The 72,089-nt window shown below is 44.9% G+C and overlaps 1 protein-coding gene across 1 annotated transcript; it reads right to left on the bottom strand.

Annotated features, from left to right (window-relative positions):
• Window positions 1-24,562: 24,562 nt before the first annotated feature.
• On the bottom strand, window positions 24,563-26,554 carry LOC309546883 (uncharacterized protein). Its single transcript, XM_082246578.1, has one exon. It carries the CDS (start codon window positions 25,823-25,825, stop codon window positions 24,635-24,637), a length of 1,191 nt encoding a protein of 396 aa, XP_082102704.1. The 5' UTR covers window positions 25,826-26,554; the 3' UTR covers window positions 24,563-24,634.
• Window positions 26,555-72,089: the final 45,535 nt, after the last annotated feature.

Here is a 72,089-nt window from a genome sequence, read left to right as displayed (position 1 = left end):
TACAAGTGACTGCAGAGCTGGTCCTCGCACTGGGTAATATAGATCCTTATGGAGTCCCAGCCTGCCAATGAGCATCGCAGGTTACTGGTGTGCCCAGGCCTCGCAAACGACAGTGCCCCTTAGAATGGGGACGAGCCTGCGGAGCTGCCTCTTCTCTTAGGGTGTCTCAACTCCGGAACGCCCACGTGTTGCTAGCATCCCTCCTTGGCTGACGGCACCCCCACTTAGGGTGGAAGGTCTCCTGTATCAGAGCGGTGCCCTCTTTTCCTGGACTGGTGAGTACTTATACCCCCTTGTCACTGGGGACTTTTGGGGGGGTTTGTGGGCCCACTCTTATGGGATGGCAGGGCTGGTGGTCTCTGTGGGATCCCCCTCCTGGCCGGCTTGGTGTAATTTCCCTTCCTCCCTGGCCCTGCTATGGGCGCTGTGTGGGGTACTTGTGGTACCTGGGGGGGGGCTCCAAAGCTGTGAGGGGGTCTCCCTGGGTCCCATGTGGTGGCCAGACCGCATGCATATGCTTAATTTGGCGCTGTTTAGCGCGGGCGCCATTTTGGGTGAGGGCAGGTGGCTGAGCTCTGTGTGTGGGCAGCAGCCATTTTAAGATCCTGTCCTGGCGCCGATCGGGCGCCATCTTGGCTAAGGGCACATGCCTATTAAGGGCAAGTGGCCATTTTGCCGGTGACTTTTTACATCGAGTTTCATTAAGCACCATTTTATTGTGGCTCAAGGGTTAGGCCTCTAGGGGTGTAAGGTCACTTCCTCCTTCCCTTCCATTTTCTCACAGAGCAGTGTGTGTGGCAAGTACCTGACACTCTGGGGGATTTTTGCCTTTGCCAAGGCCATTTTCCTGAAAAAATAGTTTCTCTTATGTCCTCTGACAGTCGCCGCCCACTCATACAGTCGTCACCATTGGGTATTGACTTCCGCTCCGCAGGAGTAGCTAGGCATAAGACTTGTTAGTAACAAAAGCTTTTAGCATAAACACACCCATGGGGGCTGTCCTACTGGTCAATACCCCCCCTGCAGTAAGCCATCCCAACTCAGTTTGTCTCTGCCTAGCGTTAGGAGTAGGGATGATCGAACGGTTCGGGTCGACCATCGGTGCGACCCGAACATTGGCTGTTCGAGGTTCGGCCGAATTCCGAACTTTTTGCTGAAAAAGTTCGGAATTCGGCAACCAGAACCGACCAAAATGCAATGGTACAGGAAATGGGCTTTAAAAGCCCATGATTGGACCAGAACCATCAGTAAAAGCCAATTGAGGGGGCAGGAGAATGCTAGGAATGTGATTGGAGTGACTAGGGGGTCCATAGGCCAATCACTAGTGAATACGCCCCCCAGTATATAAGATAGCCCCTGTCAAATTCCTAGCATTGTAATACAGGGACATGGAAGAGAGTGGAAGCAGTTCTGTGACTTCTGCTACAAAGTGTCATTTAGCAATTTTTAGTGTGAGGAAAGGGATATCTAGTGTAGTTAGGGTGCTATTTTCCACTATAGTTAGCTTTAATAATTTAGTTTCTGTAGGGGAAGTGTTAAGTGTAAGGGGACCGTAGTGTAGTGTAGGGTTAACTGACTCTGACTGCTATGGCAGGGTGACAATACCCTTCCATATCAGGGTGACCGCTATAGAGAAAAGATCGTTTCTCTTAGGTCACTTTCAGAACAGCGATATGGCTTCTCGCCTGTCAGCCTGCTTTTTGCTGCAGGCGTTTATAGGGCTTTTTTGAGGACATGTTTGGAGTCAGTCATGACATCTGAACTTCTGTGTAAGGGTATATACACACACACACATGTCTGTATATATACACATACACATATATAGGTGTGAAAGGAGCAGAACACTATACTTGCGCTAATGAAATAATGAACACCAATATGTCTCTGCTCCTATCACACCTATATATGTGTAAAATACATATAAGTGTGTGTGTATATATAACCCTATACAGAAGTTCAGATGTTTTGCCTGCCTTCAAAGACCCACAAAAAATGCCCAAAAAAAACGCCTGCAACAACACACCTGGGCATTTTTTTTTTTTTTTTGGCGCAGGCATTTTTATGGGCATTTTTTTTGGGTCTTTGGAGGCAGACAAAACATCTGAACTTCTGTATAGGGGTATATATACACACACATGTATGTATGTACAGGTCCCTCTCAAAAAATTAGCATATTGTGATAAAGTTCATTATTTTCTGTAATGTACTGATAAACATTAGACTTTCATATATTTTAGATTCATTACACACAACTGAAGAAGTGCAAGCCTTTTATTGTTTTAATATTGATGATTTTGGCATACAGCTCATGAAAACCCAAAATTCCTATCTCAAAAAATTTGCATATTTCATCCGACCAATAAAAGAAAAGTGTTTTTAATACAAAAAAAGTCAACCTTCAAATAATTATGTTCAGTTATGCACTCAATACTTGGTCGAGAATCCTTTTGCAGAAATGACTGCTTCAATGCGGCGTGGCATGGAGGCAATCAGCCTGTGGCACTGCTGAGGTGTTATGGAGGCCCAGGATGCTTCGATAGCGGCCTTGAGCTCATCCAGAGTGTTGGGTCTTGCGTCTCTCAACTTCCTCTTCACAACATCCCACAGATTCTCTATGGGGTTCAGGTCAGGAGAGTTGGCAGGCCAATTGAGCACAGTAATACCATGGTCAGTAAACCATTTACCAGTTGTTTTGGCACTGTGAGCACGTGCCAGGTCGTGCTGAAAAATGAAATCTTCATCTCCATAAAGCTTTTCAGCAGATGGAATCATGAAGTGCTCCAAAATCTCCTGATAGCTAGCTGCATTGACCCTGCCCTTGATAAAACACAGTGGACCAACACCAGCAGCTGACATGGCACCCCGGACCATCACTGACTGTGGGTACTTGACACTGGACTTCAGGCATTTTGGCATTTCCCTCTCCCCAGTCTTCCTCCAGACTCAGTCCACTGCTTCCGCAGGTCCCCCAAGGTCTGGAATCGGTCCTTCTCCACAATCTTCCTCAGGGTCCGGTCACCTCTTCTCGTTGTGCAGCGTTTTCTGCCACACTTTTTCCTTCCCACAGACTTCCCACTGAGGTGCCTTGATACAGCACTCTGGGAACAGCCTATTCGTTCAGAAATGTCTTTCTGTGTCCTACCCTCTTGCTTGAGGGTGTCAATGATGGCCTTCTGGACAGCAGTCAGGTCGGCAGTCTTACCCATGATTGCGGGTTTGAGTAATGAACCAGGCTGGGAGTTTTTAAAAGCCTCAGGAATCTTTTGCAGGTGTTTAGAGTTAATTAGTTGATTCAGATAATTAGGTTAATAGCTAGTTTAGAGAACCTTTTCATGATATGCTAATTGTTTGAGATAGGAATTTTGGGTTTTCATGAGCTGTATGCCAAAATCATCAATATTAAAACGATAAAAGGCTTGCACTACTTCAGTTGTGTGTAACGAATCTAAAATATATGGAAGTCTAATGTTTATCAGTACATTACAGAAAATAATGAACTTTATCACAATATGCTAATTTTTTGAGAGGGACCTGTATATATACACCTACACATACATAGGTGTGAAAGTAGCAGAACATTATGCTTGCGCTAATATAATAATTAACCACTTTACCACCGGAGGATTTTGCTGTCTTACGTCCAGGCCACTTTTTGCGATTCAGAGCTGTGCGACTTTAACTGACAATTGCGCGGTCGTGCGACGCCCTATCCAAACAAAATTTAAGTCCTTTTTTTCCCACAAACAGAGCTTTCTTTTGGTGGTATTTGATCACCTGTGCGATTTTTACTTTTTGCGCTATAAACAAAAAAAGAGCGTTTATTTTGAAAACAATATTTTTAACATTTTTTTTATATGAAATCCCCCCCCCCCCCAGAAAAATTTAAAAATCTAAATTTTTTTAAATTTCTGGCCAATTTGTTGTCTGCTATCTATGTTTGGTAAAAAAAATCACAATAAGCATATTGTGATTGGTTTGTGCAAAAGTTATTACGTTTACTAACTAAGGGAAATATTTCTGTCATTTTTGGTGTTTTTTTTTTAACGCGTAATGGCGGCGATCTGCGTTTTTTTTTTTGCGGGACTGCGACATTGCGGCAGACAGATCGGACCCTTGACTGACATTTTTGACACTTTTGGGGGTACCAGTGACATTTCTTTTGGTGTTTTTTTTTTAACGCGTAATGGCGGCGATCTGCGTTTTTTTTTTTGCGGGACTGCGACATTGCGGCAGACAGATCGGACCCTTGACTGACATTTTTGACACTTTTGGGGGTACCAGTGACATTTCTATAGTAATCAGTGCTATAAATATGCACTGTTACTGTAAAAATGACACTGGCAGGGAAGGGGTTAATTTCATTGGAGAGGGAGGGGTTAATGTATGCCTGGTGCTTACTAACGTGTGTGTGGGGGGAGGTGACTGAGTGACACAGGGACAGATCGCATGTTCAGCTATGCTGAACACTGCAATCTATCACTCCTTGTCACTTAGCAGATCCACCCGCTCTGTTTACACAAGCGGGCGGATCTCCAAACTCGATTCCCCGACGATCGGGGAAGAGCAGCGGCGATCGCCGCCGCTCCTCCCCTGGCCCGACTCCCGCTGTGACTGAAAACAGCGGGAGCGCGCCTCCGGCGGCATGCGAGCGCCGCTTACAGGGGGAGGAGTCCAGCGACGTAGGTCTAAGTCGCTGGACGGAATCGAGGCACTTTGCCGCAGTACAGTCCCAGTGACTGGTCGGCAAGTGGTTAACAGGCATATGTCTCCGCTCCTATTACACCTATATATGTGTATGTGTATATATACACATATAAGTGTGTGTGTATATACCCCTATAGAGAAGTTCAGATGTTTTGCCTGCCTCCAAAGACCCCATAAAAAATGCCCAAAAAAACGCCTGCGCCAAAAAAAAAAATTATTATAATTAATAAGTTATTGCAGGGGGGTTTTTTGGGCATTTTTTTGGGGTCTTTGGAGGCAGGCAAAACATCTGAACTTCTGTATAGGGTTATATATACACACACACACTTACATGTATTTTTACACATACACATATATAGGTGTGATAGGAGCGGAGACATATTGGTGTTCATTATTTCATTAGCGCAAGCATAGTGTTCTGCTACTTTCACACCTACTGTATATATGTGTATGTGTATATATACATATAAGTGTGTGTGTATATATACCCCTATAGAGAAGTTCAGATGTTTTGCCTGCCTCCAAAGACCCCATAAAAAATGCCCAAAAAAACGCTTGCTACAAAACCGGCAAGGTGTGAAAATAGCGGAGCCATATCCCTGTTCTATATTGATTCTAATACAATGGTTTTTTTTTCTGGTTCTGGACATGCTACAGAGCTGAAACTTCACAGGTACACTTTTTAGAACCCCCAGACACTAAATCAAAAGACATTTTTTTTTTAATTTTTTTTTTTTTAATTTTTTCAATAATTGGCACTCTATCAAAAATGACAATTTTTAAGAACTCTTTTTGTGTGATTATTAGTCCCTGGGGCATGACCCAGAACCCTAGGCACTTTTTATGGGCATTTATTGGGTTTTAGGGCTTCAAAATTGTGTTTTTTGATTACCGAAGTTCGGGTCCCATTGATTTCAATGGGGTTCTGAAATCAGGGCCGAACGTTCAGGAAGTTCGGATGTTCTGGCCGAACCGAACTTTTGAAAAGTTCCATCATCCCTAGTTAGGAGTAGATAGGCTTCCCTGTGCTGGGGCTACAGTCTCAGCCTTCTCATCTTTTCTTTTGATTTTTATTTGAAAAATGACAGTTTTTTCTTTACTTTACTAGCTGTTTATTTTGTCAGCTTTAGTTTTCATTGGATCTTCGGATGAAGATGGATCCTGCGGAGCTGGGAATCGGACTGGCCGCCCTGGCTATCCAGGGCAGAGGGTCAGATGGATCATCAGCCCGCCGTCGAGCGTTCGGCTATAGTTCGCCCTGGCGCTATGAATGACCCATCCCTGCTCGCAGCAGGGATGCAGCCTGTGAGGTGGCTACCTCACTGGACACATCTGCGGTTCTGTGCTGCAGAGTCCTGCGTTTTTTGGCTGACGACATTCCCTGTCATCTGAGGACAGAGGCTTTGCTTTCAAAGAGGAACCCCACGCCGTCCGGTACAGGTAAGTACTTTTCTGTGTGGGGCGGCAGTCATGTGTTGCTGTGTGTCCCCTCATGTCTGTGCGTTTGTGGGGCTCCCTGATGCGATCCCTGCGGGGGTCCTCTTTAATTCACTGCTGGCGCTGTGTGGTGTGGGGGCCCCTCTCCTGTGTCACTTTCTAGTGTTTTGGGAGATGCAGACAATGTGTGCGGGGACCGCTGCGGCTGAAAACCGTGCGGTCCGCCATTTTGGATGTGGGTAGCATGTCTGGCTTCACTATGGGCTTTTTACAGTAGTTTGCTATGTAGTGTTTTGGCGCCATCTTGTGTGTGGCAGAACGATCGTTCCAAGCACATGTCGGCGGCCATCTTGCCGAAGCCTTCCATTCATTTCTATGGGCAGCCATTTTCCCTGGGCCTTGCAGCATATAGTTCAGCTTTTGGTGACCTCACTTCCTTTTCCTCTGGAGCAGCGATCGGTGTGGTAACACTCTGTGGGGCTCTGCAGACTGTCTCTTCCATATCTCTCTGTTCTATCCTTCCTGGCTCAGTTTTGTCCCTTTTTGGGGGGTCTGTGTACACAGTGATTATAGCGGGGGGCTGCGCAATCCGCAGCAATTGTAGGGGCCGGTACTTTTACTCATTGTTTTTGGCAATGGATTCTCAGGACAGCAAATTCCCCCCAGCCCTGCTGAACCCCCTGTTATACCTAATTTGGCCGCTGTAGTGGCATCTTTGGTGTCAAAAATGGAGGTGCTGATGGCTGAACGTGCTGCTAGGAAAAGGCCCAGATTATCTCTCCCCTCTGATTAAGATGGTGATGTGGCTGCTGTGGCTGGCGTGCCCTTTTCAGGGTCTCGCTTGTCCCTGGACCCTCTGGGGTCTGAGGGGGAGGTGGAGGTGGAGGGGGTTGATGAATCTTCCCCGGGGTCGCCTGAAGAATGCGCTCACATGGATGAGTTAATTTCTTCTGTTAAAGAAACACTACATTTGCAGGATGAGCCCACTTCTCCGGCCATTGTGTCCTCATTTGGGACACATAGGACCCGCAAGTCTGCGCAGGTTTTTCCCTGCCCCGCTGAGTTTCATCACACTGTGAATAAACAATGGCGCAGTTTGAAACGCCCTTTCACGGTGCCTAGTTGGTTTAAACTGCTGTACCCCTTTGCGCCTTCTACGGATGCGCCCTGGTGCGTGGCCCCCCAGGTGGATCGCTGTGGCCATGTTAACCACTTGCCTACAGTGCACTTTCACCCCCTTCCTGCCCAGACCGATTTTCAGCTTTCAGCGCTCTCACACTTTGACTGAGAATTACTCAGTCATGCAACACTGTACCCATACAAAAATTGCGTCCTTTTTTTCACACAAATAGAGCTTTCTTTTGATGGTATTTGATCAATACTGGGTTTTTTATTTTTTGTGCTATAAATAAAAAAAGACTGAAAATATCGTGAAAAAACGCATTTTTCTTTGTTTCTGTCATAAAATTTTGCAAATCAGTCATTTTTCTTCACAAATTTTGGCCAAAATTTATACTGCTACTTATCTTTGGTAAAAATAACCCAAGTAAGTGTATATTATTTGGTCTTTGTGAAAGTTATAGAGTCCAAAAGCTATGGTGCGAATCATTGAAAATTGATCACACTTGATCACACCTGATGTACTGAAGGCCTATCTCATTTCTTGAGACACTAAAAAGTCAGGAAAGTACAAATACCCCCCAAATTACCCCTTTTTGGAAAGTAGACATTCCAAGGTATTTAATAAGGGGCATGGTGAGTTTTTTGAAGTTGTAATTTTTTCCCACAATGCTTTGCAAAATGAAGATTTTTTTTTTTTTTTTTTTTTTTTACAAATTGCCGTATTAACAGGTTATTTCTCTCACACAGCATATGTATACTTGCAACTACACCCCAAAACACATTCTACTACTCCTCCTGAGTATGGCGATACCACATGTGTGAGACTTTTTCACAGCCTGGCCACATACAGAGGCCTAACATCCAAGTAGCAGCGTCCGGCATTCTAGGAGCATAAATTACACATATAATTTCCTGACAACCTATTGCACTTTTGAAGGCCCTGGAGCACCAGGACAATGGAAACCCCCATAAAATGACCCCATTTTGGAAAGAAAACACCCCAATGTATAATCTTTGAGGCATAATGAGTCTTTTGAACATGTCATTTTTTTCCACAAGTTTTTGGAAAATGTGGAAAGAAAATGAAAATGCTTTTTTTTTACACAAAGTTGTCAATTTATGCAATATTTCTAACACATAGCATGTACATAGCAAAAATTGCACCCCAAAATACATTCTGCTACTTCTCCTGAGTATGCTGATACCACATGTGTGAGACTTTTTCACAGCCTGGCCACATACAGCGGCCCAACATTCAAGTAGCCCCGTCCGGCATTCTAGAAGCAGAAATTACACATATAATTTCCTGACAACCTATCACACTTTTGAAGGCCCTGGAGCACCAGGACAATGGAAACTGCCATAAAATGACCCCATTTTGGAAAGCAAACACCCCAACGTATAATTTGTGAGGCATAATGAGTCTTTTGAACGTGTCATTTTTTTCCACAAGCTTTTGGAAACTGTGGAAAGAAAATGAAAATGCATTTTTTTTTACACAAAGTTGTCAATTTATGCAATATTTCTAACACATAGCATGTACATAGCAAAAACTGCACCCCAAAATACATTCTGCTACTCCTCCTGAGTATGCTGATACCACATGTGTGAGACTTTTTCACAGCCTGGCCACATACAGCGGCCCAACATTCAAGTAGCCCCGTCCGGCATTCTAGAAGCAGAAATTACACATATAATTTCCTGACAACCTATCACACTTTTGAAGGCCCTGGAGCACCAGGACAATGGAAACTGCCATAAAATTACCCCATTTTGGAAAGCAAACACCCCAACGTATAATTTGTGAGGCATAATGAGTCTTTTGAACGTGTCATTTTTTTCCACAAGCTTTTGGAAACTGTGGAAAGAAAATGAAAATGCATTTTTTTTACACAAAGTTGTCAATTTATGCAATATTTCTAACACATAGCATGTACATAGCAAAAACTGCACCCCAAAATACATTTTGCTACTCCTCCTGAGTATGCTGATACCACATGTGTGAGACTTTTTCACAGCCTGGCCACATACAGAGGCCCAACATCCAAGTAGCAGCGTCCGGCATTCTAGGAGCATAAATTACACATATAATTTCCTGACAACCTATTGCACTTTTGAAGGCCCTGGAGCACCAGGACAATGGAAACCCCCATAAAATGACCCCATTTTGGAAAGCAAACACCCCAATGTATAATCTTTGAGGCATAATGAGTCTTTTGAACATGTCATTTTTTTCCACAAGTTTTTGGAAAATGTGGAAAGAAAATGAAAATGCTTTTTTTTTACACAAAGTTGTCAATTTATGCAATATTTCTAACACATAGCATGTACATAGCAAAAATTGCACCCCAAAATACATTCTGCTACTTCTCCTGAGTATGCTGACACCACATGTGTGAGACTTTTTCACAGCCTGGCCACATACAGCGGCCCAACATTCAAGTAGCCCCGTCCGGCATTCTAGAAGCAGAAATTACACATATAATTTCCTGACAACCTATCACACTTTTGAAGGCCCTGGAGCACCAGGACAATGGAAACTGCCATAAAATGACCCCATTTTGGAAAGCAAACACCCCAACGTATAATTTGTGAGGCATAATGAGTCTTTTGAACGTGTCATTTTTTTCCACAAGCTTTTGGAAACTGTGGAAAGAAAATGAAAATGCATTTTTTTTTACACAAAGTTGTCAATTTATGCAATATTTCTAACACATAGCATGTACATAGCAAAAACTGCACCCCAAAATACATTCTGCTACTCCTCCTGAGTATGCTGATACCACATGTGTGAGACTTTTTCACAGCCTGGCCACATACAGCGGCCCAACATTCAAGTAGCCCCGTCCGGCATTCTAGAAGCAGAAATTACACATATAATTTCCTGACAACCTATCGCACTTTTGAAGGCCCTGGAGCACCAGGACAATGGAAACTGCCATAAAATGACCCCATTTTGAAAAGCAAACAACCAAACGTATAATTTGTGAGGCATAATGAGTCTTTTGAACATGTCATTTTTTTCCACAAGCTTTTGGAAACTGTGGAAAGAAAATGAAAATGCATTTTTTTTTACACAAAGTTGTCAATTTATGCAATATTCCTAACACATAGCATCTACATAGCAAAAATTGCACCCCAAAATACATTCTGCTATTCCTCCTGAGTATGGCGATACCACATGTGTAATACTTTTACACAGCCTGACCACATACATAGGCCTAACATCCAAGTAGCTCTTTACACAAAGTTGTCCATTTATCCACTTTAAGACTGGGCCTATTTTTGACACTTGGTGTTTATAAGCTAAAATCATTTTTTTGCTAGAAAACTACTTAGAACCCCCAAACATTATATATTTTTTTTAGCAGAGACCCTAGAGAATAAAATGGAGATCAATGCAATATTTTTTATCACACCATATTTGCGCAGCAGTCTTCCAAATGCAATTTTTTTGAAAAAAATTCACTTTTTTGAATAAAAAAAATAAGAAAACAGTAAATTTAGCCCAATTTTTTTCCATAATGTGAAAGATAATGTTACGCCGAGTAATTAGATACCCAACATGTCATGCTTCAAAATTGCAAACGCTCGCGGAATGGCGCCAAACATTGGTACTTAAAAATCCCCATAGGCAACATTTTAAAAAATTCTACAGGTTACTAGCTTAGAGTTACAGAGGAGGTCTATGGCTCAAATTATTGCTCTCGCTCTAACGATCACGGTGATACCTCACATGTGTGGTTTGAACACCGTTTACATATGTGGGCGGGACTTGCGTATGCGTTCGCTTCTGCGCGCGAGCTAACGGGGACAGGGCGCTTTAATTTTTTTTTTTTTTTTTCCTATTTATTTTATTTAATAATTTTTTATTTTTAAAAAGTTTTTTTAAAAAAAATGTTTTGATCATTTTTATTCCAATTACAAGGAATGTAAACATCCCTTGTAATAGAAATAGGCATGACAGGTCCTCTTTATTGTGAGATCTGGGGTCAAAAAGACCTCACACCTCACAACTACACTAAAAAAAAAAAAAAAAAAAAAAAATTGTTGAAAAAGAAAAAAACAAAAAAACAAAAAAAAGCCCGGCCCTTTAAACCGGTTGCTAGGCAACGACTTTTGACGTAGCTCCGGTCCTCCAAGACCATAGAGTCGAGTGAGGGCCATCTTGCCCTCACTCAACTTCCTGTCTCTGAGGATCCGGGACCGGATAGTTTTCCCCGCTGCCGGCGGGTCCGGTAAGCTGAGAAAACGTCTAGGACGCGGCGGGAGGGGGGGGGCACCTCATCCCATGCACCGTTGCGGCGGATTCGGCGGCGAATCTGCCACTGGGACCACCCTTATCTGAAAGCCGACCGCCCGACGTTTTAAAAAATTCCGGGGTTATGGCAGCTATCTTAGCTTTAAATGGCCGATGTATATAGTCGTTAGGCGGTCGGTAAGTGGTTGCATGTATATAGCAAAAATTGTACCCCAAAATACATTCTGCTACTCCTCCTAATTATGGCAATACCACACGTGTGAGACTTTTACATAAGATGCACATCTAATTTCCTGACAACCTATCATTTTTGAAGGCCCCTCACATTTTTAACACATAGCATGTACATAGCAATAAATACATTACAAAATACATTCTATAAAGGAAAGTGTAAAAAAAGTATTACCTGTGGTTGTAGTAGTGCAGTTGTCCACAGAGGAGAGCATTAGTCCAGGCAGCAGGCAGGGACATGCTTAGCGACGACAATAGCAATTTTCCAGGCAGCAGGCAGGAATATAGTCTATAGTCTGGGATATTGTCAGCACAGCCGCAGCATTTGTCCAAATGAATTTTCCAGGCAGAGACATGGTCAGCACAGCCATAATATTGGTCCCGGTACACTGCAGACAATCATTGTACCACTCTCCAGCTAATATCATGCAGCAGGCAGAGGCATGATGGTAGTAAGCTGAGGGCCTTGGTCAGGTGAGACCTGGGGACAGGTCTCACCTGACCCAAATCTCTTTGAAGCCTCCGGACTCCAGACCCTAATCCGGAATTTACGGAACCCAGAGAGAACCAAAAAAATTGGTTTTCTCTATCCGGAAAAACAACTCTGGAGCCCCTCACATATGTGAGACCCCTGTGTACTACAGTAGCAGGGGGGCGACAGATCAGTTCAAGCGGTAGGCAGAAGAATAGTCGGTAAAACAAGCCAGGGTCAGTTCACGTGCAAGCAATCCAAGCGGCAGGCAGAAGCGTCGTTGAAAAACAGTCCAGGGTCAGTTCACAGGGAAGCAATCCAAACAGTAAGAAGAAGCGTAATTGGTAAAACAAGCCAGGGTCAGTTCACGTGAAAGCAGTCCAAATAGTAGGCAGAGGCATAGTGGAAAAACAGGCCAGGGTCAGTTTATGTGGAAGGCAGTGGCATGAGAAAAATTGGTCAGCACAGATGAAAACGGGGAAATGGGCTAGTAATTTATGAATGTATGGTACCGTGTGAAGCATTCTCCAATGCACAGGCCAGGTTGGGAGGGACAGTACCGACAATAGAAGCTGGTGTCTTTACGAAACCCCCTTCTGCTGCACACACGGCATTTTTTATGGCGTCTTCGGCCTCTTTCAGACGGTGGAAGGTAGTCTGGGAAGTGGTGCTCACTAAGTCGGCTAACAGCCTCAGAGCGAAGGTTTTCTTGGGGGAGTCCTTGTGGGTAGACGAGGGTCGTGATAATTTCTTCAATGTATTTTAGGAAGGCGATGGGTCTTTCAGTGGATTTGGAGTAGATTACATAAGAGTTATAAAATGCCAATTGAAATAAATAAATTGCAACCTTCTTATACCAGAATCGGGACTTCCTTGTGGCCAAGTAGGGCTGAATCATCTGGTCGTTAAAATCCACCCCCCCCATGTAAAGATTGTAATCCTGCACACATGATGGTTTTTGGATGGGACCTCTTCTTCTCCGAACCTCCACTGTGGTGTCGTCGTGAATGGTGGACATCATGTACACGTTTCGGCTATCCTTCCATCTCAAGGCCAGCACCTCGTTGTTTCTCAGGGCTGCTATTTCCCCCTTCCTCATTCTTTTATTTACTAAGGACTGTGGGAAGCCCTTCCTGTTCTTCCTGGTGGTTCCGCAGGCCAGGGTTCCTTCAAGGTAGAGATGTCTGAAGAGGGGCAGGCTGGTATAAAAATTATCTAGGTAAAGGTGGTAGCCTTTCCTCAGCAGTGGGTACGCCAGGTCCCATACAACTTTTCCATTTGTGCCCATGTAGGCCGGGCAGTCAGGGGGATTGAGCTGGGAATCTCTTCCTTCGTATATGCGGAACGCATACAGGTATCCCGTAGCTCTGTCGCACAATTTGTATAGTTTGACCCCATATTTGGACCTTTTGCTTGGAATATACTGCTTTATTCCAAGCCGGCCTGTGAAGTGTAGCAGGGACTCATCTACACAAATGTTTTGATCTGGGACGTAAAGTTCTGCAAAACTTAGGGAAAGAAAATTTATGAGGGGGCGAATTTTATACAGCTTGTCAAAATTTGGATGATTTTGGGGGGGGCACTGGCTGTTGTCACTAAAATGAAGGAAGCGCATGATGATTTCATACCTGGACCTGGACATTAGGGCAGAATATATGGGCATAATGTGTATGGGGTGGGTGGACCAATAGGCATGTCCTTCATTTTTTTTTGTAACCCCCATGTTTATGGTGAGGCCCAAAAACATTTTAAATTCCTCCAAGGTTAAATCTCTCCACTCAAATGGACGGGAATAGGAAGATTGGGGGTTGTTAGCAATAAACTGCTGGGCATACAGATTCGTTTGGTCCACGATGTATTGCAGAAAATCATTGGGCAAAAATAAATGGAGAAAATCAATAAAAGAAATATTTTCTGTATTGGCCTGCACACCTGGCTGTGCGGTAAAAGGGGGAATATTTGCTGATCCCGAGTTGGAGGGCAGCCATCTTGGGTTGGCAAGAGCATCTGGGAGGTGGATAGTGGCCCTGGCTCTTGGGGGATGTGACACTCCAGTGCTGGTAGAAGGGGGATTTGAAATTGGGAGTGATGCCGCAGCGCTGGTGCTGGGCCTGGGCATTCGCTCCTGGGGTGTTTCGCTGGGGGCAGAGCGGGTACTGGGCCTGGGCATAGGATCCTGGGGTGTACTGGTGGTGGCAGTGCTGGTGCTGGGCATAGGATCCTGGGGTGTATCCCTTGTGGCTGCCCGGTTTCCAGAGCGCCATGCCCTTTTGGGAGGGACCCATTCTTCCTCCGAGTCCATCTCCGATCCGCTACTGTTAGCAACTTCAAATTCCGAATCGGATTCGGAATTCGACTCGGATACTGATGAGAGCTCCCCGGTGCCCTCATCATCCATAGAGATGATCTCAAACGCCTCCTCGCTGCTATACAACCTTTTGGACATTTTGGCTGTGCGACGGGTGACTGCGGATGATCACTGATGAGTGGCAGGTGACGGATAGGTGGCAGGCAGGTGACGGATAGGTGGCAGGTGACGGTCACTGATGGGGTGACAGATGACGATCACTGATGGGGTGACAGGTGACGCTGATTGATGGGGTGACAGATGACGATCACTGATGGGGTGACAGATGACGATCACTGATGGGGTGACAAGTGACGATGACTGATGGGGTGACAGGTGACGGTGATTGATGGGGTGACAGGTGACGGGCGCTGGTCACCGATGGGTGACAGGTGCACCGCTGGCGATACTGTTGGCAGTCTCTGGTGACAGGTGCACTTTATAGGTAGTGATTTTGTGCACTGATGACAGGTGACTGTTGGGTGACAGGTGAAATTGGGGGGGGCTGGTGACACTTTTTTTTTTACACTGACAGACACAGATCAGTAACTCACTGTTTCTGGCTATCCTCTCCTCACACTGGAAACGGTGTGTGAGGGAAGATGAGCTAGTAACAGTGAGTTACTGCTCTTTGTTTACATTTGTGATGGGCTGTGAATGGCTTCACAGCCCATCACATCGTAATCAGCCACTGTCATTGGCTGTTTTTCACTGTCGGTGACTAGCTGTGTTCCTAGGGAACACATAGCCACCGACATGACCGCGCTGCGCGCTCCCGATCGCGCATGCGCGGTCTTCTGCCGGCATCTACTGTTGTGATCGGCTATGTCATTGCAACATAGCCGATCACATGGGAAACAGCCATGCCTATTGGCTGTTTCCCCCCTGCCGGTGACCGGCTGTGTCCCGGGGACACGCCGACACCGGCAGTGCACGGCGGCGCGCCCGCGATCGCGCGCCTGCCCTGCATGAATGGGCGGACGTCATATGACGGCCGCCCAGGATAATAGCCGCACCGTCCCGCCGTCATATGACGGCGGGCGGGCGGTAAGTGGTTAAACAAGGCTACCCTGGTTCCCACTGAGGATACCCCAGTGTTCCGGGATCCTACGGACAGGAGGTTGGAGTCTCTGGCCTGTCATGCCTATACGGTGGCGGTGTAATGTTCCGGTACCTTTGGTACCCTAAATTACACTTTCCACAAGTGTATGCGCCCTACCATTTACTTTTGGAAAGGTGCGCATACACCTTTAAGACTGGAGCTGTCATCACTCAGCGCCGGACTAGATGGCTATTTAAGGCGTCGGTTCTCACTCACATGTGTTCGTTCAAACACCCTTATCTGGATGCTAACCTTGCTTGAAGCTTCCATGCTTGCAAGCTTACTTCGCTGACGGAACCTCGCTGCGCTGATCCCTGTATCCCGCTACTGGATCATCCGCCTCTCCTGAACCACCCTTCGGCTGTATCGCTAATAGTGCTAAGTACCCCGCAGGGGAATTCTCTATAAACTTATACTAAGCTTACACTATCTAGCTCTGCATAGTAGAGACTGTTTATCACATCTGCATAAACTAGATTGCTAGCTCTTGAGACTACTGCTACTTTTCTGCACTGGGTTGATCTCTTTTGTATGTCCACCTGCTATTCTATCATCTGCTATCATACAACATTGCTTAACCTTCCTGCATCCATCTGCTACTGTCTCACCTTCAAGTGTCTATCACCTACCACCTCCACTCAACCTATCCCTCAACCTTCATCATTGTGTTACCACATGCATAAAGTCACTCTAAGAACCAGCTTGCTAATTGTGTGTATTTACTGGCTGAAATAAGACCTTCCACACATGATGAGTCATTGAGGTTGGGAATGGTATCTCGGCATATCTCTTACATGACTGCTGACGTGGAACTATTTCTGCAGCGGAAAATCCACACCATATAAAAACGCAGGAGCGTTACAGGCGGGCTCTATGCTCAAACCTATTTTTGCTTCTGTCATGGCGGCTCAGGCGGTGGCGGACTGGACTAAGGTGCTTAGACGCACTCTCGTGTCTGATTCTGCCCCGCCTGCTATGCTGGAAATGGTGGACCAGATTCATCAAGGGGTCATGTTTTTGTGCGATGCGGCCTTAAATGAGGCCCCTTTAGCTGCACGCCTGTCTAGTGTCGCGATGCTTAACAGTGGCTGACTTTCCTTACGCTGGGTCTTGCCTTTTTGGCGAGGCTTTGGATACTTTGGTGAAAGGAGTTACTGGGGGCAAGAGCACTCTGCTGCCCCAGAATCCGAAGAACAAGTCCTTTCACGGCAAGCGGGGTCCCGCCTTTAGACCCACTCAGGGGTCCTTTCGTGCCTTTAAGTCACAGTTCAAGGGCAAACCTTTCAAGGGCCAAGGTGGCCAGAAGAAGCCCTGGGCGGGTAAGCAAAAGTCTGGCCATGCCGGCACTATGGCTCAGCCCGCCTCTGCCTGAAGGGGCGCCCTCACCCGTTTCAGGGGTGGGGGGACGTTTGCGCGGTTTCCTCCAACCTTGGCTGCTCCATATTCCGGACAGGTGAGTTCAGGAAATCATTCGATCTGGATATAAGATCGAATTCCTTTCACGGCCGGCAGACAGATTCTTTCCCTCAAATCTTCATTTGACCCCAGGGTGCCTGCAGGACCTGCATCAAGCGGTGCAAAACCTTCTGGTCCAGGGGGTAATTGTCCCGGTGCCTCATCGGGACAGGTTTCGGGGGTTTTACTCCAATCTGTTCACTGTGCCCAGAAAGGAGGGCAAGGTACGTCCAATTCTGGACTTGAAAGCTCTGAATCGCTTTGTGCGAGTTCGGAAGTTCCGCAAACACTGCCGAATCACTGCGCTCAGTGGTGGCCTCCCTGAGTCCAGGAGAATTCCTGGCCTCTATCGACCTGAAGGATGCGTATCTACACATCCCCATTTTCGAAGGTCATCAGAGGTACCTACGGTTTGTCATTGCGGAGGACCACTACCAGTTTGTAGCGTTACCTTTCGGTCTCGTTTCGGCTCCAAGGGTCTTTACCAAAGTGCTGGCACCTGTTCTGGGCCTGATGCGGGCACAGGGCATTGCGGTCTTGGGATATCTGGACAATCTCCTGTTAAGATCGAGTGTCAGTCAGAGCCTGACGTACGATCTGTCCACTACGGTGCAGACGCTACAGGAGTTTGGTTAGACCATCAACGTTCAGAAGTCGACGTTGTCTCCTTCGGTTCGTCTTCCCTATCTGGGAATGGTTCTGGACTCTGCTCAAGCAAAGGTTTTTTCTGCCGGAGGACAAGCTCCGGACCCTTCAAAACGAGGTCAGGTCCCTCAGGGACACCCAGTCCTCGTCGCTCAGGACCTGTATGCGGTGCCTGGGGTTGATGGTGTCGGCCTTTGAGGCGATCCCATTTGCTCAGTTTCACACTCGATCTCTCCAAGCGGAGATCCTGGCCAGGTGGGACAGGATTCCTCAGTCCTTGGATCTGAGGGTTTCGTTGAGTCGCCAGACCAGAATGGATCTTCTGTGGTGGCTTCAGTCCCCGGCTGTGTCAGAAGGAAACTCCTTCCGTCCGTTGCTGTGGACGGTGATTACCACGGATGCCAGCCTGTCGGGCTGGGGTGGAGTCCTGGGAAACCTGTCTGCCCAGGGCACTTGGTCGGAAGAGAAATCCTCCCTTCCGATCAACATATTGGAATTGAGAGCGATCAAACTCTGTCTCTTCCAGTGGTCGGATCGACTTTGGGGCCGTCCTGTTCGGGTACAGACGGACAATGCTACCGCGGTGGCTTTCATCAACCACCAAGGGGGCACCAGGAGGGCCCGGGAGGTGACCGACATTCTGTCTTGGGCCGAGACTCATGTTTCGGCAATATCGGCAGTTCATATTCCGGGTGTGGAGAATTGGCAGGCTGACTATCTGAGCCGCCAGACCCTGGACCAGGGGGAATGGTCCCTACACCCGGAGGTCTTCCAAATGCTGTGTGCGAAGTGGGGATCCCCGGACGTGGATCTGTTCGCATCTCGGCTAAACCACAAGGTGGAAAGGTTCGTGGCAAGAACGTGCGATCCGCGGGCGGACGCCTCGGATTCGTTGGTGGCCCCTTGGCATCAGTATCGTCTGATGTACTCCTTTCCTCCGATTCAGTTGTTGTCCAGGTTCCTCCGCAGGCTAGCCTCGGAACCGAACTTGGTGATTCTGGTGGCACCGGATTAGCCATGCCGGTCCTGGTACGCTGACGTTGTTCACCTGCCGGTCGAGCCTCCTTTGCGGCTGCCACTGCGGGAAGATCTCTTGTCTCAGGGACCGATCTTCCATCCTGCTTTACAGTCGCTGGCTTTAACGGCCTGGCTGTTGAAAGCCAGGTCCTGAGAGACAGGGGTCTCTCCCCAGAGGTCATTCCTACTTTGATCAAGGCTCGAAAAGCCTCGTCTGGTAAAATTTATTACCGTACCTGGAAAGCCTATTTTGCCTGGTGTGAGTCCAGGGGGTTTTCTCCTCGCTCATACTCGGTGACGAGAGTGTTGGATTTCCTTCAGACTGGTGTGGACCAGCGCCTGGCGCTGGCCACAATTAAGAGCCAGGTTTCTGCACTGGCTGTTCTTTTTCAACGCCCTGTGGCGTCTCATTCCTTAATTCGCACCTTCATTCAAGGTGTGCGACATTTGGCTCCTCCCCGGAGGGAGCTTTTACCGACATGGGACTTGAACTTGGTTCTGTCCGTGTTACAGCGTTCTCCCTTTGAAAACATCCGGGAGATATCGTTACCTCTGCTGTCTAAGAAAGTTGCCTTTCTAGTGGCGATCACTTCGGCTCGCAGGGTGTCGGAATTGGCGGCGTTGTCTTGCTGCTCTCCTTATTTGGTGGTTCACAAGGATAAGGTGGTCTTGCGACCCCATTCGTCTTTTCTCCCTAAGGTGGTATCTGACTTTCACCTTAATGAGGACATTGTTTTGCCTTCGCTCTGTGCGAAGCCTAAGCATCCTAAGGAGGTTGCGTTGCATTCCTTGGATGTTGTCAGGGCGATCAGGGTTTACCTGTCGTCCACTGAACCCTTTCAGAAATCAGATTCCCTCTTGTCCTTTCTGAGGGACCTCGGAAGGGTATGGCTGCGTCTGCAGCGACCATTGCCAAATGGATCAGACAGACCATTGATCAGGCCTATGCTTTGAAGGAACGGGTTCCACCCTTCCCTGTTAAGGCGCACTCTACCAGATCATTGAGTACGTCCTGGGCCTACCGGCATCGGGCCTCGGTGGCCCAGGTGTGCAAGGCTGCGACTTGGTCGTCGGTGCACACCTTTTCCAAATTCTATAAGATTGATGTTCTGACATCAGCTGATGCTTCCTTTGGCCGCAAAGTTCTCAGTGCGGCGGTGCCATAGGGGACCCTTGTTGTTTGTGGGTTTTTGGCCGTTGGGGTTGTTTATCCCCTGGGTTGTTTGCTTTCCTGGGGTGTTGCTCCTGTTGAGCCTTTGTTCATTGCCCAGAAGGTTCTCTTACTGTGTGTGTAAGGTTCCTTTCTCTAATGTGGGTACTGCGTTGCCTTTTCTACGGTTGTCTCCCACCCCTCATGTCTTCACTGCTTTGGGACATCCCATTGGTGACGACTGTATGAGGGGGCGGCGACTGTCGGAGGACGTAAGAGAAAACTGAATTTTTGTAAAATCTTACCGTAAAGTTCCTTTCTCTGAGTCCTCCGACAGTCGCCGCCCCCGCCCTTCTTTTGGGGTTTTCTTGTACACTTACTGCTATGCTACCAAACTGAGTTGGGATGGCTTACTGCAGGGGGGGGGTATTGACCAGTAGGACAGCCCCCATGGGTGTGTTTATGTCTAAAGCTTTTGTTACTAACAAGTCTTATGCCTAGCTACTCCTGCGGAGCGGAAGTCAATACCCATTGGTGACGACTGTATGAGTGGGCGGCGACTGTCGGAGGACTCAGAGAAAGGAATTTTACAGTAAGATTTTACAAAAATTCTGTTTTTCTCTTACGTTCTCTGACAGTCGCCGCCCATCCATATTAGCCTTCACTATTGGGTAATGGCGCCTTCTGCAGGAGTAAGCTAGGCAGTTAGAAATGTTAATAAAAAATGTTTCTATACTTAGACACACCTCTAGGGGGCCGTCCCCAGCCATTATCCTGATCCAGTTACCACTGGTCCTCAGTTTTATGCTGCCTAGTGTAGGAGTAAGCTAGCTCTCCTGGCTGGGACCTAGCGTCTCGTTTTTTCTTTGGTTTTTTTTTCCAAAAATGTGTATTTTTCTTCTGAAAATAGGTTTTTATTTCTCTCACTATCGCTAGTTAGTCAGGGACTTTTTCCTTGAGGACTACAAGTGACTGCAGAGCTGGGCCCCGCACTGGGTAATATAAATCCATATGGAGTCCCAGCCTGCCAATGAGCGTCGCAGGTTACTGGTGCACCCAGACCTCGCAACGACAGTGTCCCTTGGACTGGGGACGAGCCTGCGGAGCTGTGTCTTCGCCGAGGGTGTCTCAACTCTGGAATGCCCGCATGTTGCTAGCATCACTCCTTGGCTGACGGCACCCCCACTTAGGGTGGGAGGTCTCCCGTATCGGAGCGGTGCCCGCTTTCTTGGACTGATGAGTACTGATACCCCCTTGTCCCTGGGGACTTTTGGGGGGTTTTGGGCCCACTCTTAGGGGATGGCAGGGCTGGCTGTCTCTGTGGGATCCCCCTTCTGGCCGGCTTGGGATTATTTCCCTCCCTTCCTGCCCCTGCTGAGGGCGCTGTGTGGGGTACTTTTGGTACTTGGGGGGGTGCTCCATAGCTGTGAGGGGTCTCCCTGGGGTCCCCTGTGGTGGCCAGACCGCATGTATGCGCTCATTTTGTCGTCGTTAGCGTGGCCGCCATTTTAGGTGTGGGCAGGTGACTGGGCTCTGTGTATGGGTAGCAGCCATTTTATGATACTTTCCTAATCCCGATCGGGCGTCATCTTGGATAAAGGCACATGCCTATTAAGGGCAAGCGGCCATCTTGCCAGTAATTTTTTACATAGAGTTTCATTAGGCACCATTTTATTGTGGCTCAAGGGCTAGGCCTCTGGGGGCGTGAGGTCACTTCCTCTCTTTCCTTCCATTTTACCTCAGAGCAGTGTGTGACAGTTTCTGAAACTGTGGGGGGATTTTTACTAAAACTGTTGTTTTTTTTTGGATTTTGCATTTTCTGAAGGGGCTCTTTCAAATAATGCAGGCTGCGGTGGGGTTCTGCCGGAACCGCCGATTTAAAGGACCAGCATCCCATTTATTTTTTATTGGCTTTCTGGACTCCCAGACTAACAATTCCTCCGCAGGCCTGGTGGGGGCTTCAGGTATTCCTGAAACCTCTTCCCTGGTCTCCATTTTCTGCTGCTCTTGCACTTTTTTTGCGTCCATAGTGGATCTGCGGAGCGCTCTTTTAAAAAAAATAAATAAATAAACAAACGGCCTATGCCCTCCCAGTCCTCGGACTCTGAGCCTGAATGGTTGCCACGGATGATGTCCCTCCTGAGAGGTCCATGTCCTCTGCTTATGAGAGGGAGGAGGTGGAGGAATCTTCCCCCTCGGTGGCGTGGGACCGCGCTGCCATAGCTACCCTCATTAGCGCCATTATGGAAACTCTCAATCTTGATGATGAGCCCTCTAGGTCAAGTAAACGGGCTGAATGACAAGTGGCGTCACATTAAACATATGCTGGTGGTGCTTAAGCGTCTTTTTTCCCACCGCTATCCCTTTTTAGGAGGCCGCGGACAAACTTTGGACGTGTCCCCTAAAGTGGATCACACTGTCTCTAGACTGACTAAATCCACCTCGATGCCAGTGGAGGACTCCCCGGTGTTCAAAGATCTGGCTGATAGGCGCGTTAAAGCACTTTCCTGCTTAAACCTGTGGTTGCCTTGGTGATGGCCTCTCAGGCTCTCACGGCATGGGCCCAGGTGCTTCGGAGCACACTGGTGGCGGTGTCGGCCTCTCCGACTGCCCTTGACATGGTGGATCGGGTTACCCGAACGGGGATGTACCTGTGTGATGTAGCCTTAGATAAGGCTCTGTTAGTCGATCGGTTGTCTGCGGTCGGGGTCGCGATACGCCGCTTTTTTTTTGCAAAAAAAGCTTGTGACTGACCACGCTTCCAGAAAGACGGTGTCTGATGTTCCTTATGTGGGGAGTCATCCTTTTGGGAACACTCGGGCTGAGTTGATTAAGGGGCTTACGGGGGGGTAAGAGAAGTTGCCCCATGTCACTAGGGGTAGGTACTCCCGCGCTAGGCGGGGGCCTTCCTTAAAAGCCCAGCGTGGGTCTTTCTGTGCCTTAGGGGTGCAGGACAAGGGCCCTCCGGTGATCACAAGAAGCCGTGGTCGGGTGAGCCAAAGGCCGGTCAGTCTGGCTCGGCAGCCCAGTCCACCTCTTCATGCAGGGAAGCCCTCACCCATCTTAGCGATGGGCGGGCCGTCTGCGTTGCTTTCAGCAACCCTGGTTGTCAGGCATTCAGGACAGGGGGGTTCACGAGCTGTTTCGTTTCAGGGTACAAGATCGGATTTCGATCTCGCTCTTCCTGTCAGCTCTCCAGCTGCCTCCTGCTCGTCTCATGGGGGCGGTGCATGTTCTGCTCGCCCAAGGAGTCTTTGTGCCCGTGTCTTCACAGGGACGGTTTTTGCGTTTTTTCTTCCAACCTGTTTGCTGTGCCCAGAAAAGGGGGGCACAGTGCGTCCGCTTCGGGACTTGAAGTCTCTGAACCGCTTTGTGCGGGTGAAGAAGCTCTGGATGGAATCCCTCAAAGCCGGTCGTGGCGTCATTGGGTCCAGGGGACTTCCTGGCCTCCCATCGCCTCGCTGGCTGCGTGTCTACACATCCCTATCTACGAGGGTCCTCAGAGATATCTCAGCTTCGCGCAGTAACACCCAGAATCCGGGTCACGGCACCAATGTAGTGATATACTATTCGTAGTGGTAGTATTAATTATTACTGTAATGCGAGTTATTCTTGCAACGACCCAGTTCTTCCAGAGAGATGCATTTATTGAGACTTCAGCAAAGTCAACAGAGGTACATACAAGATGGATGACAGGACGTTTCTTTCATCTTCAGAGAACCCAGCTTCTCCTGTCATAACTTATGCCCCGTACACACGTGCAGATCGTCGGCCGAACGATCAGCCGTCTTTTGTCCCCGGGCTGTCGTGTCTGTTGAAAAGTGCAAAAGACTGCACAAGAATTTTGTCCGCCGACTACAGCCGACAGCAGAAGTGATATCATGTGATGGTTAACTTTCCCTGTGTTTTTTCTTTTCTGAGCATGCCCAGTCTTCCAAATCTGCTGTCTGTCGGCCGAATTCTGTATTGACTGGCGAACAATCGGCTGCTCTGGTGTCGGCATACAAAAATTTTAATGCTTGCATGACAGATTCTTTTCGGCCGAAAGTGCCGAAAAGCTGTTGGCTGTCGGAAGCATCATACTAACAAGCCGAAAATCGGCCGATCGGTCGTCGGCTGAATCTTTTCGGCCGACAATCTGCACGTGTGTACGAGGCATTAGCCAAAACAACCCATTTGTAATATATACCTTGTCTTCCTCATTGAGGACCAGTATAAGCAATTTGATTGGCCAGGTTTATTAGGCCTTTGATCTGCTTTTGTCTTTCTGGGTGAATAATGCCCCCCTCTGACTATGGACAACTACAGTCATAAGGCCCTTCAGGAAATGTCCTAATTTGCATCAGGAAATTTCCTAATTTGCATTCTTTGACCACTAATTAGGTTGGCTCTCAAAGGCTGAGGTGATCTTTTAGGTGCCTCTTTGTTATGTAAAGGTCAATCTGGTTTGGTCAGTCTCTGTTCTGGTCACCTTTTGAAATGCCTAATTAGATAAATATCTATTTCCAACCTTACTTTTTTTGATGTGTTAAATGGACTTTTCACTGGCCTGTCCTATGTGCCTGAGTATGTATATATATATATATATATATATATATATATATATATACACACACATACATAAAATCTACTACATATATCCCCACTTGGATCGGTTCGAATTAGAATCGATACATAACCAGTCAAACTGCTCAGACATCCCTGGCTCTTAAGATTGATGCTAACTCTAGGTCTTCCTTATTTTTCTGGATTGTTCTTAGTTGTCTTCTACCAAAACAATATAAACCAAACAAAAAACATATTATTATAAATTGAATAACCACAAAAATCATTGAAAGAGTTCTCAATAGTGGATGAGAAAAAGTGTTATTGGGTATGCTCCACCAAGGCTCCTTAAATTCTTTAGCAATTTTACTAGAACTGATGAGGTTTTCCTTAACCAGTTCTTGTAGCTCTATAATTTTCCTACTATCCCTGTTTAATAATGTATCCAATTCAACTGTAAGTGGTGGTATTTTCTTGAATAAGGGAGAAATCATAGAGTCCCAATTGCCAAGATCGGTTTGCTCAATGTCCATAGATACTTGATTCATCTGGATATTGGCTCGAATGTCTTCCTCTCCAATCGTCATTAGTCCATCTGTGAGGTTCACACACCAGCCTGTGATAGGTGCCTTGCACTGAACTTGTCTCTGCCACGTGAACAAGGGTACTCCCAATGCACAGACCTTTGAGTCTTCTCCATGAATTATCCTCTTCCAGGCCAGTTCATATTTTTGCAATTGAACCAGGCAGTTCCCAGAGTGTGTAGCAGCACAGCCATCTATGTACTCCAGCCGCTCAAAAGAACAGGAACAAAGCCAGGCCTGGCCACGTCTGGTACAGCAGTTGGGGTCCATGGTTTTCCACACTCGATTGTCCTTGACAACAAGTCTGCTCTGTGGTAGAAGTTGTTTCAGTATATTAGTACCATTCCTCACCTCCACCTCACCAAGAACGATCATCTTATATACAGGTAATGGTGTTGTTGCCCATGTAGGGATGTCTACGGTCAGCGGTATTTCCTGCTTTCCGATAAGATCTTTATTGCAAAGAGTATCCAGACTCCTTACTTTAGCAAGGGCAAAGTTCTTACAAGTAACTCCACTGTCTTTGATACGACTGAATAATAAGGTTGAGTTCATTATTCTTGGCCATTCTCCTTGTTTGATTTCTTGAAGCCCCAGGCTCAGGTGTTCACTCAGTAGATTTCCTATAATACCACATACCATAGAATTGGATACATTATTTGTTTGAAGTGTTTTATTCAGTGCACTCACCGACATTTGAATGTTATGCAAATCTGCAGCAATGGTGTGAATGTTCTGAATATCTATTTTCATTTCAGCTAGAGTGTTTAAATCCACTCTTCCCCCTTTAAGCAGTAGCTGCTGTAATCAACCCACAAAATTTTGTTCTTTTATATTTAGACTTTCTATATCAATCCTATTCCAAATTGAACTACCCAAACTGAGTCCTGATATTATATCAGTACCCAGATCCCTCTTTGAAACTTTCTTAAAATTGAGCCCTTGTGTAGCATCCCAAAATAGGTTTAGGTGTGTTTGAAAGACCGTTTTAAACCATAATCTCATTGATTCTGGGCAACTCTCTGGAATGTTAAATAACGTAAAATTCAACAATAATGGTAATGATACATATGAAACATCGCTATATACAAAAGTTTGAGTCCGCTCAATAAAAAGTCCATGTTCTGGCCACTGTAAAATTGTAGGACAGTCTCTTGAATTAGTGACCAATATATTTAGGATTTTTTTATAGACTCCGTCTTTTATATCATGAGGGCTACAGGATATAATACCCTCCTTAAATATTGTGAAATTCCTTTCTAAAGTAATTTGCATTTGTTGTCCATTCTTTGTCTCCAATAATATTATATTTGTACTCCTGTGACGATCACTTCCTTCTGGTTAAGTCCAAACAGCATATTCCATAAGGTAATCAGACTTTGGCATAATTATCTCACATTTAACGACTATCCACCCCCCAACCATGCCCTTTACAGTATCCCTATCTATCTGGATGCCTTCTGAATTCTCTAAAACTGTAAGTTCTGTAGTATGATCCAACAAACTTCTTTTAATTAGGTCAGATTTCCCCACTGGCAAGCATTTGAATCCCTTAACTTGACACTTCCACTCTGATGTTTATGATGCAAATTAGTAGAGTGATTGATGCTGTTATCAACACATATGTTAATAGGGAAGGCTTGTCCAGGGGGGCAGTCTTCATTTTGGTTTGGTCGTCTGGCATTCCCATGACTCCTGGGACCTGAAAGACAATCTTAGGGGAAAATTAGACCATGCTCTCATCCATTAAATCCGTTTTTCCTTTAAAAACTTTTATTTGACATGCATGACTCCATCTTGACATGTTCTCTCCCAAGTCTAATAAGTAAACTGAAGGTCCAATTTTGTCTATGACTGCATAGGGGCCCTTCCACTTTGCCCTAGGAAATTGGTGAAACACAGAAAAATCCTGTAACATCACTCTATCCCCAATTTGGTATTCTCTAGTGTCTCCCATTGCATTAAACCACTGCTGTGAGCTTTTATGGGTACATTCATCAGTGAAACACACAGCCTTATGCACCGTAATCACATGATCTTTTAAGGTCTCTACCCATGATTCAGATAATGAAACAGTTTCCAATGCTGCTGGGACCGGATTTATTAGATGTTCCCAGGATCTCATTGTTCTGCCGAGCAGGGCTTCACAAGGGGCAAAGCCTATGGACCTGCAAACTCTGGAACGAATGGTTGCCAGAACAAAAGGTAATTTCTCATCCCAATCTGTACCTTGCTCATTTACAACCTCCTTAAGAGCTTTTTTTACTGTCCTGTTCATTCGTTCAACCTGTCCTGCAGATTCCTGGTGATAGAAGATGTGAAATTTTTGTATGACACCAAGAAGCTTACATGTCTCTTGCATCACATTACCTACAAAACCTGGCCCATTGTCACTATCTAGAACTTTTGGTATTCCCCACCTGCTAAATATTTCTTTGACCAAGATCCTTGCAGTAGTGGTGGCAGTACAGTTTTTGGTGGGGAAAGCCTCAACCAAGTGACTGAAGGAATCCACGATAACCAGCAAAAATTGTTCTGGTGTGCTGTATTTGGCAATTCACCTGTGTAATCAATTTGTATTCGCTCCCATGGTCCCATGGGAGCTTGTCTCATCAGTGCTCCTCTCCTCTTCCTATTTGTAGGATCATGCCTGGCACACATTAGACATGACAAAATATGGTCCTGCATGTGTTGTTTATTTTTAGGCCACCATGCTATATGATCCAATCTTTCTAAAGCTAAAGGCAGTTTGGGGTGTCCACCAACAGGAGACCCATGGATCCATGTAAGAATGTCTTTCCTTACACCTCCTTGGGGCAACCCATAAAGATAAGCCGTTTTTGTGAGTTACTAAAAGACCATCCTTCAATTGAATTTCTTGACCCTCAAATTGTATAGGCCCAGTCCCACACATTTCTTTTAATTGAGCTAATTCCTCATCCTGATCTTGTATTTTGCCCAACTCACATGTCCTTTCTTCAATTCCTTTTACTTGAGCTCGTGTAAGGGCAGAGACTGGAAATGACAAAGCATGCTCTATATGAGGCCATTCGGGGGATGTTACTGCAGCCTCCTTTGCTAATTTATCTACAGTATTGTTCCAGTAGTGCTCGATTGTTTGTTTTCTGTGGGCCTGTACCTTTCTAATATTAATTTTTGAAAAAAAATTGCATTTCCTCCTCTATCATTTTCCATAAGGATGAATATCTTATCTCACTGCCATCTGTTCCTTTAAAGCCCATCACATTCCACCACGAAAGATAGACAACTGCACCCTTGCATACCTGGTCTGAGTCTGAAGCAATGTTAATGATTCCCGGCAGTAAAAACTCTGTGCTGCAAACTATTTCCTTGCACTTGACATTCATAAGGTTCACCTTCAATCATCAATCCACCAACCAGGACACTAGGTTCCTTTAACATTAAGCCCTCAATATTCTCTGACAATAAAGCTGTGGTCCATCTTGCAAGCCTTTTACAATTTACATCTGCTTCTTTCCATTTCCCATTTGCTAACATGACTATAGGAGTGTGATGACTAGCAATGATGACCTTTTGTGTACCTGTCAAGTACCTGAATTTGTTTATTGCCCAATAACAACACAGCACCATACGAGTACACAAAGGATACTTCTGTTCTACAGATGATAGTAAACGTGATGCATAGGCTACAGGTCTTTGTTTTCCAAAATAGTCTTGCATGATGGCAACAGATAAGGTACTGGGGCCTACATGTGGATAGAGTCTGAATTCTTTATTTGGGTCTGGTGATGCTAGTGCAGGGGCGTTGCCTAAAGTTTCTTTTAAAGCTTCAATGGCTTGTGTGTGCTCTGATTTCCATTTCCATTCGTCTTGTTTCAGCAGATTATACAAACACTCTGTAAATGACGCATAATGAGGCACAAACTCCCTGCAGAAACCTGTCATGCCTAAGAATTGTCTCAGACTTTTTTCATCAGTGGGCAATGGCATCTTACTTATCAGTTCAACCCTTTGTTCATTTATACTTCGCCCTGACTGTCCCACAGTAACACCCAGAATCCGGGTCACGGCACCAATGTAGTGATATATTATTCGTAGTGGTAGTATTAATTATTACTGTAATTCAAGCTATTCTTGCAACGACCCAGTTCTTCCAGAGAGATGCATTTATTGAGACTTCAGCAAAGTCAACAGAGGTACATACAAGATGGATGACAGGACATTTCTTTCATCTTCAGAGAACCCAGCTTCTCCTGTCATAACTTAGCCAAAACAACCCATTTGTAATATATACCGTGTCTTCCTCATTGAGGACCAGTATAAGCAATTTGATTGGCCAGGTTTATTGGGCCTTTGATCTGCTTTTGTCTTTCTGGGTGAATAATGCCCCCCTCTGACTATGGACAACTACAGTCATAAGGCCCTTCAGGAAATGTCCTAATTTGCATCAGGAAATGTCCTAATTTGCATTCTCTGACTACTAAATAGGTTGGCTCTCAAAGGCTGAGGTGATCTTTCAGGAAATTTCCCAATTTGCATTCTTTGACCACTAATTAGGTTGGCTTTCAAAGGCTGAGGTGATCTTTCAGGAAGTTTCCCAATTTGCATTCTTTGACCACTAATTAGGTTGGCTCTCAAAGGCTGAGGTGATCTTTCAGGAAGTTTCCCAATTTGCATTCTTTGACCACTAATTAGGTTGGCTATCAAAGGCTGAGGTGATCTTTTAGGAAGTTTCCCGATTTGCATTCTTTGACCACTAATTAGGTTGGCTCTCAAAGGCTGAGGTGGCCTTTTATTAAAATTAACTTAGCACAGGGTCATTACCTGCCCCTTTGTTATGTAAAGGTCAATCTGGTTTGGTCAGTCTCTGTTCTGGTCAACAAGTCACCTTTCGAAATGCCTAATTAGATAAATATCTATTTCCAACCTTACTTTTTTTGATGTGTTAAATGGACTTGTCACTGGCCTGTCCTATGTGCCTGAGTATATATATATACATATATATATATATATATATACATATATATATATATATATATATATACATATACACACATAAAATCTACTACAGTGGCAGGGGAGCTTTACCAGTTTTGTGGCGTTACCCTTCTGTTTTGCTTCGGCTTCCAGGGTTTTCACCAAGATTTTGGCTCTGGTGCGGACCTTACTGCGTTTTAAAGGGGATTGCGGTCCTCGGTTGTCTGGCCGACCTCATGTGAAGGTCGAGCTTGTGTGCAACTTTGTCGAGTTCTCTGGCCGTGCCGGTTTTAGACACTCCAGGACTTCGGATGGACCATCAATTTTCAGTAGTCGGCACTGACTCCTTCAGTTCGTCTTCAGTACCTGGGGATGGTCCTGGACTCGGCTCAGGCGCAAGTTTTTCTTCTGGAGGACAAACTACGGACCCTGTGGGACGAGATCAGGTCCCTTAGGGACAACGATCTCTCCTCCTTGCGGACCTATATGCGGTCTCTCTGTCTGATGGTTTCGGCTTTCTAAGCCATCCCATTTGCTTAATTTTACACAAGGGCCCTGACAGCGGGGATCCCAGCCAGGTGGGACAGAACGCCTCGGTCGTTGGACAGGAGAATTTCTCTGAGCCACCAAGTGCGGTCGGATCTTTTGTGGTGGCTCTGGTCGCCGACCCGGACACAGGGCCACTGCTGTATTTAGGCCTAGGCCGACAAGGCCTAGGCCTAGGGCGGCACTTTGTGGGGGGCGGCAAAAAAGCCGACCCCCGCATGTAAAAATCCCCCCGATCTGCCGATAAAAACTGCGCGTGCGCCGCCGCCGTTCGGGAATACCCGTACACGCTCGGCAATTTCCGGGCAGGCGCCAGGCGGCGCATGCACGGTGACGTAATGGCGCCGGGCTGCGCCATTTTTAAATGGAAGGAGCCTCAAGGTAAGCGAAACTCCCCCGCAGCAGATGCGGGTGCTGCGGGCATAGTACAGGAGATTTTCCTGTACCATGCCCGCAGCACTGCATCTCCTGTACCATGCTGCCCACATGTACTTGCAAAGTAGAATACCAATGTGACATTAATTTGCCAAATGACTGGGTTCTGGCCTCCATATAAGGAATGCACTCCTGTAAAGCTGTGGATGTACACACAGTATAGCATGCATATGGTTTGTTAACCGCATAGTCAGCTATGTGTTAAAGAGAAATGTCCAAGCAACAATTTTATGCTTGAAAAACAAGTAGCTAGATCAAGATCGCAAGATTTTACTCTGTTATCTAATCTGTACTGGAACTTTAGTCTGCCTGTTCAAATTTCCGAACTAGTGCAAGGTGGAAAATGTACTCCCAGTTCAAGGCACACCGTGGACTACAGCTGTACAGACCAGGCTGTTACTGACAGAGTGACACATGCTGCAGTCACTCAGACACTTGCCATTGCTACAGCTGTTATTCCCCTCTTTGCCTGTCAGTAAGGAGGGAAGGGGAGAGAGGGACAAATGCCTGAACATTTCCAGGGCTATGTGCATCCACAGAGATGGCTAGAGGAAAACCCCACCCACCACCAGGGAGAGTAGAAGAAGCTTTAATGTAAAACTTTGAAGTCTGGGAAAAGAAAAAAAAAAAACTGCTTTGAGGAGCAAGGACTTGTGGAGGACATAGTCCCCAAAGAAACTGAGCTTCTGTTGCTCTTGATATACAGATATCAGCAGATCCAGAGCTCTGCTGAAGAGGAACTGTTCCTGGGCTTGTGGCAGGGAAGTTGTTGTAGAGTAGAGTACAGATCATGTAGCTGGCTGTGGATGAGACAATTTGCTGATATTTTCTGGTCCATAGTAAAGCCACTTTCAAATATGGTGTCACTGCCTAGCTGTGGGGAGGATGTCACTGCAGCTGGTATCGCTAAACCCCAGATAGAGAGCAGAGACATGTTATCATCCTATGTGACCATGAAAGGCCGCTGGCCATACCCTCTTCTCACTACTTAAAGGAACTATATTGGCTTATGACACCAATTAGGTGCCTACACCTGGATTTCTGGGACTCTAACGCCAGATTTGAGCCCCAACTCACTGACCAGTGGGAGGGGGTTTTAAAGAGGCTATCAGACCACTATTTCTACATTTCCTCTTAGTCAGGACCCCTTATAGGGATTAGGGGTCAGTCATTGGTCCCTTGTTAATTACTAAATTCATATATTATTTTGCAACTTTTTCATGTATTTGTTGACATATTTATTGCTGCTTTCTATTATCCTGTTCTTTGAATTATTGTGCATTGTTAAAATATATATTCCCTCCCAGCCTTTCGTGTGTCACAGGGTGTGGAAGGTCATTCATCCGGTATCGGGGACACCTTTGAGTGTACATTTAGGCCTCGCTGTCTTCTTACTCCCCTTACCTTGTTTCCCATGTCAGAGAACTCATGGTTTATTAAAGAAGTGGGTCATAAACAGTAAGGGGTGTGTCCTTTACAGGAAGGGGTATGTCATATTTAAATTAGGGGGCGCACAAGTTTAGTCAGGCCTAGGGCAGCACAAGACCTAAATACACCACTGCACAGGGCCACTCCTTCTGGCCTCTGCTTTGGATGGTGTTCACCAAGGATGCCAGCCTGTCGGGTTGGGGAGAAGTTCTGGGCACGCTTGGTGCCCAGGGGTCGTGGTCTGCGATGGAGGCCTCCTTGCTGATAAACGTCTTGGAGCTCCGCACGATCAAGCTTTGTCTGTTCCGTTGGTCATCTCAACTTCAGGGGTGTCCGGTTCGAGTACAGTCGCACAACACCACGGCTGTGGCTTTTATCCATCACCAAGGGGGCACCAAAAGTGCCAGGGTGGCCAAGGAAGTGGCCGGGATCCGGTCTTGGACCGAATCGCATGTTCCGGTGATTTCGACTGTTCACATTCTGGGTGTGGAAAACTGGCAGGTGGATTATCTGAGTCGCCAGCCCTTGGACCAGGCAGAATGGTCCCTGCATCTGGAGGTGTTTCGCCTCCTGTGTGCCCGGTGGGGGACTCCGAACGTGGATCTATTCGCGTCCCGTCTCGACAATGAGGTGGGAAGGTTCGTGGCCGGACCTCGCGATCCTCTGGCGGACGCCACATTAGGGGGGCCTTGGCACCGGTATCGGCTGATGTATGCCTTCCCTCTGATTCAACTGTTGTCCAGGTTCCTCCGCAGGTTGGAGTTGGAACGGATACCAGTCATTCTGGTGGCCCCAGACTGGCCACGTCGGTCCTCGTACGCGGACATCATTCACATGGTCGTCGAGCCTCCCTGGTGGCTTCATTTGAGAGACTATATTCTGTCTCAATGGCCTATCTTCCATCCTGCTTTACAGTCTCTGGATTTACCGGCGTGGCTGTTAAAAGCCAGGTCTTGAGAGATAGGGGTCTTCCAAATGCGGTCATCCCTACCTTTTTTGAGGGCTCGTAAAGCTACTTCTAGAAAGATTTATTATCACACCTGGAAAGCATATATTGCCTGTTGTGAGTCGCATGGTTTCCATCCTCGCTCCTCGGTGGCAAAGGTTTTGGCCTTCCTGCAGGAAGGGGTGGATCAGCGTTTGGCGCTGACCATGATCAAGGGTCAGTTGTCGGCCTCGGACGTCTTTTTCCAATGTCCCTTGGCGTTGAATCCTTTGATTCACACTTTCATTCAAGGGGTGCGGCATCTGGCACCCCCGAGGAAGGCTCCCTTGCCTCCCTGGGACCTGAATTTGGTGTTGTCCGTGTTACAATGACCTCCCTTTGAGAACTTTAGAGAGATTCCTCTGCCTGTGTTGTCCCAGAAAGTTGCTTTTCTGGTGCCTATCACCTCTGCTCGCCGAGTTTCTGAATCGGCGGCTTTGTCTTGCCATTCTCCTTATCTGGTGCTTCATAGGGATAAAGTGGTTCTGCGACCCAATCAGTCTTTTATTCCCAAGGTGGTTTCTTCGTTTCACCTCAACGAGGATATTGTGTTGCTTTCGCTTTGTGCGAAGCCCAAGCATCCCGAGGAGGTGGCTTTGCATTCCTTGGATGTGGTCCGGGTGGTTAGGGTTTACCTGTCTGCCACGGAATCTGTTCGGAAGTCTGATTCGCTGTTTGTTCTTCCTGAGGGACCTCGGAAGGGCACGGTCACGTCCGCAGCAACCATTTCTAAGTGGATCAGACAGACGATTGTTCAGGCCTATTCCATCAAGGGTCAGGTTCCTCCTTTCCCTGTAAAGGCCCATTCTACTAGAGCTGTCAGCGCTTCTTGGGCTTTTCGCCATCAGGATATTGTGGCTCAGGTATGCAAAGCGGCAACCTGGTCGTCTGTGCACACTTTCACAAAATTTTACAAAATTGATGTATTGGCATCCTCGAATGCTTCCTTCGGCCGCAAAGTTTTGAGTGCGGCGGTTGTTTGAGGAGACATGTTTTTTTCTGTCTCTTCATTGGGAACAAACCCAGAACAAAAAACACCCCATTTTGGGCTTGGTGCCCTGTGGGCTCAGGTTGTTTTCTAGCCCGCCTGTTTGCGTTACCTTCTGAGTTGGTTGCATCCTCCTACCCCTCACATCTGCACTGCTTTGGGACATCCCACTAGTGAAGGCTAATATGGATGGGCGGCGCCTGTCAGAGAACTCAGAAAGAATTTTACAGTAAGTTCTTACAAAAATTCTATTTTTTTTTCTGTTCCTGTGAGAACTACAATCAACTGCCGGTCTGGGTGGCGGACTGGATATGCTAGATCCTTACGGTCTTCCTAGCCTGGCCAGTGAGCGCGATCCTAGTCATGATCTGAGTCACAGCGTAGCTCTGGCCTGCAGCACCCCCATGCCAAGATGGTGGGTGATCTGCCTGGCGTGGTGCCTGCCAGGTCCCATGGTGTGGTAAGTAGTGTCCTTCCCGCCCCTCTAGTGGCCCCCCTGGGGTAGAGGTGGGCCCCTCCTGGGGTTGGTCGGACCCTTCCCATTTTTATGCTCCCCCCTCAATATTGGGGTTCCTCTGCAGACCACCCTCTATTCACCGACACCAAGCTCCCCCCCCAGGGCAGCCATGCCTGATTTTTACGGTGGAGGTGTCGAGCAGGTGCTGGGGGGGGAGGGGTCTTGGAGTTACTGGTGTCTAACATAGATTTGGCCCTCCAAAATAGGATGAGTAAATAGTGTCCTCCGCTTTCACTTGCATCCTCTGTCTCCTCAAATTCTGAGGTGGATTTGGCCACTGCCGATGCGTGTCACTCTACACCCAGGCACCCTGAGTGCTCTGACAGGATGATTTCTCTTCCACTACAGTCGCGCATGAAAAGGCGCTAGTGGATGCATTGATTGTATTAGTGCAGGCAACTTTCAAATTGAAGGAGGCAGCTACTACTGCGTCAGCGGGTACGGTGCACTTTGGTATCTGCAGGACCTCCAAGGCAATAAAGGTATTCCCCTTTCCCACCTATTTCGACATTGCCGCAAGTCAGTGGGGTTCCCCCAAGTACACTGTCGGGGTCCCTAAGTGCTTTTGCTAGAAGGTATCTGTTTGAAGAGTCCCTACTAAAAGCCTGCCATTACCACTCGTGGTGGACTCTCAGGTTTCCAGGTTGAATAAGCTACCCTCCTTCCGGTGGAGGACTTTTCTTCCTTTAAGGACCCTTTTGACGAGAGCTGAATTTCTGGTACGATACCTTTTCACCATGGCCGGTTCCATTCTGCAGCCAGTGTTTGTGATAACCTTGGTTTCACAGACATTAACAGAATAGGCTGAGCTCCTGCGCCAGGATTTGGAAGGTGGACAACTTCCTCCTGCCCTGGCAGACCAGTTGGTCCAGGGGTTGTAGTATATCTGTGATGCCTCTCTGGATGCGGCCCTCTTAGCCTGCAGGGTGTCTGTGATGGTGGTGACTCTGAGACGCATGATATGGCTGAAATACTGGTCTGCGGACCAGGCTTCCAAGAAGGTATTGGCTGATCTCCCTTTTGTAGGAGACCGCTTGTTCGGAGCTTCCATGAAGGAGATCATTGAGGGTTTTGCAGGCGGTAAGAGTATTCTGCTTCCGCAGTCTGCCAGGAGTAAAGAGACTTGTCTCAAGCGTGGTCCTTTTTTCTTGGCCCATAAGCGGTCCTTTCCTCCTTCAGGATCTAAGGACCAGGGATCAAAATCCACCTGTAACCCTGTAGCGGGTTTCAAGAGACCCTGGCCAGGTAAGTCGAGAGCGGGCCCCTCTGGGACTGCAGACAAGTTTGCTTCTACCTGAAGGGGCGCCCTCACCCATACTTGAGGTGGGGGACGTCTTCCCTTCTTTCCGGTTCCGTGAACCTCCTGGATTCAAGACAAATGGGTCCACAAGTTGATTCGGTTTAGGTACAAGATCGCATTTCGGTCCTTGCCTCTGGCAAGTTTCTTCCCTTCCAATCTGCTTTTGTCCCCAGATCTTCTACAAGATCTTCTTGGGGCGGTACAGGATCTGCTCTTCACAGGGGTCATTGTACCTGTTCCGAAATCAGAACGCTTTCAGGGGTTTTATTCAAACCTGTTTACTGTTCCCAGGAAGGAAGGCAAGGTCCGTCCCATTCTGGTTTTCAAGGCTTTGAACTGCTTTGTGCGGGTTAAGAGCTTTTGACTGGAGTCCATTCGCACGGTGGTGGCATCCCTTCAGCAAGGCGATTTCCTGGCCTCTATCGATATCAAGGACGCTTACCTTAATATTCCAATATAGGGCATTAGCTTTTCCTTTGCTTTGCCGTCAGCGAGGAGTACTATCAATTTGTGGCATCACCCTTTGGTCTTGCCTCGGCTCCTCAGGTGTTTACAAAAGTATTTGCCCCTGTGATGCCTTTACTGAGGCAGAAGGGGATTGCAGTGCTGGGGTACCTGGATAATCTCCTTCTGCGAGGGGAGTCTCCAAATGCCCTAAAAGACAATCTGGACATTGAAAGTGCAAACTTTGCAAGCGGTCAAATGGAAACTGAATTTTCAAAAATCTTTTCTGGTTCCGTCCACAAAACGGAATTATCTGGGCCTTACCCTGGACATGTCCTTAGCCGGGGGTTTCTTCCGGAGGTGAAACTCAAGAAGTTGCAGGATGCGACGCGGCTCCTGCTGTCCAACTGGCAATCATCCCTCAGGACTTGCATGCAAGTGCTGGGTCTGATGGTCTCCACCTTCGAGGCAGTTCCATATGCTCAGTTCCATACCAGGTCTCTACAGAAGGAGATCCTCGTTAAATGGAACAAGAAATCACAGGCTCTAGACAATCTGATCCTGTTGAGCCAGAGTATGAGGGGATCCCTGCTCTGGTGGCTTCGCTCTCCAGCTCTTCGACAGGGAAAATTCTTCCTCCCCCTGTATTGGACGGTGGTCACAACGGATGCCAGCCTCTCCAGATGGGGAGGTGTCTTGGGTACTGATCTGGCTCAGGGGGTTTGGACGCTGGAGTCCAATCTGCCGATCCATATCCTTGAATTTGGGCAATCAGGCTGAATCATTGGACGGATCGTCTGCAGGGGTGTCCAGCAAGGATTCAATCAGACAATGCCATGGCCATGGCATATGTCAATCATCAATCATGTCAATCATCAAGGGGGCACCAGAAGTGCGTTAGCAGCCCAGGAAGTAGCCGGTATTATAAGATGGGCAGAATGTTTTGTTCCAGCTATCTCTGCCTTGCATATTCCAGGAGTGGAAAATTGGCAGGCCCATTACCTCAGTCGGCAGCAGTTGGAAGAATGGTCTCTCCACCAGGAGCTGTTTCATCAACTGTGAGACAGGTGCAGGACTTCTGATGTGGACCTGTTGGCCTCTCGTCTCAACAGGAAGGTGCAGAGGTTTGTAGCAAGGTCTCTGGATCTTGTAGACGCTCTTGTAGCTCCTTGGAACCAATATCGTCTAATGTACCCATTTCCTCCACTGACTCTTCTGTCGAGACTTCTGCGAAGGATCGAGGCAGAAGGAATTCCGGTCATCCTAGTAGCACCGGCCTGGCCTCGCAGGTCCTGGAACACAGACTTAGTACAGCTGGTCGCCGATGTTCCTTGGAGACTCCCTCTGAGAGAAGATCTGTTAACTCAAGGACTGAGCTTCCATCCTGCTTTACAGTCGCTGGCTTTGACGGCCTGGCTATTGAAAGCCAGATGATGAAGGATAGAGGGGTGTCCTAAGCTGTTAAAAGCTAGAAAATCTATTTCTAGAAAGATTTATCATCGAGTCTGGAGGGTGTACATTACTTGGTGTGAGTCTCGGGAGGTTTCCCCCCCCCCTCCTCCTCCGTGTTTCGCGTCTTGGAGTTTCTCAAAAAAGGTGTAGATCAGCGTTTGGCCTTGGGTACCATCAAAGGCCAGATATCGACCCTGGCGATTTTCTTTCAATGCCCGGTTACAAATTCCTTGGTCCAAACCTTTGTTCAGGGGGTCCGCCATCTGATTCCCCCTGTGAGATCTCTGTTGCCTCCGTGGGACCTCAACTTGGTGCTGTCAGTTCTTCAGAAACTGCCCTTTGAAAATATTCTGAAAATTCCTCTGCTCACTTTAACACAGAAGGTAGCTTTCTTGGTGGCTATTACTTCTGCGCACAGGGTGTAAGAGTTGGCTGCATTGTCCTGTTGTTCACCTTACCTGGTGGTTCACAGAGCCAAGGTGGTGTTTCGTACATGTCAGTCGTTCCTTCCTAAAATTGTCTCTGGTTTCCATTTAAATGAAGACATTGTTTTGGCTTCCCTGTGTCCTAAACCTCCTAAAAAGATTGTCTTACATTCTTTGGATGTGGTTCGGGCAATCAAGGTGTACTTGGCGGCAACTGAGTAGTTCCAGAAATCAAAATAAAATAAGTGCGCTGTCCAATGAATTGTGTGAAAAAAATCACTAAGTGTATAAACCATACAAAAAAAAAACAATGGTGATGTGACTATAAATTTAGCATATAACAATACACAATAGTCCACTGAAATGAATAAATAAATAAGCCATGAAACACAGTCTAAGTGCATCTCCCAGGGCTCAATATACGGAGACTGAAAAAAAGAGTCCTTCCAAAAATGTTTGCAATGAGGATAATAAACGGCTCCCCCAGGCGAATATGAGTTGACAAATGAAGATCCAGTATGATGAGAAATAGAAGTAATGCTGGCTTACCAGCTAGCCGGAAATAAGCGACATAGTAACCCAGGATTTTTCAGTGGGTAGAGTCCGATATCTTTCCACTGCTGTTCACTGGCCGTGATCCTATTAGCTGAACAGCTGACCAAGACAGAAGCCAGCCGGCTTCTTTGCGCGCAATCCCGATCCTCCTTCTCACATCACTTGCAGCTGGAATCATCAGCTATTCAGCTCACAGACTCAATCAAGTGGTTAGCATGTAGAGAGGAAAAAGACTAATAGTGCATTATCTTTTAAAACCACAAGTTTATTAAAACAAAGTGCACTTACATGGGATAAAGATTAAAAAGCAATGGAGAATAAAGATGACACGGCCACCTGCAGTGCACACCGTGTGATAGTGATAAATGCTGGCTACTCCGTCTGATGCTTTTTCCCCTCTGGCAGGCATCAACTGGGAATTGAGTGTGAAATGGACTTATTCTATTTCATTTTATTTTATTTAAATTTTTAATTTACAGCATTCAGGATTTTAGTGCAGCATATCCCTGTATTTTGACCAGCACATCTTCATTCAGTATATAATAGTTCCAGAAATTGGATTCTTTATTTGTCCTTACGGATGGACCCTGTAAGGGGATGGCCGTGTCTGCTGTGACCATTTCCGGATGGATCAGACAGATGGTGGTGCAGGTCTATTCCATTAAGGCTCAGGATCCTCCTTTCCCTTATAGGGATGTTGGTACTCTAATTAATTTTTTCTTGGCTCCACTCCACTACTTTTCATCATTCACCACTATAGGGTGGCTAAACACCCATTTGACCCTGTGTGGTTGGAGCCAAATTATGAAATATCTTACCAATTTCATATATACTTAACATCATTTTGTTAGTAAGTGATTCTTTTTTAGGAGGAATTCATGTATTCTCTTTGTGCTTTCTGCCTATCTCTCTATTTATCTATATATTTTTCTGTGTATTTTTATCTAACATTTTTTTTTTTTGCCCTTCAGTGAGGGACGTTAGCGCTCCCCATGGCTAATTTGGGGAGGACGGAGCTTCCAACATTAAATAACTATTGTGGGGAAGCTTGGGAAGGCTTTATTAATGAGGTACACAGGGCCAGATCTGACAATGTTTTGTCCGATGCGGATGCCGATAGATATTTTGTGAGATTATAGAGATTGGTTGAAAAGAAAACGAGATTGTATTGGCATAAAAAATATTTTGAGAAATACATTAATGATCAAGTAGTACCGTGGGGATTGCTTGTCCAAATTTTCCCCAATATCAAAAAAGTAGAGCCCTTAATCAAACAAGCCTGGGAATCATGATGCACATCTTAATGGAACATTATGACGCTGATATTAAAGAAATTGACACAGAAATTTAACTATGGCAGGAGGAATATAAAACTATAACTGCTTTCCCAGGTTACCTTGATAGGGATCAAAAACTCAGGAACCACCTCACAAAGTATGCCATTGACCTCATTAAAGCTAAGGAAACTAAATATGGGAGGGATAAATAAAAAGCCCTATGATGGGAACTTTGCAAACAAATGGACTCATGAGGGTTTTAGGCGCCCCAGAGGACGCTCTAATCTCAACTTCGATCCACCTGACACAAATCTAGATGGTATTGAGTCAGATTTATCACCCCTATCATCAGTCTCATTTGCTCAATTAGGCCTGCATCCTGGACGAGTCCAAAAAGAGGAAAAAGGATGGAGACTCGTCTCTATCAGAAAATTCTAAAAAGACACACACTTTTGATAAAAATAAACTAACACGCTCTAATCGCACGCATACAGTGGGGATCGAAAGTTTGGGCACCCCAGGTAAAAATTTGTATTGATGTGCATAAAGAAGCCAAGGAAAGATGGAAAAATCTCCAAAAGGCATCAAATTACAGATTAGACATTCTTATAATATGTCAACAAAAGTTCGATTTTATTTCTATCATTGACACTTTCAAAATTACAGAAAACAAAAAAATGGCGTCTGCAAAAGTTTGGGCACCCTGCAGAATTTATAGCATGCACTGCCCCCTTTGCAAGGCTGAGACCTGTCAGTGTCATGGGTTGTTCTCAATCATCGACCAGGTGACCAGGTGATGTCAGTCTCAAAGGTTTTAAATGCCCAGACTCATCTGACCTTGCCCCAACAATCAGCACCATGGGATCTTCTAAGCAGTTGTCTAGAAAACTGAAACTGAAAATAGTTGACGCTCACAAAGCTGGAGAAGGCTATAAGAAGATGGCAAAGCGTTTTCAGATGTCAATATCCTCTGTTCGGAACGTAATTAAGAAATGGCAGTCATCAGGAACAGTGGAAGTTAAAGCAAGATCTGGAAGACCAAGAAAAATATCAGACAGAACAGCTTGCAGGATTGTGAGAAAAACAATTCAAAACCCACGTTTGACTGCACGATCCCTCCAGAAAGATCTGGCAGACACTGGAGTTGTGGTACACTATTCCACTATAAAGAGATACTTGTACAAATATGGTCTTCATGAGAGAGTCATCAGAAGAAAACCTCTTCTACGTCCTCACCACAAAAATCAACGTTTGAACTTTGCAAATGAACATATAGGCAAGCCTGATGCATTTTGGAAACAAGTTCTGTGGACCAATGAGGTTAAAATTTAACTTTTTGGCCGGAATGAGCAAAGGTACGTTTGGAGAAGAAGGGGCACAGAATTGAATGAAAAGAACCTCTGTCCAACTGTTAAGCATGGGGGTGGATCAATCATGCTTTGGGGTTGTATTGCAGCCAGTGGCACAGGGAACATCTCACGAGTAGAAGGAAAAATGGATTCAATAAAATTTCAGCAAATTTTGGATGGTAACTTGATGCCATCTGTGAAAAAGCTGAAGTTAAAGAGAGGATGGCTTCTACAAATGGATAATGATCCTTCCTAAACACACCTCGAAATCCACGGGGGATTACATCAAGAGGTGTAAACTGAAGGTTTTTTGCCATGGCCTTCACAATCTCCTGACCTCAACATAATTGAAAATCTATGGATAGCCCCTAAAAGAGCAGTGCGGGACAGACGGCCAAGAAATCTCGAACAACTGGAAGACTTTTGTAAGGAAGAATGGGCAAAGATTCTTCAAACAAGAATTGAAAGACTCTTGGCTGGCTACAAAAAGCGTTTACAAGCTGTAATACTTGCCAAAGGGGGCAGTACGAGATATTAACTCTGCAGGGTGCCCAAACTTTTGCAGACACCATTTTTTTGTTTTCTGTTATTTTTAAAGTATAAATGATGGAAATAAAATCTAACTTTTGTTGACCTATTATAAGAATGTCTAATCTGTAATGATGCCTTTTGGAGATTTTTCCATCTTTCCTTGGCTTCTTTATGCACATTAATACAAATTTTTACCTGGGGTGCCCAAACTTTCGATCCCCACTGTAATCGTCCAGCATCACAAACACCATCTAATGTGTTCCCACTGGTCACTTTACCTATTATTACTTCTACTCACAATTCTGCACCTTCACTTTCCAATACCACTAGCTACTCCAGTTCAAGAAAATTGAGTGCCACTGCCTCCTTTCCTGTGAGTGATAAACGTGCAGCACCTATTTTCTGTGGGACCAATAAAATAGATCCCACAAAGACTTCATTAAATAGTCACACACCGGCCAAAACACTTCCCTTCTCTCAAAGTAGTTTTGCCTGGTCCCCCCCATAAGGAGGATCGGAAAATCTCTTGACCTATGATCTATCGGAAAGTGAGCTTGAGGTCCTTCTACTCAGTCTCACCTTCTGTCCGGATCAGGAGGCCAATAGATTTGAACTAATAAAAGATTTACATTTATTTGCAAGGAGACTTATGTACAAGGTCTTGTATGACAAAGATCATAATGCACTGGACACCCCTACTCACGACAACACACTTACAAAATGTTTCATTGGAGGAACTGCGAGCACTCCAAGACTTGATGGAACTTTGGGATGAAAGCCATCCTGATGATCAATTGAATCAACCTCCTGATAATCCTTTTTCTGACAATCCTATTTCTACACCTCCAAAAAGTTATAAACCTAAATCTAGATCATTTCCTGTATTACAAGGTAACCCAAATATCTTGGCCTTTGTTATTAAGGTAACTAAAGATATTGAGGATACCAACTGGAAAACAGGACCTTCTCACAATATCTCCTCAAAACACAGACAAGCTATTAGATCTCTAGAGAATAACCATGATATCGTCATTAAACCCTCTGTTAAGGGTGGCAATCTAGTCATACTAAATAGCAATGACTATGAAAAGATGTGTCTCAATATCATTTAAAACAAGGCGTGGTATCGACCTGTCCCTTCCTCCTTTGTTCAGTCCAGCATGACAAAATTTAAACGTATTATAACGCAAGCCTACATTGCAGATGTTATCAATGAGAATACATTAAAATATCTGGATAACCTAAACCCCAGGACCCCAACACTGTACGCATTACCAAAAATTCATAGGAACATGAGGTCTCCACCGGGCCGTCCAATTATATCCAGCTGTTGCTCCCTCACTGAAAATGCCAGTTGTTTGATAGATGAATATCTTCACCCCCATGTGAAATCTACAAATAACTAGGACCAAGAACCTACCGAAGGTGCTTGGTATCTGAGGAGTATCAGGGGACTTTTAATGGTATCGTAGCTCAAATATATCACAACGTAACTTTTGTAAAAAAAAAAAATATATATATATATATGTATATATAAACACTTTATTGAGAATACATTAAAATATCTGGATAACCTAAACCCCAGGACCCCAACACTGTACGCATTACCAAAAATTCATAGGAACATGAGGTCTCCACCGGGCCGTCCAATTATATCTTAACATAAATAAATCCCCGGGACCGGATGGCTTGCATCCAAGGGTTCTTAATGAGCTCAGCCAGGTGATTGCCAGACCATTATTCTTGATCTTTAAGGATAGTTTACAGACAGGTATGGTGCCAGCTGATTGGAAAAAAGCCAACGTGGTACCAATATTTAAAAATGGGCCAAGATATATCCCGGGTAACTATAGGCCGGTCAGCCTAACATCAGTAGTCTGCAAAATTTTGGAGGGGATGATAAGGGACCACATACAAGACTTTAGTAATGAAAACGGTATTATAAGTAGTAATCAGCATGGATTCATGAAAAATCGTTCATGCCAAACCAATCTATTAACCTTCTACGATGAAGTGAGCTGCCACTTAGATAAAGGTAAGCCTGTGGATGTGGTGTATCTGGACTTTGCAAAGGCCTTTGACACCGTTCCCCACAAACGCTTACTGTACAAACTAATGAAGGTAGGTATGGATCATAAGGTGAGTACCTGGATAGAGAACTGGCTCCAGGGGAGAGTCCAGAGGGTGGTGATTAATGGGGAGTACTCTGATTGGGCGGGTGTGGAAAGTGGGGTCCCCCAGGGTTCTGTCCTGGGACCAATCCTGTTTAATTTATTCATAAATGATCTAGAGGAGGGGATATCTAGTACAATCTCAGTATTTGCAGATGATACTAAATTAGGCATGCCAATATCTTCTATGCAGGATGTGGAAATCTTGCAAGCAGACCTGAACAAAATAACGGGGTGGGCAACTACATGGCAGATGAGATTTAATGTAGAAAAATGTAAAGTAATGCACTTGGGGGCCAGTAACCAGAAAGCAAGCTACTCACTAGTGGGGGAACCTCTGGGTGAGTCTAGGATGGAAAGGGACCTGTGGGTACTGGTAGACAACAGGCTTGGAAGTGGCATGCAATGCCAAGCCGCTGCAAGCAAAGCCAACAGAATACTGGGTTGTATAAAAAAGGGGATTCACTCCAGAAATAAAGAGATTATTCTTCCACTCTACAAAACTCTGGTCCGGCCACATCTGGAGTATGCTGTCCAGTTCTGGGCAACGGTCCTCAGGAAGGATGTGCTGGAACTGGAGAAAGTCCAGAGAAGGGCAACAAAAATAATTAGGGGAATGGAGGACATCAGCTATGAGGAAAGACTACAAGCACTGAACTTATTCTCTCTGGAGAAGAGACGATTGAGGGGGGATATGATATCAATGTACAAATACTGTACTGGCGACCCTAGCATAAGGAACAAACTATTCAGAGTAAGGGAATACAATAAGACACGTGGCCACTCACTAAAACTTGAGGAAAGGCGGTTTAACCTTAAAGTGCGTAAGGGGTTCTTCACTGTAAGAGCGGTAAGGATGTGGAATTCTCTTCCGCAAGCAGTCGTATCAGCGGGGAGCCTTGATAGTTTCAAAAAACTATTGGATGGACACCTTAAAGACCACAACATACAGGGGTATACAATGTACGGTTAAAAGCAAACACACACACACATCATAGGTTGAACTGGATGGACTTGTGTCTTTTTTCAGCCTCACTAACTATGTAACTATGTAACTATATCCGGCTGTTGCTCCCTCACTGAAAATGCCAGTTGTTTGATAGATGAATATCTTCACCCCCATGTGAAATCTACACATAACTAGGACCAAGAACCTAAAGAAGGTGCTTGGTATCTGAGGGGTATCAGGGGACTTTTAATGGTATCTTAGCTCAAATATATCACAACGTAACTTTTGTAAAAAAGATATATATATATATATATCTATATAAACACTTTATTAAATTTTACATCTAAAACATCATAGATATACAACCAATATCTTAAATAGAGAGACTTGCAATATGGACAACAATATACATATTAAGTTGCTTCTTATTAATGCATTGTACTTGGTGGGGCCACTAGGGCTCCCCCCTGCATCCATGCCCGACATGTTTCGCTGTTCGCTTCTTCAGGGGAAGATGTAAATGAATATACTCCTCTGTTATCTATAATGTATCATAAAACATGACGTTAGTCACCTGTACATACATTTGATAGTTTAACACCAGTGAAATCCTCATGCCGGCAGTGCCCCACCCATGCCCCATCCAGACCCAGTAGATGATAAAGCCCACACCAAAAAGCATGCAATGCAGGAAAATACTAATACTAATGTAATATATACAAATATATACAGTATATAAAAAAGTTGGTGGTGCATCTGTAGTTGTTTAAATTTTAGGATAAGGAATAGAGTGCCATGCTAAGGTTGTAAGGCCCTGAGACCCCAGAGAGGATATAGGGAGGTATCTATTAACTGGTGAACTATTGTGCTCCAAGCAAAAATTAATAACAGAATTTACCTTACATACCCAAATATTGCCAAATCTGGGTCTAAATGTTAGGCTAAGCAGGAGGCAAAAAATGTGCAAAGCGTGGATGGTAGGTCACCATATCATATTACCACCGTTGATCATGTATACTAAACCAGTGGAGAATAAAGGGGAGAACAAAAAGTCATTTAATACCTTGTGTTGAACTTTAAGATACTTTAAAAAAAGGGGGATAGAATATATCCCCTATATTTATATATGTAGCTAGTAGCATATATATATACCAATTGTATGGACTTTCATTGTGTGGAGCAGGTGTCTTGCTTCCCCATACAGGCAGAGAGGAATCTTACTGCTGCCCTGCACTGGGCATCAGTACAATCCATATCAAAATGCCAATCTGGGAAAAAGAAGGAAATTTCAAATCCCAGTCCATAATACATAAATACATTGCCCCCAAATCAATAAATATACATTCTATTGGTTCCCGACACATGATTATTAAGGAGTGTTACCTTGTGTGCATTGCGGCTCTGGCACTTTAATATACCCCAACACGGAAGCGTCACGCCTTGCCGGACGTGATGTCATACCGGGTCCGACCTCTAACTGTGCATGCGCGAGCCAGCGAATGCGCATTGCTTCGAAAACAGGATCTCACGGAACTCTGTGGATTCCCATAGCCGCAAGACAGGGCGGAAGTAACTATTAAAGAACTCCGCCCCCCCTGCCCAGAGGTCAAGTCAATTGCCCAGGAGATCTGCAATGCTGCTCCCCGGTGTACACGTCTGGTATGGGACATAGATGAAGCATCACCGGCATCAATATGAGGATATCATTCCCTGGATTTTAAACAAACAAAATCTTACTGCCAGTTTACATAATTTTGTGATAATAGACACAAGAGAAAGAAAAAAGAAAAAAAGAGATTATATTCTATAGTTTAATACAATATATTAGGACACATAAATAGACATGTCCTTTGATCAACTCAATTAAATCCAGAACTTAACAAAACTCATTACAAAGAATACCAAACATATTTGAACATTTTAGGTATCATCGCTGTCTGGACCAAAGTCGTCAACATCTTCACTATGGGATCAATGTTAATATGGTATAGAAAATTGTAACTTCCCATGATCCCAAAGAATACTCATCACCCAGATCTATCCCCCTCCCAGAGAAAGTGTGTGATTTAATTATATTAATGGATCACTCCCATTCTTTCATGGCTAAATTAAGACCGTGGCTGAACTCAATACTAGAGCTAAATTTATGCCCCCCCTATCCTCTAGAGTAATGCTTTGTATGTAAGGACTTAATTTATGCCAGGAGGCGTAGTGGCTTTTAGGTACTCAATCCAGTACGTCTCCCTTTGTAACACCCTTTTGTCCCAGTCACCTCCCCTGGGGTCTGGGGGCACTACCTCTAAAACAAAAAAATGAAACCACAGATTTGTTATAACTGTGTCCTATTTTCCTATATGTCGGGAAATCGTTGTTTGTATTTTGCCTCCTTCCGAGTAATATAGATGGTTGCCAATTCTTTCATTAAGTTGGCGAATTGTCTTGCCCACATAGAAGGCATTGCAGGTAAATAACATTAAATACACGATCCCCTGCGTGGTACAGTCGGCAAAGTGTTTGGCCCTGTACCAGCTGCCATTGGGGAGGGAGATACCCCTTCCTTCCCTTACCCATGGGCAGCGGGCACAGCGGCCACATTTATAGGTTCCCTTCAAACAAGCTGGAGTCTCAATGTTAACTGTGTAGTGACTCTTGGTTAGGCTATCCCTAAGGGAAGGGGCACGCCTAAACACTAGATCGGGATAGGGCTTAAGATATTTAGCAAGGGTGTGGTTACTAGTTAATAGATGCCAATGTCTAGCCATAATTTGGCGTAGTTTCTTTTCATGCATTGAGAATCGTGTAATAAATTTGACAGTGCCTGTGTCCTTCCTAGATGTTTTGTTGTAAATTAAATCAGCTCTAGGTCGTTACTTTGCTTTGTTGAAGACCTTCCTCAACAGCGTCCTGGAATAGCCCTTTTTCCAAGAGTCTGTCTCGCAGGCCATCAGCCTGGGTTTGAAAATTAAATTCAGATAAACAGTTCCTTCTGAGATGAAGGAACTGGGCATATGGGATACTCCTCACGAGGGGGGTGGGATGGGCACTTGCTGTGCATAAAATTGTATTACCAGAACTAGGCTTCCTATATAGGTCAGTCTCCAACTCCCCAACCGGGAGGATATTGACTTGGAGATCTAGAAATGCTAGGCTCTTGGAACTAATTGAATGTGTAAATTTGAGATTATACTCATTAGTATTTAGTGTTTCCAAGAATTCCTCCAATTCAGGGTGTGGGCCTGTACAAATAATTAATAAATTGTCTATAAAACAATGCCAAAAAAGAATGTATGGTAACCATCGTTCCATTATTTCATCCAAAATAATTGACCTCTCCCATCCTCCTAGATAAAGATTGGCATATGATGGTGCTCAGGAAGTGCCCATCGCCACCCACTGAATTTGTAAAAAGTATTTCTCCATAAACACAAAATAATTGCTGGTTAATACAAACCTAAGCAATCTTAAGAAGAATTCCATAAGGGGCCATTGGGTGAGTCCTTGTTCCCATAGAAAGGATTCAATCGTCCGGATGCCCTGCTCGTGCGGGATGCTAGAGTAGAGAGCCTCTATATCCACAGCTACAAGCAGGGCATCCGGAAGAACTTGAATCCCCTCCAGGTGTCCAAGTAAATCAGTTGTGTCACAAATGTACGATGGCAGTCCAAAAACATAGGGCATCAAAATTGAGTCGATATATTGACTTGCATATTCAGTGAGTAAAGACACTATGGATTACTTGCTTCCCAAACATCCCAGGACACCTACATTTTACACCATCCCAAAGATACATAAAAATCTGCGGTACCCCCCCGGGCCGGAATTGGATCACTCACTGAATATGCAAGTCGATATGCACCTGTCGCCTGTGCACACTTTCACAAAATTGTATAAGGTGGATGTGTTGGCATCTGCGGTTGCTTCTTTTAGCCTGCAAGGTTTTGCCGGCCGTTGTTGGAGATGTTTAGTCCTCTTTGAGGGTGTATTTGTTATTTTTGTCAGGTGAGCTCCAGTTTTGCCTGGTTGGCTAATTTTAGCCTTTGTGAAGTGTGTTTTTTCTTGTTGTGTTATTCCCACCCCTCATATTGACACCGCTTTGGGACGTCCCATCGGTCAAGAAGATATGGAGCTGTGTCTGTCAATGAACGAAAGAGAAAACTGGATTTTTGTCTTACCTTAAAATCCTTTTGATGTTCATTGACAGACACCGCACCTGCCTCACTATTGAGTTGGGTTTTATGTTCTTCTGACACTGTTTGTTACAAAACTGAAGTCCTATAGCAGGAAGTAGGAGTATACCCCCTGCCTTATAGGTGTGGTCAGATTTTTTTCTGCCTAGTGTCCTTATCCTATGGAGAGCAGCATAAACCCATCAGTCAAGAAGATGTGGAGCGGTGTCTGTCAATGAACATCAGAGAAAAGGATTTTACGATAAGACAAAAATCCAGTATTTCATACACTAGACTGGCCTTCCAGGCTATGCTTGTAGTACACATAGATGGCGTTAAAGGATACGGAGCCTTTAGACCTCTAAATAAAAGCTTGTGGAGGGTTTCTAGGGAGCCAACAACCGCAGCCTTCAACATAGTTGAGGAATTAGTTACTGTACATCTGGAGTGAACCACCAGTGTAACGTGGCATATACAGGATACCTTGCTGGATATGCAGGATGCCTTGACTGGCATTTAAAATGGTTGACTTAAACAAAATGTCTTTCGAGTTAATTAATCTCATTTTACTTTGATTTCTTTACATGTGTCATTGAGCTTGCAAAAGCTAAGAATATATCAGATGACTGAGACAGTGGAAATTCCCTATCTCTCAGAATATCAACTCTGTCTGGACAGCTGACCGCAGAACCTAGAATATCTTCTAATAAAAGTCCCTTGGGAAACTTTGAGGAGCGTCAATTTCCCTTATGACAGAGAATCACAATATAGATTAACCCAATGCTTACTATAATTAGTTGTTAACTTTGATTGGACAAAAGATGTTAGTAACAACCCATTTTCTGTACGTCATTTAGTGTATTTAAACTCTTGCCTGCTGTAATAAAACCAGGTCACTATGATTCAGCCATCTTGAGTCTTGTCTGATCTCATTATATATATAGCTATTTATATTGTCTGATTTGGTATCACTGACTAACAGGTAACAGGTATTTTGTACCTGAGGAGAAATTCCACAACAGTTTGAGGAGCCAGCCAGGAGAGGTGACGTCATCTGCAGACGGAGTGAGACATCTGGACTGCATTGGATACACTGAAAATACTGTATCTGGCCAGGTAAGCCCATTGTCTGCTTACAATATTTTTCAGTCCATCCAATGACGTCCAGGTAACTCTGTTTATTTTTGACGTAATACCCTCTTAAAGAACCTAAACCCTTAGTCGGTGAATATATTGTTGCTACTTGTTGCGAAAGGTGAGGTTGGGTCAACCCTCACCGCTGTGGGTGTCTTGGACACGCAGAAACGTGACCCCCAGTTGTGTTCTGGTAAAGCGGTCACATTTCTGAGTGTCCATTTGAGATGCAGCAAGCATTGAAACTATATGACTGTTTAGCCTGACATTCCATATACATCTAAAGGTTTCTATCTCTATGCTCTAGTATATATGTAAATATATGCATATGGTAATAGTGTGATTTTAAGTAAGAGAATCTGTCATAATTAATTGTTCAGTAATTATGTTGACTGTCCAAATACAAAGTATAGATACCGGCCAGGAGTCGAAGTCCAGGTCAGGGACCTGGAAAGTTTAAGGCAGTTTTACTATTACTGGGTAATAGTGGGAAGAATTGGATTTTTCCATAGATACCGGCCAGGGGTCGAAGTCCAGGTCAGGGACCTGGAAAGTTTAAGGCAGTTTTACTATTACTGGGTAATAGTGGGAAAATTTTGATTTTTCCATAGATACCGGCCAGGGGTCGAAGTCCAGGTCAGGGACCTGGAAAGTTTAAAGCAGTTATTCTATTATTGGATAACAGTGAAATGAGAAACTGGGTTTCCATAGATACCGACCAGGGGTCGATGAAAAAGGTCATTAGGACCACTGCCTTAGAGTGTATGGGTAACAGGGTTACCAGATAAATGGGGCAGACCAGGGAGTTTGCATCTGAAGATTAAATGCTCTGGGAGCATAGTTTTTGGGCTACACAGCCAATTAAAGTGTTCTGTAGTTGGACAGCTAATAATCCTAGTTGTAGGATAAGACAAGAAGGTACCTTTGATACTGGAATATGCAGATTTTTTTGTAAAATGTATGAATCAGATTTGGCAAGAACAAACTTAAAATCAGTTGCAGAAATATGGAAGCAGGAGAGTATGAAGTAGAATGTAAGGATGATCATTGCCCTTTAATTCATAAGAAACCACAGCCTGTTGTGGTTTCTTTTGAGACAGAATGTATGAAGCAGGCTCTGTGTCTTTGATATAAAAAGAGTAAGGAGTCCTCGGAGTTTGTAGCACAGAGAAAAGATTGTTTCTTTATCTGATAAATGAACAGCATATGATATTTTTGGGGTTTTTTCTATTAAATAAAAACTAAGATGAGAAATAATATGTTGCCCTTAAAACAGAGAATCTTTGGTGCAAAATTTTGAAAATTGGCTGCTTGCCAAAGGGGTTCAAACGTTATTATCTTTGTTCCTATAATAGTTATAGAATTAATTTTTGGACACTAAGGGTTACCGCAATTAACGTGACCATTGAACCCTATTGGCACTGAGCCAAAAGTTTTAAAATAGAATAATTTTTATATAATTATGGTATTTAAAGTGGTATTTAAGGGGCATCCTCCATAACCAAAGGGGAACCTCTGATCAGATTTTTGAAATTCGGGACAAAGTTTTTAGAGGTTATTTGTTTGAAAGATAAAAGTACATTACTTCCTGTCGTTATGGGTGTATAAAAAGTGACCTAATACAAATAGTGTAAAGACAGGACATTAGAGCAAAGAATTGCAACCCCCCCCCACCAGAAGATAGACAGTAATTAAGGTATTCAGCTAACCTGTGTCCGCATGTCCCATCATAAGCAATCCAAAAAGGTTTACTGAATAACAGTAGCAGGGAGTGACTTCCTGCTGGCTTCAAGAAAAGGGAAGTAATTTTTTCAAAAAAACACTAAGTTAGTGATGCTGTGTTGAGTTAAAGTTTCAGTGTTCAGTTTCAGATGAAGTGCCCATTAATCCAGTGTGTAGCATATATCTCTATTTAAATTTAGGAAGAGATAGTCTGTCTGGGTGAACTGAAGGAGGGGTTACAGGTTGCTCCCGCCCTTTCTCTCCCAAAGGTGATAAAACCTTTTACTTAGTTGAATGGACACGCATCCGGGGTTCTCACACAAGAACACGGGGGCAAACAGAGGCCGCTAGCATATGTCTCTTGCCAGCTTGACCCAGTGATAAAAGGATCCTCAGCTGTGTGCGGGCCGCAGCAGCCTGCAAGGAGCTGCTGGATAAAACAGGTGCAATGTGTTGAAGCCAGTTTACTTCCAGTACAGGAGCAGGCACTAGAGGGGGAGAAAAAATGTTTGTTAAATACCCCTCATGACTGCTTTGAGCTGATGATGGCAGAGTCCGAATCTTTGAGCCCTGCCAAAAAAGGCTCCTCTCTAAAGCCCTGATGAGACCCTTTATGTCATGTTTATAAACAGAGGAGGGTAAGCCTGTAACTGGGTATGCAGTAGTAACAGCAAAATATATAAATAAATAAACAAAAGGAATGCAGAGGCATTAAATCTAAAGTTCTAAGCACGAGCAGCTGATAGCGTTGGCAAAGGCCTGTGAATTTTAAAGAGTTAACATTTTATTGACATGATTTTGGTCATATTTTTGAAAGCTTGTAACTTTTTGGCCTCCGCTGATAAGCCAATAAAGCATGCAGATATAATAGAGACTGTTCTTAGTCTTCCAGTGTTCCACCAAGGTGGCCATTTATTCTAAAAAACCAAGGCACATGCAAGAGAAGACACAGAAGAAGCTGCAGGAAATGCAAGGGCCGACAGAGCAGCGAAGAAGGCTGCACTGGAACAGGTCCCTTTACGAGTACTGACACTCGCAGGAAAGGATCCAACTCTGGTAAGTATGGCAATCTTGATATCATTGCAGAAAAAGCGCCCTCACAGGAGCGTGAGAAGTGGCGGAAGAAAAGTGCAACACAGGATGTAACTGGTTGCTGGAGGATGTAGGAGCATTTCTGTCTGATCTCAGGCCCTATACCTGAGGGTGGCAGCCGCAGCTCATGGACCGTGTCATATCTCAAAGACTCTAATGACCACCTTGGTAATGCAACACTGGTTAGCACCAGGTTTTCCTGGAGTAGCTGCAAAATATACTACTTCTTGTCTTACCTGTGCTAGGTACAATGTTGGTAGAGCTGTAAGCACCCCACAAAAGCACCGCCTAAGCCAGACTGTCCTTTCCAAGGAATTCAAATAGATTACATTGATTTCCCACAGTTTGGTCCCTATGCACATGCTTTGGTTTGTATAGACATTTGTCAGGATGGCCTGAGGCCTGGCCAGTCTCTAGGGGTACAGTACAAACCACAGGAAAAAGCTCTTGTCCTAGGTAATGTGCAGGTATGGAATCCCAGAAACTATGGAAAGTGACAGGGGTACTCACTTTACAGGAAGGGTTCTACAAGAGGTCCTATCCGCACTAAATATTGAGAAAGCCTTTCATACTCCATATCACTCACAGAGTAGCGGAAAGGTACAAAAGGTTGTATGGTAAAAAAAAAAAAAAAAACACAAGTTGAGTAAAATAATAGCAGAAACAGGTAGATTGTTTTACGTTTTTTCCTTTGTCAGGAACACTCCCAAGAGAGGTGTGGGTACCTGAAGCAGGTCTCTATTTACCACAGCAATTGCAAGGCACACACTCAGATCTCACTAGATGCGTTGCAGCGCTTCAAAAGCATTTGACAAAAATGCATAATAGTGTGTTTTCATTCCTACCAGATCCAAATGAGGATACTAAAAGTCATAAAGTAAGGCTACTAAGAGTGCAATTGGTTACACCAACATCCCTCAAGGTAGAAGGGATACATGGATTCACGCCAGTCATTGCAAAAAGGTGGTACAATGATTTTCTTTTAATTTTTGATATGTATGGGAATGTTGGGTATAATGAAGGGGCAGGAACGATAAAGGGACAGACAACCTAAGGCCCAATGTACTGTTAAGTTTAAATACCAGGTAGCCAGGAAGTCAGGGTACTCAGGGTGCTAGATATGTTCACAATTACACCCAGAGTCCCAGACTATACCTGTGCTAGTAAACCCACTTGCATTAGAGGATCTAAATCAGACAGAGTTTTCAAAATCCTATAATAACATTACCAGAGAGCACGAAAGGACATGTTAGTTCCCCTGAAAGTTGAAGGTCTAATCAAGAATCCTACAGTGTGTATAGCGTTCTATGGAAATAAAACTGATGAAGGGAGGGTGGACTGTTCACAAGCACTGATAAACATATCCTGCCCACAGCTGACTGTGAACAGCCCATGAAATAAAACTTGCATGCATTACAGAAATGAAACTGTTAAACATAAAATATGAGCCATATTAAACGACAATATGGACATTTCTCACCTAGGAGAAGCCCTCAGGTTTCTGTTGTTCAGACAGCAACTGAGGTATTATGCAGAAAAGGAAATACCCATTTTCACCCCAGGGTGGTCACATTTGGGGTTGGGAATCTATTATGTCTGTGGCAATAAGGCCCATAGTTGACTTTCTCAGTGTGTCACAGGAACATGTACCATAGCCTCTTTACTTCCAATGGTGTCCGCCCTTCCTAATGAACACAGTCTTTTGGAGGATTTGCCTTATCTCATAAAATAATGAAAGTGGTTTATTCATATTGATGTTTATGATAATTATGATCTCTAATTATCTGTTGAATTAAAATAATTATGTGTTTGGTTGATAAGGTTACCAAGGCCAAGGAGACAACCTATTTCAACTGTATACGGAAATAAGAAGTGATTGATGATGCTGAGTATGCTGTAATGAGACATCTGTCACCTCAAACCCCCCATGTATGAAGTAATCTCCGCCTCAGAACCTTACCAAGACTCGGACACCCCCACTGAGGTTTGCCCTCTGGGCCAGTGTCCCAAGCGTAAGGGGCTGCTCCTTTGGAGGGATCTAATAAGCGAATAGGTAGTTAGTGTGATCAATAAATTCTCAAGAGGGGGAAGATGACTTAGAATATACAGGATGCCTTGCTGGATATGCAGGATGCCTTGACTGGCATTTAAAATGGTTGACTTAAACAAAATGTCTTTCGAGTTAATTAATCTCATTTTACTTTGATTTCTTTACATGTGTCATTGAGCTTGCAAAAGCTAAGAATATATCAGATGACTGAGACAGTGGAAATTCCCTATCTCTCAGAATATCAACACTGTCTGGACAGCTGACCGCAGAACCTAGAATATCTTCTAATAAAAGTCCCTTGGGAAACTTTGAGGAGCGTCACCAAGAAATTTCCCTTATGACAGAGAATCACAATATAGATTAACTCAATGCTTACTATAATTAGTTGTTAACTTTGATTGGACAAAAGATGTTAGTAACAACCCATTTTCCTTACGTCATTTAGTGTATTTAAACTCTTGCCTGCTGTAATAAAACCAGGTCACTATGATTCAGCCATCTTGAGTCTTGTCTGATCTCATTATATATATAGCTATTTATATTGTCTGATTTGGTATCACTGACTAACAGGTAACAGGTATTTTGTACCTGAGGAGAAATTCCACAACACAGTGCTTGTTTGTTTTATCGCATCCATTGATTCAGTTATTTTCAGACTTCATTTACCCTTTCGGAGTGAATTTCTTTCCAAAGGCATTTGTTCAATTCCCCCATCAATACACACTTTGTTACATAGGGCCTAATTCAGTATAAGTTTGGAGTAGAGCTGCTCACTTCTCCAGAAATAACTCCAGCCTAAACTCATTGCATCCTAATTAGGTAAGTGGCTGGAGTTAAACCATCAACTAGATGCTTTAATGAATTCGGAGTTGGAGTTAACTTAGACGGAATTCGGGTTTCGAGTTAACTTAGGCTGAATTTGAGTTTGGAGTTAACCAAATTCCCTTTGTGTTTTTCATAAAAGGAAATTTGTCTATTCTGAATCACTATTACACAGCAATGTCATCTAATATGGTTTATTTTAATTTTAAGGTATAGTTATGTATCTTATGTGTTTTAACCTTTAGATTTTCTAATAGCAGACTACCCAGCTGTCTAATTAGCAGTCTTCATTCTTTATTCATCTGAAACTTTCAGGCATGTCTGATTGTATTCAGCACTTTGGTGTAGTGGGCTAAGCTCACAGCCAACGATTGCTAGGTCATGAGTTCAAGGCCAGACCATGATAACACCCTGTGTGCCATAATTTTTTTTGGCCACATAGTAATACATTGGCTACATCACCTAAAATTGCATGTCAATGGCCATGTATATTCAAGAAACAAACATGCATATCTGCAGGGTGCAATTATGCATTTGCCAAGTTTCAGTATTTATTTATAGCTGTCTAAAATTTAAGAAGGTGATGGCACACTTGGGATTTGAACTCATGCTCTCATTGTTTATAGCCAGGAACACTAGCCACTAAACCATTGAGCTGAGCATGATTATCCCCTGGAATATTTATTCCCATGTTTCAATAGTTAACCACTTCCTTACAGGGCAGTTACACCACTTCCTGCCCAGGCCAATTTTCAGCTTTTTATACTGTTGCATTTTGAATGACAATTGCGTGGTCAAACAACCCTGTACCTAACACAAATGTATGACAGTATTTTCATAAAAAAATAGTGCTTTCTTTTGGTGGCATTTGATCACTGCAAGGTTTTTTTCTATTGGCAAAAAGAAGACCTAAATATTTGACCCCTAAAATGTGTTTTTGTTTATGTAATAAAATTTGGTAAATCAATATGTTTTTTTGTTGCACTGACGAGCATTGATGAGGCTGCGCTGGCAGGCACTGATGAGACACTAATATGCAGAACTGATAGACAGATAGGTGGCACTGATATGCAGCATTGATAGGTGGCACTGATGGGCAATGATTGGCACTGGTGGGCAGCACTGAAAGATGGTAATGATGGGCAGCACTGATGGAGGCCACTAACAGGTTCCCTGAGCACTGATTGGCATCAATGGTGGCATGGGTGGGCATCCCTGGTGGCTCTAGTGGCATCCCCCAAGGGTCTGCACTGGTAATCAATGCTCTGATTACAAGCACAGACCCCCCCCCCCACACACACACACACTTACTTTGCATATGAATGCCATTTCTTCACAGCTGAAAGTGGCCCTCACCATGATTAGCCAGTTGATTGTGACCACTTGCTGGAATGTGTGCAAGCCAATTTGGTGTCATTTCTGGTCCAGGGTGAACGCCAATGTGCCATTTGCAATTTATTGTAAAGAGATTTTGCTTTATTTTAAAAATGGCGCACACAGACAACTAAAATGTATTGCAAATGTTTTACCTAGGCCAGTGATGGTAACCCTTAACCCCCCCCCACCCAAGATGTTTTTGCCCTACATTTCCCAAAATGCTCATGTACTCTGCAGTGTAGATGAGCATCATGGGAAATGTTACAAAACACCTGTGTTGCCAAGGTTCATCATCACTGACCTAAGCCAACTATAAAGGTGAGTGAGCGCTGTAGCAATCTTTTATTTAGTAATCATCTTTAGTGATTTTTTTATTAAATGTTTTGGTTACATTCATCCACAGCGGCTGAATGGAAATTTTGTATTATTCCTTAATTTATATATTTTTAGCTAAATATATACATAAACACTTACATTTTTTCTTACAATTTAGCCCCCCACCCCCACACACACACACACACACCCCCCCCCCACACACCCCCCCCCCACACACACACACACACCCCCCCCACACACACACACACACACCCCCCCCACACACACACACACACACACCCCCCACACACACACACACCCCCCCCACACACACACACCCCCCCCACACACACACACCCCCCCCACACACACACACCCCCCCCACACACACACACCCCCCCCACACACACACACCCCCCCCACACACACACACACACACACACCCCCCCCACACACACACACACACACACCCCCCACACACACACACACACACACACCCCCCCCACACACACACACACACACCCCCCCCACACACACACACACACACCCCCCCACACACACACACACACACCCCCCCCCCCCACACACACACCCCCCCCCCCACACACACACCCCCCCCCCCCACACACACACATACACATACCCACCCCCCCCCCCACACACGCACACCCGTACACACTTCGCTGGAGTAAAGGAAGAAACCCTACCCATGTTCATACTGTACTGCCATTGCACACACACAAAAAATACAAGAAATGGATTACATTCAATAGACACAAAAGATATCTGAATTACATCTGGACAAATATGAAGAAAAGAAAACAAAAAACCAGGAGCTGTGTACAAATGAATAAGTTTTATTGAACATGTATAAAACATCAGTAATCACTCAAGCAAGCATGTGAAATGTGCAATGCCCCCCCCCCCCCAAAACCCCCAAATCAAGTAATTTTTATTCAAATTACAGTGCAAAGATACAACATATGATGGATAGATAGAGCTTACAATATCCAAAAGTCAAGCAAAATAAGTTGTAGACACCTTAGTATTAAGCATAAAACATACCCAACATACTTTTATGTTAATTGTTTGCATGAGCCTGCCTTTTCATTTAAATACCATCAAATCAGTAGAACATACAGCTACACAGAGGCATGAAAATAAAAAAAAAACATGTATAGAGTACATAAAGACACACTTTGCAAAAACTATACCAAACAGTTAGAGCATGAAAAGTATTCATCCAACAGAATACACTTACTGCAATATGGATCTTTAGGCATGCCAGCAAACCCCCCCACCCCCAAAAGCAAATTCGGACATAAAGACCTGTGGCCCTTCCACAGGCCAAATGATATGATCTCATACATCCCTTTATATAACCTTGGTTAAACTACACCCACCCAGTATAAGAAACGCCCAGCAAAGTAATTAATTGGGTCTGTTGGTTCCTAAACCAAAATCACCAGTTCACTAATGAATGAATGTTTGGCTGGCCATCCATGATCCAAGTTTCTTACAAGTCAACACACATAAGAAATGCTTTCAATAATCTCAGCATGAGCACAAAGTGGCTTTTTCATTTAGACTTATGCCCCATACACACGTGCAGATTATCTGCAGACTTTTGTCTGCAGACTTACCTTTTCTATGTAGTGCAAGGGCCTGCCGGATTGCATACAAATTGAAAGTGTTTAGATATGACCTCATATTATATGGTTTTGGTAAGTCTGCAGACAAAAGTCTGCAGATAATCTGCACGTGTGTATGGGGCATAATGCCTCGTACACACGTACCGATCATCGGCCGACCGATCGGCCGTCTTTTGTCCAGGGCTGTCCTGTCTGTTGAAAACTGCAAAAGACTGCACACGAATTTTGCCGGCCAACAACAGACGACTGCAGAAGTGATGTCATGTGATGGTTAACTTTCCGTGTCTTTTTTCTTTTCTGAGCATGTCCAGTCTTGCTCATCTGCTGTTTGTCAGCCGAATTCTGTACTGACTGGCGAACAATCGGCCGTTCTGGTGTTGGCCAACAAAAATTTTAATGCCTGCACGACAGATTCTGTTCGGCCGAAAATGCGCTGTCGGCTGTCGGAAGCATCATACTAACTAGCCTACAATTGGCCGATCGGTCGTCGGCCGAATATTTACGGCCGACAATCGGTACGTGTGTACGAGGCTTAGGGCTGGCCATACATGTTCCAATTTTCTTACAATTTTCTGTCCAATTTTCTTGAAATTTACCTTCAAGTATGTAGTACAAAGGCCTGCCTAATTAGATACAAGTGAATGTGTTTTTTAGCTTTGACCTCACATTATGTGGTTTGTGGTAGATCTACCAGAAAATTGTACAACAAAAGTTGAACATGTATGGCCAGCTTAATGGGCCATACACACTATAATGCCTCGTACACACGTACCGATCTTCGGCCGTAAATATTCGGCCGACGACCGATCGGCTGATTGTAGGCTTGTTAGTATGATGCTTCCGACAGCCGACAGCGCATTTTCGGCCGAACAGAATCTGTCGTGCAGGCATTAAAATTTTTGTTGGCCAACACCAGAACGGCCGATTGTTCGCCAGTCAGTACAGAATTCGGCCGACAATCGGCTGATTTGCAAGACTGGGCATGCTCAGAAAAGAAAAAACACAGGGAAAGTTAACCATCACATGACATCACTTCTGCAGTCGTCTGTTGTTGGCTGACAAAATTCGTGTGCAGTCTTTTGCAGTTTTCAACAGACAGGACAGCCCTGGACAAAAGACAGCCGATCGTTCGGCCGACGATCAGTACGTGTGTACGGGGCTTAAGATTTTCTGAAGACTTTTTTCCTTTAGATTTACCAAAACCAGATAATATGAGGTCAAACCTAAACACTTTCAATTTGTATGCGATCTGGCAGGCCCTTGCACTACATAGAAAAGGTAAATCTGAAGGAAAAAGTCTTCGGAAAATCTTATAGTGTGTATGGCCATACATGTTCAATTTTTGTTGTACAATTTTCTGATAGATTAACCACACACCACATAATGTGATGTCAAAGCTAAACAACACTTTCACTTGTATCCAATTAGGCAGGCCTTTGTACTACATACTTGAAGGTAAATTTCAAGAAAATTGGACAGAAAATTGTATGGCCATACACACTATAAGATTTTCTGAAGACTTTTTCCTTCAGATTTACCTTTTCTATGTAGTGCAAGGGCCTGCCAGATTGCATACAAATTGAACGTGTTTAGGTTTGACCTCATATTATCTGGTTTTGGTAAATCTAAAGGAAAAAATCTTCAGAAAATCTTATAGTGTGTATAGCCCATTAGTCTAAATGAAAAAGCCACTTTGTGCTCATTCTGAGATTATTGAAAGCATTTCCTATGTGTGTTGACTTGATGTAGTAATTTTATATATATATATATATATATATATATATCTTTTTTTTTTTTTGGGTTGTTGAATTCTGAGTTCTGGGGTTGCACTGCATATGTTCAATCAATTTGCAAATTCTCAGATTTGCAAGCTCAAACACTGCTATTTTTCAGAGTGTAATATGGCTCTATATAGGAAGCAAAACTAATATGGCTCCCCACTCAACAAATATATTAATTTCACACATATACAATGTTTTATTTTTGGGGTGTTGCTTGTCATATATAACAACAGACAGTTGTAGGTAGTTCAGGGATCTGAACACCCAAATACATTGTTGCATGGCAGCTGTGCTAACCACTTGGATATTTTGGTCAGTTTATTTAATCAAGCTCAAGCTCAATACATATTTGCAACATTTTTGCAAAACACAATTTACACAAACATAATCACTTTGTTACATTTATTTCATAATATATGTCACTGATAGTTTCTTAGCCTATCAATTTATATTTAAAATACAAATTTTTCACAGAAATAAATGTTTTAAACACCTATATATAATTTCCAGCATGCAGGATTATTTTTAAAAATTTGTTGATTTTATACAGTTTCACTAAACTAGGTTAATTATTTGGGAATTGTGGTCTCTGAGGTTTTTTTTTGTTGTTTCTTGTTATCTTTATACCAAGCATACATGCACTGGCACCTTAAGAGCCCATTCACATTGAGGCGACACGACTTCGGGGGGCAACCTGTGAAGTCGCGTGCACCACTGTGCACCGCGACTTGCAGAGACTTCACATACTGGAAGTCTATGCAAGTCGCTCCGAGGTCGCCCCAAAGTGGTACAGGACCCTTTTTCTAAGTCGGAGTGACTTGTGTCGCTCCTATTATAACGGGTCCTGTACTACTCAATGGACCGCGACATACCGCGACTTGTCAGGCTGACAAGTCGCCTGACAAGTCGCGCTAATGTGAATGGGCTCTAAAAATTAATATAGTTTGATTCAATTAGTCCATCAAAAAATTTTAATAAATAAAAATTATTTGAGCTTGAATTGGGTCTAAATAGAATATATATATATATATATATATATATATATATATATAATTTTTTTTTTTTAAAGTACAAATCACACATGCTTTGAAAAAAATGTCATTAGCTTTAGGTAGTTAAGTGGTTAGCACCACTGCCTTGCAACAGTGTATTTGGGTGTTCGAATCCCTGAACTACCTACAACTGTATGTTGTTATATATGACAAGCAACACTAATACGGCTTCTCCCCAAAAATGAAACATTGTATATGTGTGAAATTAATATATTTTTGGGGTTGGTTAGATATAGGAAGTAACAATAATATATAGTTTTTTGCATATATATATATATATATATATATATATATATATATATATATATACAGCCCTCAAATTTTCCACTCGCCTACTCGCATTTTGCGAGTGGAAAATTATGTATGGCGAGCTACTGCCAGGGGAAGAGAGGAGAGGAAAGCCGCGGAAGGATTGGATAATGTCAGCGGCGGATCATCCCGCTCAGCTTTAATTGTAATGGCCGGGCGCTCGCCGACATACACAGTTCCGTCTCCTAGCGCGGCTTCTTTGATAGACAGAACACCTGGTCTACCAGGACGTGTTCTGTCTATCAAAGAATCCGGGCTAGGAGGCGGGACTGTGTATGTCAGCGAGCGCCCGCCAATTACAATTAAAGCTGAGCGGGATGATCCGCCGCTCCGACATTATCCGGCCAGCAGGACTGATGGAGGGGTTCAAGCCCAAGTTGGAGAAATCGGCAGTACACCGGTACAAGGTAGGGTGGGATGGATGGCTGCTCTGGCTGGGCGTCTGTGTCATGGGAGGTGGAGGGGCGCTGCCAGAAGTGTTTCTGTGACAGGAGAGAGCGGGATGCGCTCTCTCTGTCTTCTTGCTGGGCTTCACACACTCCTGTCAGATCGGGACTTCTCCCCTGAGTCAGAGTGGAGGTGGAGCGGAGGAGAAGACAATTAATTCCTAAAGCTTTGCACGGACAGCTCGGGAGAGATGCGGCTGCAGAAGGGGAAGAAGATTGCGGCTCAGGAAGGACACTGGATGTCAGATCGGGACTATACAGAGTTTGTTATCCCCTGTCCTCCGAGTCAAAGCAAGCAATGTGGAAAGGGGGCGGGTAACAAACTCTGTATAGTCCCGATCTGACATGCAGTGTCCTTCCTGAGCTGCAATCTCCTTCCCCTTCTGCTTCTGCAGCCGCATCTCTCCCGCCAGCTGTCCGTGCAAAGCTTTAGGAATAGGAATCGGCTTCTCCTCCGCTCCTCCTCCGCTCTGACATAAGAAGAGGAGGATCACACAGCGATGTATCTGGTATCACAGGTGCTGAATCTGAGGTCTGTGACATGCTGGAGGAAAGGGTGAACTACACTGGGGTACAAATCTTATCCTGTCACCTCCCAAATTCCCATCTCAGCACAATCCCACCCCTCCCTCCTAGCACAGTCCCCCCTCCTAGCACAACCCCCCATCTCAGCACAGTCCCCCCCCTCCTAGCACAACCCCCCCCATCTCAGCACAGTCCCCCCTCCTAGCACAACCCCCCCATCTTAGCACAGCCCCCCCCCCTCCTAGCAAAACCCCCCCATCTCAGCACAGTCCCCCCCATCTCAGCACAATCCCCCTCCTAGCACAACCCCCCCATCTCAGCACAGTCCCCCCCCCTCCTAGCACAACCCCCCCCATCTCAGCACAGTCCCCCCCCCTCCTAGCACAACCCCCCCATCTCAGCACAGTCCCTTCCCTCCTAGCACAACCCCCCCATCTCAGCACAATCCCCCCTCCTAGCACAACCCCCCCCATCTCAGCACAGTCCCCCCCCCTCTTAGCACAACCCCCCTCCCATATTGATCCCACCTAGAAGTAATCATCTTCTCCCCACCCCTCATGCTACAAATTCCCTTATTCCAACCCCCCTCCCCCCAGGGACAATCCCCCAAAAAGTATTTGTACTAGGAGGGGTGGGGAGAAGATGATTACTTCTAAGTGGGATCGATATGGGGGGGGGGAGCGGGATTGTGCTGGGAATTGGGGGGGGAGGGTGCTAGGAGGAGTGATTCGTGCTGGGGGGGTGAGGATTTGTGCCAGGAGTGGGGATTTGGGGATCGCCCTTATAGAGATTATTGGAATGGGGTGGGGGGATGGATTTGTGCCAGAACAGGAAGTCTTGGGGCTGTTAAAAAGGGGTATTGGGGGGGGGGGGGGGGTTGTGCCAGTAGGAATAATGGGTTTTTTTGTGCTAGGGGGAAAATTTTGATGGGGGGAGGATTTGATGGGTAGGATTTGTTCTAGGAGGTGAAATTTGGGGGGGGGGGGTACTAGGATGGTGATTTGGGGGTTCCAGACCCTTGATGGGCACTGATTAGGCTGCACTGATGGGCACTGAAAACGTTGTTATTAATATTTATTTTTGTAACTTCTGCATTGATGCAAAAACATTTAACAGTATAATTTTATGGCGTGTTTAGGGGCGGGGCAGGGTAGGAGTTGCGTGGGGCAACTGGTGGCGAGTAACCCTTAAGGCCTGGCTAGTAGCTCAGGACTTTAAATTTTGAGCCCTGTATATATATATATATATATATATATATATACACATATGCAAAAAAACATATATTATTGTTACATTCTATATCTAACCAACCCAAAAATATATTAATTTCACACATATACAATGTTTAATTTTCGGGGAGGAGCCGTGTTAGTGTTCCTTTTCATATATATATATATATATATATACACATACACATAGGCAAATCAATAAATAAAACATATATATATATATATATATCATTATTTTTGGGTATCTATCTATCTATCTATCTATCTATCTATCTATCTATCTATCTATCTATCTATCTATCTATCTATCTATCTATCTATCTATCTATCTATCTATCTATCTATCTATCTATCTATACATATATATGTGTGTGTGTTTATATATATATATATATATATATATATATACACACACACACACACACACACACACACACACACACACACACACACACACACACACACACACACACACACACATATATATATATATATATATATATTTATGTATAGATATATATTTTTTTGTGATTCATATATATATATATATATATATATATATATATATATATATATATATATATATATATATATATATATATATAGACATATAGACATACATAGATATGTGCAAAAAAAAAAATTGATTAGTGCCGGAATAGCGCCGTTTTACCGCGAATTTGCGGCGGTATTTGCCGCAAATTCAATAAAACTCCCACTAACGTTTTCAAAAACGTTATTTTCAGCCTTGTTTTTGGTTTGGAGCATGCTCACATGGGCTATCTGCCAGAAATTGACTCTGGAGCTATATTTGCATTTTACACTTTTATTAATATCTTTTTTTCTACTTAACATTTTCACACAGTTTAAACGCAGTTTAGCTCAAAATCATATAACACATCTTTCCCACACATTTTTTATTTTTTTCCTGACATATTTTGTGATTTTGAAAAAATTAGTCCACCTTTTAGCTGGACTGTTTTTAAGTCCAGTCCTGACATTAGTTGATCTTAATGAATCTCACAGTTGGCGTTTTTTTCCGCCCGCCGTTCTTTGAATACCAATTTCAGACTTAAAAATTTGCCGGTTCGCAAAATCCCGCCGAAACGCCAATTCTCCGTACTATGAATCAGGCCCATAGTTTGTGAGGTTGAACAGTCCATCCAGTTCAACCTATGGTGTGTGTGTGTGTTTGCTGTTAACCGTACATTGTATAACCCTTTATGTTGTGGTCTTTAAGGTGCCCATCTAATAGTTTTTTGAAACTATCGATGCTCCCTGCTGATACCACTGTTTGTGGAAGAGAATTCTACATTCTTACTGCTCTGACAGTAAAGATCCCCCTACGTATTTTAAGTTTAAACCATTTTTCCTCTAGTTTTAGTGAGTGGCCATGTGCCTTATCATATTCCCTTTCTCTGAAAAGTTTTTTCCTTATGCTAGGGTCATCACCAGTACAGTATTTGTACATTGATATCATATCCCGTCTCAAGCGTCTCTTCTCCAGATTGAATAAGTTCAATGATTGTAGTCTTTCCTCATAGCTGACGTCCTCCATTCCCCTAATTATTTTTGTTGCTCTTCTCTGGACTCTCTCCAATTCTAGCACATCCTTTCTGAGGACCGGTGCCCAGAACTGGACGGCATACTCCATATGTTGCCGGACCAGAGTCTTGTAAAGTGAAGTGTTTCTCCTGTGTACCTGTCTGTCCTTAGAGTACTTGGGAATAAAGAACCGTGCCCCATGGAACAATACTTTGTCTTATTCCGTATGATGGTCAGCTGAAATACATTTACAATATGCATTAAGGCATAGCTCTTACTATATCCAATTCCTCTCATTTTCCCCTCTTTTTGATCCAACTGTACAACTTATGTGAGTACCATCTCTTTTATGAAATGTGCAGGCTAAATAACCATTCCAAATCAATAATATCAATAACACAATGGTAACAACAATAAAGGGATATAAAATACCTTGCATAATCTGGGTACTCGTAGTGGTCCAGCCTGTAAAAAGGTCCCAAAAGCTGTGATGTGTATCTGCAATAATCTTGACTGACATCTACAACAATTTATCCTTAGTTCTTACCATCTCATGATGCAATAGGGTCAGATTTACCTGCTTCTTCAGCTGCTGAGTGTTATTCAAAAGGTTGATCAAAGATGTTAATGGCAAATATGTCTGTGGTATATCCAACATCTGCACCTTGTACATAAGGCTTAAACTAAATTATTTTGTTGTATCTAATAAGTAAGTAGTTTTACGCCATACCAAAGATGTAACATTCTTAACACATCCACTAAAGAGTAATTGCTTATCTACCTGAGAAATATTTACTGGAGTGCTAGTAGCCAGGCAAACATACTGTGGTGCAACCTCAAAGAATATACACTGCTCAAAAAAAATTAAAGGAACACTTTGAAAACACATCAGATCTCAATAGGGAAAAATATCATGCTAGATATCTGTAACGGCACCCCGGGTATGAAAGGGGTTACAGTCGTTTAGGACATTTCATTCCCAAACACAAAGGCAGCTACCGGACACTCCACTCAGCCGAACAAGAAACCCATACGAATAATCCCCCCCAAGTACGAGAAGAGGCTCTGTATTGAGGGTCAAGCAGGAATCAGACTGTTAATTGAAAAGGAATACACGCTTCATATACACGTTAGAAGTAATGCAGTCACTACATGAACAATGACCCAAATCCAGCCCCCAACATCACACAATGGTTGTCACGAACCGGCAGGACTGGTAGTGGATCCTCTGGACCAGAGAGATGATGGCGCGGGTTGTACTAGAGGACCGGTTCTAAGCAGTTACTGGTCTTCACCAGAGCCCGCCGCAAGGCGGGATGGATTTGCTGCGGCGGTAACTACCAGGTCGTGTCCGCTAGTAACAACTCAACCTCTCTGGCAGCTGATATGGCATGGTACACAGGGAGTAGGCAAGAGCATAGTCGGACGTAGCAGAGGTCAGGGCAGGCGTCAAAGGTTCAAAGGCGAGTAGTTGGTAGCAACGGGTTCGGCAACAGGCAAGGCAAACTAACACAGTAGGGAACACTTTCTCAGAGGCACAAGGCACAAAGATCCGGCAGGAAGCTGTGGGAGGAGAAGGTATTTATGGGCAGTGCACAGGTGAAGCCTAATTAAGTCAGCACTGCCTCTCACAAACCTTAACCCTTAATAACCACTTTGGGCCAGGCACCAATCACTGGTGCACTGGCCCTTTGAATCTAAGAGTCCCAGAGCGCGCGTGCGCGCGCCCTAGAGAGCGGGGACGCACACGCCGAGATGCTGGAGTGCTGCCTGGGGGCATACGCTGTGAGTGCTCCGAGGCCAGCAGGGGGCCCGGATCGCTCAGCGTAACAGTACCCCCCCTTTGGTCTCCCTCTCTTTTTAGTACCGAAGAACTTGAGGATGAGGCTGCGGTCCAGGATGTTCTCCTCCGGCTCCCATGACCTCTCCTCAGGACCGCAGCCCTCCCAGTCGACCAAAAAAAATCTTTTCTCCCGGGAGATCTTGGTCGCCAAGATCTCCTTGACAGAGAATATATCGGAGGTACCGGCGACAGGGGTGGGAGAAACAAGCTTGGGAGAAAAACGGTTAAAGACAGCAGGTTTAAGAAGGGAGACATGGAAGGAGTTATGGATTCAGAGGGAGGGAGGAAGATGGAGCTGATAAGAAACTTGATTGATACGACTCTTGATTTTATAGGGTCCCAAGAAACGAGGGCCCAACTTGTAACTTGGGACCCTAAATCGGAGGAGAGCCAGACCTTGTCACCCGGGCGAAATTCCGGAGGAGATCTGCGTTTCTTGTCAGCTTGAACCTTCATACGGTCGGAAGCCTTGAGGAGAGCAGCGTGGGTTTCTCGCAAGATGGAGGAAAAGTCCTGTACAAGACTGTCAACGGCAGGTACAGAAGAAGGAGTGGGAGACTGCGGCAGAGGTGGAAGAGGATGACGGCCAAAAACTACAAAGAAAGGAGACTTGTTAGAGGCAGAGGATTGTTTGTAGTTGTAGGAGAACTCCGCCCAGGGAAGTAGATCAGCCCAGTCGTCATGGCGTGAGGATACAAAGTGACGCAGATAGTCACCCAAAATTTGGTTCACCCGTTCTACTTGGCCGTTAGACTGAGGATGGTATGAAGAAGAAAAGTCCAATTTGATCCCGAGCTGAGCACATAGAGCCCTCCAGAATTTGGAGATGAATTGTACCCCACGATCCGAGACAATATGTTTGGGAAGGCCATGAAGACGGAAGATGTGTTGGAAAAATTGTTTGGCCAACATGGGTGCAGAGGGTAGACCGGGCAGGGGTACAAAGTGAGCCATCTTGGAGAAGCGATCCACCACGACCCAAATAACGGACTTGCCATGGGAGGAGGGAAGATCTGTAATAAAGTCCATAGCGATGTGAGACCAGGGAACTTCAGGAACAGGTAGAGGCAAGAGGAGGCCCGCTGGTTTCTGGCGAGGCGATTTATCCCGGGCGAAAAATCATACAGGCTTGGACGAAGTCCGAGACATCTTTCTCCAGAGAAGGCCACCAGTACCTTTGGGAGATTAGTTGGAGAGATTTTAGCACCCCTGGATGACCGGCAAAAGGGGAGGCGTGGCCCCACTTGAGAATTCGCAACCGCTGACGTGGAGGTACGTAGGATTTGCCAGGAGGAAGAAGGCGCAGGTCCACGGGAGCGACTGTAATAAGGCATTCTGGAGGGATAATATATTGAGGTGTTAACTCGTTGCCCACCACATCAGAGGAGCGAGACAGAGCATCTGCCCTAATGTTCTTACAAGCCGGACGGAAATGGATCTCGAAATTAAAGCGGGCGAAGAACAGAGACCAACGGGCCTGACGGGGATTTAATCTCTGAGCAGACTGGAGATAAGCCAGGTTCTTGTGGTCCGTAAAGATGTACACAGGATATGTGGCGCCCTCGAGTAAATGTCTCCATTCCTCCAGTGCCAATTTAATAGCCAGCAGTTCCCTGTCCCCAATGGAGTAATTTCTCTCTGCGGGAGAGAATGTTTTCGAAAAGAAGCCACAAGTTGAAGTCTTGCCCCTGGAAGACTTCTGGGTGAGGACAGCTCCGGCTCCCACCGAGGAGGCATCCACTTCAAGAGAGAAAGGTTTGGTGGAATCTGGTCTAGAGAGAACGGTGCAGAGGCAAAGGCGGATTTCAGGGACTGGAAGGCTTCCTCGGCTTGGGAAGGCCAGGATTTGGGGTTAGCTCCTTTTCTTGTGAGAGCCACAATAGGAGCTACCAGAGTGGAATAGTGAGGGATGAATTGCCTGTAGTAATTCGCAAAGCCCAGAAATCTTTGTATGGCTCGGAGACCAGAGGGGTGTGGCCAATCCAGAACTGCCGAGAGCTTGGCTGGGTCCATTTGAAGTCCTTGGGCTGAGATAATGTATCCCAGGAAAGGCAGGGAGGTCCGTTCAAAAAGACATTTTTCAAGTTTAGTGTACAGGCGATTCCTCCTAAGACGCGTAAGAACTTGTCGGACATGGGCCCGGTGTTGGTCCAAATTGGAGGAGAAGATGAGGATATCATCCAGGTATACGACCACACAGGTGTAAAGTAAGTCCCTAAAAATATCATTGACGAGTTCCTGGAAGACAGCAGGTGCGTTGCAGAGGCCGAAGGGCATCACCAAATACTCAAAATGGCCGTCCCTTGTGTTAAAGGCGGTCTTCCATTCGTCTCCCTCACGGATACAGATCAGATTATAGGCCCCTCGAAGGTCCAATTTAGTGAAGATCTTTGCCCCTCGGAGAGGATCAAATAGCTCAGAGGGTAACGGTTCTTGGTGGTAATTTTATTAAGACCTCTGTAGTCAATGCAGGGGCGGAGGGAGCCGTCTTTTTTTTCACGAAGAAAAAAACGGCCCCAGCAGGAGAAGAAGACTTTCTTATGAATCCTATCTGTAGGTTCTCACGTATATAGTCGGACATGGCAAGAGTCTCAGGAGGTGAGAGAGGATAAATTCTGCCCCGAGGTGGAGTAGAACCGGGTATCAGGTAGATAGGGCAATTGTAGGGTCGGTAAGGAGGAAGAACCTCAGCTTGTTTCTTGCAGAAGACATCCGCAAAGGAATGGTATGGCTTGGGCAGCCCAGGAGGCGGAGAAACTTGTGGGTCCTGTTTGACCAGAGCAGGCTTGAGACAGCGGTCAGAGCAGGAGGAACCCCAACGCAAGATCTCACCGGTGGACCAATTCAGGACAGGACTATGACGTTGAAGCCACGGCAGACCCAGGAGGAGTTCGGAGGAACAGAACGGAAGGACGAAGAACTCTAAAGTCTCGGTATGAAATATTCTGATGTCCATCTGCAGAGGCTGGGTACGGAACTGCACGGTGGCAGAGAGTCTCTCACCGTTAACAGTAGAGATGAAAAACGGCTTGGGTAGATGGATTACTGAAATACGGTACTTGTCAACCAAGGAGGCGTGAATGAAGTTGCCAGCTGAACCGGAATCCAAGAAGGCGGTTGCGGAGAAAGAGGACTTGGAAGAGATGATCAACTGCACGGGTATGATGAGACGTGGAGAGGAAGAATCCACACCTAGCAACGCCTCTCCCACGTTTACTAGGTGCGGGCGTTTCCCCGAACGTGGTGGACGGAGAGGACAATCTCTAAGGAAGTGCTCGTTACTGGCACAGTACAGACACAGGTTCTCGTCTCTGCGGCGGCTTCGTTCTTGCGGAGTCAGGCGTGACCGATCCACCTGCATGGCCTCCACGGCGGGAGGCCCAGTAGCGGGCTGAGGTGGACGCAGAAAAACGGGAGCCAGACGAGAGTAGCGTCTAGGATGAGCTTTTTCCTTTTCAAGGAGGAGTTCCTCTTGTCTTTCGGCGAAACGCTTGTCTATCCTAGTGGCCAGCAAGATGAGGTCACTAAGAGTGGAAGGAAGCTCACGTGCAGCCAGGACGTCCTTTATCTCGCTGTTAAGTCCCTTCTTGAAGGTGGCGCAAAGGGCTTCATTGTTCCAGTTCAGCTCAGAGGCCAGGGTGCGGAA

This window comes from Pelophylax lessonae (genome assembly GCF_965119305.1).
Source record: "Pelophylax lessonae genome assembly, chromosome: 2".
NCBI lineage: Eukaryota > Metazoa > Chordata > Amphibia > Anura > Ranidae > Pelophylax > Pelophylax lessonae.
The sequence above is the reverse complement of the archived record's forward strand: the minus strand, read 5'-3'. Positions and strand labels throughout refer to the sequence as shown.

Coding starts and splice junctions, on each gene's coding strand:
- LOC309546883 (XM_082246578.1), bottom strand. CDS start 25,825: ATGAAAATAGATATTCAGAACATTCACACCATTGCTGCAGATTTGCAT.